The 54,344-nt window shown below is 35.9% G+C and overlaps 5 protein-coding genes across 6 annotated transcripts; 1 reads left to right on the top strand and 4 right to left on the bottom strand.

The window, feature by feature from the left end:
- Window positions 1-3,050: 3,050 nt before the first annotated feature.
- LOC144553931 (dirigent protein 23-like) lies at window positions 3,051-38,182 on the bottom strand. Of its 2 annotated transcripts, XR_013511472.1 has the most exons (3): window positions 37,851-38,182; window positions 37,467-37,748; window positions 3,051-3,249 (listed from the first exon to the last, which is right to left on the bottom strand). XR_013511472.1 is itself a non-coding variant. In XM_078302106.1 (2 exons), the coding sequence occupies exons 1-2, from the start codon at window positions 38,135-38,137 to the stop codon at window positions 37,556-37,558; spliced, it is 480 nt and encodes a 159-aa protein (XP_078158232.1). In that variant the 5' UTR covers window positions 38,138-38,182; the 3' UTR covers window positions 37,273-37,555. The 2 variants fall into 2 exon arrangements, 1 of the variants encoding a protein (XP_078158232.1); XM_078302106.1 differs by lacking the exon at window positions 3,051-3,249 and having other exon boundaries at window positions 37,273-37,748.
- On the bottom strand, window positions 3,249-3,928 carry LOC144554347 (dirigent protein 23-like). The gene is made up of 2 exons (XM_078302672.1): window positions 3,642-3,928; window positions 3,249-3,543 (listed from the first exon to the last, which is right to left on the bottom strand). Exons 1-2 carry the CDS (start codon window positions 3,926-3,928, stop codon window positions 3,351-3,353), a joined length of 480 nt encoding a protein of 159 aa, XP_078158798.1. The 3' UTR covers window positions 3,249-3,350.
- Window positions 12,580-13,536, top strand: LOC144554769 (pterocarpan synthase 1-like). Its single transcript, XM_078303108.1, has 2 exons — window positions 12,580-12,950; window positions 13,138-13,536. The coding sequence occupies exons 1-2, from the start codon at window positions 12,658-12,660 to the stop codon at window positions 13,340-13,342; spliced, it is 498 nt and encodes a 165-aa protein (XP_078159234.1). The 5' UTR covers window positions 12,580-12,657; the 3' UTR covers window positions 13,343-13,536.
- On the bottom strand, window positions 29,880-31,541 carry LOC144554482 (uncharacterized). The gene has a single exon (XM_078302798.1). It carries the CDS (start codon window positions 31,539-31,541, stop codon window positions 29,880-29,882), a length of 1,662 nt encoding a protein of 553 aa, XP_078158924.1.
- Window positions 38,183-51,459: 13,277 nt separating the features above from the next.
- Window positions 51,460-52,377, bottom strand: LOC144554693 (dirigent protein 23-like). Its single transcript, XM_078303015.1, has 2 exons — window positions 52,045-52,377; window positions 51,460-51,950 (listed from the first exon to the last, which is right to left on the bottom strand). Exons 1-2 carry the CDS (start codon window positions 52,329-52,331, stop codon window positions 51,758-51,760), a joined length of 480 nt encoding a protein of 159 aa, XP_078159141.1. The 5' UTR covers window positions 52,332-52,377; the 3' UTR covers window positions 51,460-51,757.
- Between the last annotated feature and the right edge of the window lie 1,967 nt (window positions 52,378-54,344).

Below are 54,344 nucleotides of genomic sequence, written 5' to 3'. Positions count from 1 at the left end.
TATAACTCATTTCCAGTGCGCACATATTTTTAAACTTTTTATTAGTCCCTAACCACATACACTATTTTTATAACAATTAACGCTATAAATAATTTATTATGCAATATATAACTATATATTCATTCAGTAAGATATCGCTATTTAAGGGACATCAAGATCGCGCGATATAGCAAAAAGTTTACCAGTCAGGTTTCTGTACACACATATCATATATATATATGATGACAAAATTTTAAGAGAGGATAGAGGGTATTTCATGCATGTTGACACTCAAAAAATTATGATCATAGCGAGAAAAAGTGCGGTTTGTGAAACCCCAAGAGAAATAGTGTGCCACACCAAAACCTTAAGAGTGAGAGTAGTGAAAATATTAAATATGGGAAGAGGTGCGAAAAATTGAAACCGAAAAGACTAGTCCTGCACGGTTTGTTACAAAATATGTGTATGTGTATGTGTATGATAAATCAAATTTTCCACGGGTCATAGACAAAACCATGTATATATAAATTACACGGAAGTTGACGAGGCGTTTCCTGGGTAGACCAATAGGTGCGAAAAACCAAGCATTCTTATAAGCATTTTTGCACGGATTGTCAAGAAAACCGTGCAGACCTTGTCATCATACACTGTGTTTTAGGTTATAACCGTGTTTGATTTCGTTGTTTAAACTTTTTTATCAAATATAATTATTTTAGAAGTAGAATACGTAAGGTCTCCCATTTATATGTATTATCTCCTATTTATATTTAATAGATTATACCAACCGGCCGAGTCAGATAGGAATCGGATTGAATTGACTGTTTGAACTTTAAAAAGAGAGATACGAATGCATAGCACAGGCCGATATGTAATATGCGTATCTCAAATCTAATGAACTAATATATTATTATTTTACCTTAATTTTCTTTTGGATTTTACAAATTAGCTAGTTCTAAATTTAGACCGTAGAAAGACTAAGACATGATTCTTAATTTATTTCATCCATTGCAGATGGTTATTTAGAAGCAACGTGTTTTTGATGGCCAAGGTACGTAGATGCATGTGGTCCAAGATGACTAAGATAAGATGCATGTGATTGTGGTCCAAGATGACTAAGATGCATGCTTACAATGATCGATCCGATCTAAATTATTGGTACCAGGCCACATATTACGTACACACGAGGATCATGCATGTGGCCTCCGTATTAATTATCTCGCTTTCAATTGCAAATAAATAACATCTTACAATTAAAACAAAAAAACATATAGTGAGTTCGGATCTAAACTGAAATATTATATATGTTACCTCGGACGATCGATATGATGAACTCTAAATCTATTGCACCATATTCTTTTTACATTTTCTTCGTTAACTTTTTTATATATTGTCCATGAGATATATAGTGATTACGCTCAATTTTGTGCCCGTACTTTTACTGTGTATGCGTATTTCTATATGCTTTCTATAGCAACGGATTTCGGAGAATATATTTGTTTTTTTTTTTTTTTTTGTGCAATACTTGAAATAGAAAATGAACATAGGAGAATATGTATTGGAAACCATTTCAGACAAAAGTAAGCATTACTTATAGTTTGATGGAATGTTAGCTCATGGAATACGTCTTAAATTAGAACAGATATATTAATTACCTGAACGAAAACGTCTGAAAATATGACAACCCTTTAGAAAGAATTTTACAATTCAAGAATTATCACACTATATTAATTTACGGAGCCCAAATGAAAGAGATACTTCTACACACATATACTGTTGTAGTGTCTTTGTGAGGCATTCACTCTACTATATCATCTTATACAATTCTACATGTTCTCAAAACATGCATATTCTCTATATTTGTCTCTCTTTCCTTCTAACAGAGAAGTTTTATCTTTATGATGCACAGACCACTGGTAGGAAACCAACATGATATGTTGTTCCATATATCTATATGAGCAAAACTAGGGTGTGATCGGTTGTTCCACTAGTACGGGTTGGTGAGCACACCTCCAAAAGACTATCGGATTAACTTCAAACTACGAATTCAAATCATTGAAATCTAAGTACTTCGTGAGTGATGTATGTTAATATAAAAAAATTTAAGTTCCAATTTTTTTAGCACATAATTAAGAGGTCAAAACAATGAATATTTTATAAGTTACCTTTTTTAATTATTTTGTGTATTAATTTTTCATCATTTTTTTTACCCCTTGAACATTTACTAAATGAAATCGAAACTTCAATAATTTTACATAAACATACATCACACACGAAGTACTTGGATTTTAACTGTTTGAATTCGTAATTCGTTGTCAATCCGATAGTCTTTTGGAGGTGTGCTCACCAATCCCTCTTGGTGAGCACATCACACCCGAGTTTTGCACTCTCTCTCTCTCTCTCTCTCTCTCTCTCTCTCTCTCTATATATATATATATATATATATATATGTATATGCAAAGTGAGTTGGTTTTTTTAATTTCCAATTGTTAGCTTATTGAGTGTGCGGTTGTTATTGCAAACAAATTTTATGCACAGAAAAGCAACAAAAATAATGGCCAATTGTTGTTTGAGGCACAAACTGCTACATCCAGGTTATACTCACAATTGCTGTTATTATTTTGTCACCCCATTTGGGGCATGACAATATATGAGAAAAGTTTCATTAGGTCTCTCTCGTAAGTTTACTAGTAATATTTTGTGATATCAAACAAATTAATGTAATTAATTAGTGTGAAAAATAAGAGCATTGTTGCTAAGAGCGAACATATATATATATATATATTCTTAGATATTACAAAGTCCGAAGACTTAATTAAGCATGTAGTAATTATTTATTGGTCACGTTCTTAACATGTATATAACATGCAAATGGGTTGATATTGCGAAAGCGCATTCCACAGTTTTGCAGCGAAAGATTGGTGAGGCTCATGTTACATAATTTGCAATCTTTAAATTCTTGGACACACCTTAATTCCGAGATGGTGAACAAACGAACTGACCATTGAGTAGGAAATTATTTTATTTTGATAAAAGCCATGCATAAACAGAAAGTTTTACAATTAACCCAACTTAATTTCTGAAATGAGATCATCTCAGATCAAAAGTGGATCAGTTATTCCCGCAAAATACATCAACCTTAATTAAATTAAATACTCCTACCATTGGCTGAAAGAGCCGTGCAACATACAACTTATTTTATAGCTAAACATGCAGCTCTGAACCGCAAAGCAAACACTAAAGCAAAGGCAAGCAAAATACAAAATGACAGACCTAGAAAATGGAAATTAAGGACCAACCAGCTCAAACTCAAACTCAAACTCAGTGTGCAAGTGTGCAATTCACACTGACTTGCATATATTCTGGCCCATTTTTTATGACTCTATGGTGCGATAGAATATGTGGAATGCAAGCTCTAAAATACGGCCATTAGCATCTTCGCTTAGATTTGTCGCGGATACAGTGCCTTGTGCTAGCTTGAACTGTCCAGTCCCGCCAACAATAATCCACTCCTTTGGAGATGAAGCCTCATACACCCCTTGCACCCCAAGTGTGGATCCCTTGAACCTGTCATTATCATATCATATGCATGTCAACTTAATTAATTATATATATATATATATATAAATATTAATTAATTGAAGCCTATAGATAGATGTACATACCTATCATCCTCGAAAACCATGTTGAAAGAGCAATACCATTGTTGCTTGTTCTTACCACACTGTACCTGCATCCCTTGTGCATGCGCAACAACCTTTGAGCCCCGGTCACTCCCTTCCTCTATGCTCCAATCAATAACATTAATCTGACCAAAATCATTCGGTTCTGTAGGAACTACTGGCGTTGTTTGGTTTCGATTCGTTCCTAAATAATCGTGATGTAAGTATAGGCGTAACTTGGCTTCATATAGCGCGCTTCCGGTTATGATACAACTTTGAAAGTATGCCATTGCTGGTATTAATTAATAGCGATTGCTGTATGAGACAGAGTGAGAGAGAGATGTAGTTGATTGAATATCTGATTCTTATCTTTTTGCTATGGAATGGAGGAGTCTTCGTGGGGGTATATATAGTTGCCTTGGTAATTGATGGTCTCAATAATTATAAGACGTTTCCCACCTGATCTCATCAGTCTGCAACTCTGCATGTGATAATTCCGGTTTATAACTCATTTCCAGTGCGCACATATTTTTAAACTTTTTATTAGTCCCTAACCACATACACTATTTTTATAACAATTAACGCTATAAATAATTTATTATGCAATATATAACTATATATTCATTCAGTAAGATATCGCTATTCTATTTAAGGGACATCAAGATCGCGCGATATAGCAAAAAGTTTACCAGTCAGGTTTCTGTACACACATATCATATATATATATGATGACAAAATTTTAAGAGAGGATAGAGGGTATTTCATGCATGTTGGCACTCAAAAAATTATGATCATAGCGAGAAAAAGTGCGGTTTGTGAAACCCCAAGAGAAATAGTGTGCCACACCAAAACCTTAAGAGTGAGAGTAGTGAAAATATTAAATACGGGAAGAGGTGCGAAAAAGTGAAACCGAAAAGACTAGTCCTGCACGGTTTGTTACAAAATCTGTGTATGTGTATGATAAATCAAATTTTCCACGGTTCATAGACAAAACCATCTATATATAAATTACACGGAAGTTGACGAGGCATTTCCTGGGTAGACCAATAGGTGCGAAAAAGCAAGCATTCTTATAAGCATTTTTGCACGGATTGTCAAGAAAACCGTGCAGACCTTGTCATCATACACTGTGTTTTATGTTATAACCGTGTTTGATTTCGTTGTTTAAACTTTTTTATCAAATATAATTATTTTAGAAGTAGAATACGTAAGGTCTCCCATTTATATGTATTATCTCCTATTTATATTTAATAGATTACCAACCGGCCGAATCAGATAGGAATCGGATTGAATTGACTGTTTGAACTTTAAAAAGAGAGATACGAATGCATAGGACAGACCGATATGTAATATGCGTATTTCAAATCTAATGAACTAATATATTATTATTTTACCTTAATTTTCTTTTGGATTTTACAAATTAGCTAGTTCTAAATTTAGACCGTAGAAAGACTAAGACATGATTCTTAATTTATTTCATCCATTGCAGATGGTTATTTAGAAGCAACGTGTTTTTGATGGCCAAGGTACGTACATGCATGTGGTCCAAGATGACTAAGATATATGCATGCTTACAATGATCCGATCTAAATTATTGGTACCAGGCCACATATTACACACGAGGATCATGCATGTGGTCTCCGTATTAATTATCTCGCTTTCAATTGCAAATAAATAACATCTTACAATTAAAAGAAAAAAAAACATATAGTGAGTTCGGATCTAAACTGAAATATTATATATGTTACCTCGGACGATCGATATGATGAACTCTAAATCTATTGCACCATATTCTTTTTACATTTTCTTCGTTAACTTTTTTATATTTTGTCCATGAGATATATTGTTATTACGCTCAATTTTGTGCCCGTACTTTTACTGTGTATGTGTATTTCTATATACTTTCTATAGCAACGGATTTCGGAGCATATATTTATTTTATTGTTTTTTTTGTGCAATACTTGAAATAGAAAATGAACATAGGAGAATATGTATTGGCAACCATTTCAGACAAAAATAAGCATTACTTATAGTTTGATGGAATGTTTGCTCATGGAATACGTCTTAAATTAGAACAGATATATTAATTACCTGAACGAAAACGTCTGAAAATATGACAACCCTTTAGAAAGAATTTTACAATTCAAGAATTATCACACTATATTAATTAACGGAGCCCAAATGAAAGAGATACTTCTACACACATATACTATTGTAGTGTCTTTGTGAAGCATTAACTCTACTAGATAATCTTATACAATTCTACATGTTCTCAAAACCTGCATATTCTCTATATTTGTCTCTCTTTCCTTCAAACAGAGAAGTTTTATCTTTATGATGCACAGACCACTGGTAGGAAACCAACATGATCTGTTGTTCCATATATCTATATGAGCAAAACTAGGGTGTGATTGATTGTTCCACTGGTAAGGGTTGGTGAGCACACCTCCAAAAGATTATCGAATTAACTTCAAACTACGAATTCAAACCATTGAAATCTAAGTACTTCAAACTACGAATTCAAACCATTGATCTATGTCAAACACAAAGAAAAAGGAGGTTTAACAGCGGTATGTCTCTATGTTGATGATATGATTTATTTTGGCACAGATGAAGCAATGGTGAAGGAGTTTAAAGAGGAAATGATGCATGTGTTTGAGATGACCGATCTAGGAGAAATGCATTACTTTCTAGGTCTGGAGGTTGAACAAGAGAAGGGGAGAATCTTTGTGTCCCAACGCAAGTATGCAAGAGATTTGGTAGAAAATTTCGGATTAAAAGATTGCAATCCCGTACTAATTCCAATGAATACAAACGAGAAGTTGACAGCTATTGATGGAACCGGAGCTGCAGATGCAACTCGATTTAGGAGTTTGGTGGGAGGTCTATTGTACTTGACGCACACAAGACCAGACATCACACATGCAGTTGGAATGGTTGCGAGATACATGCAAGCTATGGTCTGTGGTACAAGGGTGTTGATGAACCATGTTTGACAGGCTACAGCGATAGTGACTGGGCAGGCAGCATAGATGATCGAAAAAGCACAACAGGTCAGGTGTTCTTCGTTGGCAACAGCGTAATAAGTTGGAGTTCGAAGAAACAGTCAACAGTTGCACTATCGACCGCAGAAGCTGAGTACAATGCAGTAACATCAGCAGCATGCCAAGGTGTGTGGTTAAGGTGCTTATTGGAAGAGTTAGATTGCGAGCAGAAAGGTGCAAAAATACTCAATTGTGATAATCAGTCAACAATTGCAATTGGTAACAACCCGGTGCATCACAACAGAACAAAGCACATAGACACTCGGCTCCATTTCATACGAGACCTGATTGAGCAAAAGATGATAGAGTTGCAGTATGTGAACACGAACCAGCAAGTTGCAGATGTGCTGACCAAATCACTCACACGAGAGAAGTTCAACTGGTGTCGAGACATAGATGAATGTGCTGGACTTTGGATTAAGGGGGGGTGTTGAAAATAATCCAAGTCAGCAGCAATGTGCATAAGAGATACAGTTTCTTGAAGATGCGGTTTAGTTACAGGTTTATTTTTGTTAAGAATTAATTATAAACTGGTTGTTAAATTTAGGCAGCACGTTCTCTGTTTAGACGCGTGCAGGGAGTAGTTTAGAAAGGGTAGTTTCTATATTTAGTATGTCATGTAGTGGGTAGTTATTAGTGGGTTCTATAGTGGGTGGTTATTAGTGGGTAGTTATTTTCAGTTCTCTCTTCTACTTTAAATTCTGTAGAACTATGTAATTTTCTGAAGCGTATGAAATAGATTGTGTTTCTATTCTAAAAAAATTCATGAAAATACTGGCACAGCAGCACAGTTTACTGATTTTTTTCTGTTTTTGATTTATTCCTAGTCAATTAGCAACAAACCTTGTGTTCTTGTACTGCTGTTAATTCTCCCATAACCCAACACATACATCACACACGAAGTACTTGGATTTTAACGGTTTGAATTCGTAATTCGTTGTCAATCCAATAGTCTTTTGGAGGTGTGCTCACCAATCCTTCTTGGTGAGCACATCACACCCTAGTTTTGCACTCTCTCTCTCTCTCTAGATATATATATATGCAAAGTGAGTTGGTTTTTTGAATTTCCAATTGTTAGCTTATTGAGTGTGCGGTTGGAATATTGAAAACAAATTTTATGCACAGAAAAGCAACAAAAATAATAGCCAATTATTGTTTGAGGCACAAACTACTACATCTAGGTTATAATTTTATACTCACAATTGTTGTTATTATTTTGTCATCCCATCTGGGGGATGACAATATATGAGAAAAGTTTCATTAGGTCTCTCTCGTAAGTTTACTAGTAATATTTTGTGATAACAAAGAAATTAATGTAATTAATTAGTGTGAAAAGTAAGAGCATTGTTGCTAAGAGCGAACATATATATATATAGAGAGAGAGAGAGAGAGAGATGGGCTATGGTGCATTGCAATGCATGGAGGGGTTTGTGCATTGGACCATAAATCTAAAATTTAAAATCCAAATGTCGATCCAAACCGTTCATCTTGTTCTCCATATTAATTTGTGCTTGGAGACTAAATTTTACATTTTTCTGAATTTTTTTTACTATTTATTAAGTATTTTACAAAATTGTTGATCCAACGGTGGCTGCTGATTTTACTGTTTTGTTAAGCCACCGTTGGATCAACAATTTTGTAAAATACTTAATAAATAGTAAAAAAAATTCAGAAAAATGTAAAATTTGGTCTCCAAGCACATATTAATATGGAGAACAAGATGAACGGTTTGGATCGGTCATTTGGATTTTGAATTTTAGATTTATGGTCCAATGCATAAACCCCTCCATGCATTGCAATGCACCATAGCCCATCTCTCTCTCTCTCTCTCTCTCTATATATATATATATATATATATATAAGTCCGAATACTTAATTAAGCATGTAGTAATTATTTATTGGTGACGTTCTTAACATGTATATATTCTTGTAGTGACATGCAAATGGGTTGATATTGCGCAAGTGCATTCCATAGTTTTGCAGCGAAAGATTGGTGAGGCTCATGTTACATAATTTGCATTCTTTAAATTCTTGGACACACCTTAATTCCGAGAAGACTAGTCCTGCACGGTTTGTTACAAAATCTGTGTATGTGTATGTGTATGATAAATCAAATTTTTCACGGTTCATAGACAAAACCATGTATACATAAATTACACGGAAGCGTTTCCTGGGTAGACCAATAGGTACGAAAAACTAAGCATTTTTATAAGCATTTTTTCACGGATTGTCAAGAAGACCGTGCAAACCTTGTCATGATACACTGTCTTTTATGTTATAACCGTGTTTGATTTCGTTGTTTAAACTTTTTTATCAAATATAATTATTTTAGAAGTAGAATACGTAAGGTCTCCCATTTATATGTATTATCTCCTATTTATATTTAATAGATTACCAACCGGCCGAGTCATAATGGAGTCGGACCGAAAGGGTATGATTTTCGACCGAATTACACGGATTGTGAGTTTTCATGAAAAAATGGGTTGAACATTGTTCAACCGGGCGATTCAAGCAATTATGTACCAATTGGAGACCAATTCCACACGATTCAAATTATATGGAAATAATGGAGAGTGGTTTGAATTGACTGTTTGAACTTTAAAAAGAGAGATACGAATGCATAGCACAGACCGATATGTAATATACTTATCTCAAATCTAATGAACTAATATATTATTATTTTACCTTAATTTTCTTTTGGATTTTACAAATTAGCTAGTTCTAAATTTAGACTGTAGAAAGACTAAGACATGATTCTTAATTTATTTCATCCATTGCAGATGGTTATTTAGAAGCAACGTGTTTTTGATGGCCAAGGTACGTACATGCATGTGGTCCAAGATGACTAAGATAAGATGCATGTGGTCCAAGATCATGACTAAGATAAGATGCATGTGGTCCAAGATCATGACTAAGATGAATGTGATTGTGGTCCAAGATGACTAAGATGCATGGTTACAATGATCCGATCTAAATTATTGGTACCAGGCCACATATTACACACGAGGATCATGCATGTGGCCTCCGTGTTAATTATCTCGCTTTCAATTGCAAATAAATAACATCTTAGAATTAAAACAAAAAAACATATAGTGGCACCATGCATGGTTTCAAAGGTAGGATTCTTAATTTGTTTTAAAAATTGTTTACTTTCATGGAGAATCTCAAAGCAGTGGGAGCAAGATCCACAGTTCACTCCCCAAGATCATTAATTAGCTGCTAATTGTCATTTTCTTGCGTGAACTAATTAATAGTGTAGTAATTGTGTCTAGGTACGCCGTATTTTTACTTCAAATACACTTTTTTTTTTGCTTTTGATGTGTTTTCTCTCTGCTTTATTAACAAACAATATGACTCCATTCAAGTAAACAATTAAAAAACTTTCAATTTTTAATTGTCCAATAAAGTATCAAATTAATAAAACTGATGAACTAAAAAGTAAAAAAAAATATTCAATTTTTATCCATGTTTCACCAGAATATACATGTATTAATTTATCAAACTGAAGAACTAAAATGTAAATTTTTTTGCAATTTTTATGTGTTAGTATGAAACGTGTTCCTACTAAAAAATAACTCTGTCAAGTTATTTCGCTAAATTTATAATATGGTACGTACTACTAATTGCTTGTAAAATAATTTAATTTGAGAATGGAAAAGTTTGGTTAAATGCCGAGGAAAATTGACAAAAATAGTTCTCAGTCAACTCGATTGGACTCGGCTGATTTTTCAAATCATGGTATTTATTTCCTCCATCTAATGTCTGATTTGTATCAGTATTCGACAAATAAAAACGAATGCGGATATGATTTTACCACTATCGAGCCTCTGGATGTGAAGCTATAAATTAGTACAAATAGCCATGTGAGTGGGGACTTGAAAGTTTGATTTCATCACATGGTTGGCAAAAGAACAGAAACAATAAATATTGTTTATAAATTGCATAATATATAACACCAATAAACTGCATAAATAGAAACCCGTGTATTATTTGATTCTGTCAAAACTAATTCCAGACATCCTTGGCTGGTAAATTTTTCTTTTTTGACTCTTTTAATATTAATTTTGTACTCCAACGCATAGTTAAATTATATTTAAATAAAAACTATAAGTAATCATGTGGAACAGATTATTCCACATGATGTGCATGACTTACTAATTAATTAACTAATTTTATTTTATTTTTATAATCGTCAAAATATAAAATAGAATTCAAATTTGCATTTAACGGCCAGTTTATTTAGGAAATATTGCCATGTAGGAAATAGTGTCATGTAATTAATAGGAACACACAATATTGCATTCCAACGACTAGTTTTTCAATTCTTGTAACTATAAATAGGGATATATGTAAAGCTGAAAATAAGATTGTAATAATACGTTGTTTTCATAAATCTCTTTTCTTTTACAAAAGTTAACATGGTATCAGAACAAAAGACTCTGTAACCGAAAAATCACAACAAATTTCAGCAAGGGAAAATGGCTCAAGAAGAAGCTATGAATTTCTCGAAGCTAACAAATACTTTCCTCAATGGCAAAAATTACGTGTCATGGGCAATGGCAGCTTCTAGGGCCCTGAGTGGTCGAGAGATGTTAGAATACATCACTGGTGCAAAGAAAAGGCCAGAAATTGCAGACGCAAACAAGCTAACTCCTGACGAAACAACGACATCAAAACAATGGAGAACAAGAAATGATAGAATCATCACCTCACTACTAAACTCCATGGAGTCGGTTATATCCGACCTCTTTATGATGGCCGAAACAACACATGATTTGTGGGAAGTGGTAAAAGCTATCTATGGTTAGCAAAATAATTTCTCACATATTTATCAACTTATGCAGGATATTCAACAAGAAAAACAAGGATCAAGGAGCCATACTGAGTACCTTAGTGCTCTTGATAATAAACGAAATGAGCTTCGATCCTATCGGCCAATAACAATAGATTTGGATACACTTCAGAAGTGAGCTGAAGAGGATGATATTTTTCAGTACCTCGCGGGTCTAAACTCGAGCTATGAAGCCGTAAAATCTCAAATTATGACCACGGTACCTATTCCCTCTTATGCTAAAATTAAAAGTTTAATTCAACAAGAGAAAATTAGGAGACTTGCCATGAATGGTCCACAAATTGCAAGCCATGAGGGACATGAGAATCATGTCTTACCAGTAAAAAATCCCAATTTTAATTAAAACTCTAGGGTTTAGGTTCTAGGGTAAAAAATAATAATTTTAATCTAAAAATGAGAAGTGTATCCGCTGTAATAACGATGGTCACACTCAGTATAGGTGTTGAGATGAGCATAGGTCTCAAAATTAAAATTATAATTCTCTATAGCCCCATTGTTTCATGCTCCAATCGTACCCCAACATCTTTATCTTCAATTTCAAAGTTCAAATAGACGATCCAAACCGCTCAACATGATATCCACGTTAAAATAAGATCGGAGGCCAAATTTCATATTTTTTGGAAATTTTTTACTTTTTTACTATTTTTTAAGGTTGGTAAAAAATCATTGTTTTTAGATGGTCCACAATTTCCTGAAAAATAGTGATTTTGTACCAATCTTAAGAAATAGTAATTTTTTTTTTAAAAATATATATATTTTGGTCTCCAATCATATTTTAATGTGGATATCATATTGAGCAGATCGGATTGTCTGTTTAAATTTTCAAATTGAAGATGAAGATGTTGGAGTACGATTGGCGCATGAAGCAATGGGGCATTTGACTTGAGCCCTCCTCTAATTTAAAACACACGTTTAAAATTAGAGGAACTAATGTTGCTTTCGATAATTAGTAGACGTGAAAGATCAACTGGAGCATTATCACATCACAAAAATTAATTTTAAAAATGTAGAGAGTACATGGTTATAAATAGCCCTCTCACCCTCTCTCATTTCTCACAGCATATAGAAATTCTTGAAACCTAGCTTGATTATCTCCTCCTTGTACCCACAGTCCTATATAGCAATGGCTAAATCCACGTTCAACATCGCTCCTGTTTCTGCGCTCCAGAAAAATGAGCTCTACTTCCACTTGTACTTGCACCACACGCCTCTTGAACCAAACAAAAACCAAGCAGGAATAGTAGACCCAAAACTTCCTAATTCATTTGGTTCAATGTTTGTTAATGATTGGACCTTGTACGATGGACTCGGCACCGACGCGAAGGTCATTGCTCGTGCACAGGGCCTGCATGTTCAGACTGGAATGAGCTCACAAAAGTATCAAAATTATTTGAGCATTGTGTTCGAGGATACCAGGTATGTACTTCAGTTAGAAACTTAGAGCTGATATGAATTGCATGAATTAATTTTCTATTTTCAACTTTTATGGTGCCTTCATGAATGCAATATTGTCAGGTATGTATATACCGCATGATTTGAATTCTGACACACAAGTACAAGTAGTGCAACTTGCTAACCTATATATGCATGACATATCAAACAGGTTCAAGGGGTCTTCACTTCAGGTGATGGGGCCTGTTGTTGAAGAGGGTGAGTGGGCCATTGTCGGAGGGACGGGAGAGTTCTGTCTGGCACAAGGCGTCATATACAAAAAGTTCCTGGAACAACAAAGCAATGGGAATATTATCGAGCTTGATATCCATGCGTTCTACTCCGCGGTGCGACCTTGGACTCTTGGGGCAGTGTGAATGTTCATCACCAAACTTCGTTCTGGGATTATTTCGTTATGTCAAACGGGTATTGATTTGTTGTTTCCGATACTACTACTTCCCATATTGTTGGTTGTGATCTTTTGTCTGTTTTAATTTGTTTTTATTTCTTGTCAGTTTGTATGATCCCAGTACCCTATGATGGTTTTTATATAATTATGTGGTCTATGTTATTATTGTGCAGCAATCTCATTTACAGAATTAACGAAAAGGCGTGACTAATTTTTAATGGAAAAAATTCAGATTGCAATCATAGACGTGTTAGAATCAAGCAACTGCAAATATAACCACATATAACCTGCTGTCCATTATATTTCCAAAATGCAGCACTATAAACTATATCTAAGCCACTCATAATTGGGCCGGGGTTAGGGTAACTTGGCAAGAAGTGTTTGTCTGTTGTCGTCATATGTTCTTCAGAGCTCTCCAGCCTCCTCTGGTCCTGCTGTCTGAGGTGTCAACACCTCTCCTTCCTCTTCTCCTGGAGCCAAGGTATCGAGTGGTATAGCATCTGAACTGTCTTGTAGCCACATTGCTGCTGCTTCCAAATTCATTTTCTTGCTCACATTCCATGTTCAATAAATGACATGATTAGTAGTATGATGTTTCTTGCAGATTTGTGTGATTCCTGTCTAAAAAAAATTCATATTTATATTTCCATATTGTACAACAGACATCACTATATACAAGTAGAAAATCACTTCCATCAATTGGATTTAGGAAGAGGGCAAATTGAGTTATATCTTGACATGTATTCCACACTACTACAAAAATGGTCATTGTACACTGCACATTGTACACGGATTTGATAATTTTACCTAAAAACCGTGGAGAAATTGTAATTTTTTGGAAGCCCGAAATATCTATGGGATCTCTACACGGATGTTTATTAAAGAATCAGTGTAGAAAGCCTTGAGAGAGCTACACGGACGTTTATTAGGAACTGTACACGGATTATTATTTAAATAACAGTGTAGAAAGCTTTAAGAGAGCTACACGGATATTTATTAAAGAACCGTGTAGAAAGGTAAGAATTGTACACGGATGTTTGTTTAAATAGCAGTGTAGAAAACTTGAGAGAGCAACACGGACGTTTAATAAAGAGCCGTGTAGAAAGGTGAAAATTGTACACGGTTTTTTGTTTAAATAACAGTATAGAAAGCCTTGAGAGAGCTACACGGATTTTTAAGTAAAAAATCTGTGTAGAAAGGTTATTCTAGGGTTTTGGTTATATAAAAGACCTCCTTCTAGCAGCGCCGTTTTGATCAATTAATACTCTCTCTCTCTCTCCTTCCAGAAGTGTCATTCTGATTTCTGTGCACAAAGAGCTAGGATCTGAGATCTTTGAAGTTAATTTGTATTTCTCCTCTCTATCTTGCTAAGCTTAGTCATGTATATATATATATATATATTTCTCTTTTCTGTTACTAGCTTATTATTGCTTATTTAGGTCAATTATTAATTAATACATGCATGCTTGATTTGTTAAGATAATGTAAATAATTAGTGTAATGTGGACCATTTTATGAAAGTGAGAAGTAAAGAAAACGTCTAAGGTCTCCATCATCAGATCTGAGAAAAACCGTTGAAGATCAGTACTAACGCTTCCGCCTAAAGATGTCTGCACTTCAGAACTGTAAGATTTAAATTACTTTGCTATTTTATTTTGAATTTACAGATTCTGGATTGCTTGTGTTTTTTTAATTGCAAAACACGTCATGAATTATTAAGACTATCATTTGATATCAGAGCCATCGTAAATTCATATAAGATGCAATAATTTTTTTTTACGAAATTGATTTTCAATGGTTCGTATAAAAGCTAGACAGATTCAACTAATTTTATATATAAATATTTTCTTATAATTTTGGATGAAAATTTTAAAGGAGAATTTTTATTCCCTATTATGTATGCACATATATGTTGATCAATGGATTCTTATTGGAGATGCAATATGTTGGAGACCTTTAACCAAGAGGCATCATGTCATGGATCACATGGGAGCTCCTTTTTTGATATGTTGGATCTAATACGCCTTAGTTTGTATGAAATTTTGGTCCAAACTAGATCATAACCAAGAGTTTTGGCAATTTGAGCCCAACTTACCGAATTTTGGGCCAAAGCTTGATCATGTGATTACTAAGTGGTAAGGATATAACTTTTATACAAACATTGTATTGGATCCTGAGGAGTATATGTTATGTTTTATCACATCAGATTGCATGTACAAAAGGCTTTGTATATATATATGTTGCATGAATTGTAATCTTCTACCTTTTCTTGTTACTAACTAATACCAAATTATAATTGTAGTATGGACCAAAGCAAAAGTGTATGTGGACAAGGCAGTTTCAATTTAAATTTTGTAATGCTCAATATGGATTTGTATAATTTTGTATAATTTAGTGTACATAAATTATTTATACTGTTGTATAGTTTTGGAATTATGAGTTTAAAAGACCTCTGTTTAATGTTTCTCTGTTTTGGAATTCTAATTTTAAATGGCTAACAAAATTGGAAGCTAGCCACAAAAAAAATGGGAAAAAAAGAACAATTCTACATGGACATTTAACTAAAGTCCGTATAGAAAGGTATTTAAACATTAAAAAAAATTGAAAAAAAAAACAATTCTACACGGACATTTAGCTAAATGTCCGTGTAGAAAGGTATTTAAACATATAAAAAAAAATAAGAGAGCTACACGGACATTTAGCTAAATATCCGTGTAGAAAGAGTAATTCTACACGGACATTTAGCTAAATGTCTGTGTAGAAAGGTATTTAAACATATAAAAAAAATAAGAGAGCTACACGGACATTTAGCTAAATGTCCGTGTAGAAAGACTCTTTCTACACGGATATTTAGCTAAATGTCCGTGTAGAAAGGTATTTAAACATATAAAAAAAATAAGAGAGCTACACGGACATTTAGCTAAATATCCGTGTAGAAAGAGTAATCGTACATGGACATTTAGCTAAATGTCCGCGTAGAAAGAGTGATCATACACGGCTGTTTATGTAAATATCCGTGTAGCTCGGTTATTTTGAGAGCGACGCTGGCAAGCGTTTGTACACGGTTGTTTATGTAATAATCCGTGTAGCTCTCGATAATCGCACACGGATAAATATCCGTGTATAAATATTCAGGGATTTCTAAACCCTCACATTCCACACGGTAGGAAATCCGTGTAGCTCTCCTATTTATGTCCGTGTACAATCACTTATTCTGTAGTAGTGCCAGTTTGTAGAAAATCTTGACTCTCCCTAATTAAAAACATACTTGTTGAATTTTGGGGCCTGTAAGGAACAAGTGATCAACGGTTTCATCTGATTGAGAATATAAGATACAAGTGGAGTCCACCTTCCATCTATTTTTAATCAAGTTGTGTTCTGTTAGGATTTTGTTGAGGCTTGAAAGGCACATAAATAATCTAATTTTGGTGGTACAGGTAATTTCCACAAGAGCGTAGGTTGAAGTGCAACTATTCCCCTAAAATTTATAAATTTATACAAGGACTTGACTGAAAACTTCATTATATTAGCCCACCTCAGGGCAATATTATCATATAAATGAGTAAATGAAACATGACTGATAATGTAGAGCATTTCAGCCCATTCCTGTTATTTATTACATGTCAAGACATCCCTAAATCTTACACCATGCCCCTGTGTTTGTATGAGGAGAGTGGTGGATGGAGGAGTTGATCCAGAACAACAGTAGAGATCTAACGAAATAAGAAAGATTATCGTGGACGCAAGAGGTGATCCAGAACTACTCTTCAGATGCAACAGACTAAAAATTACAACAATATTACAAAATAAATATATTAATAATAAATTTTATAACAGTGCGTCCACTAAGTACAAAAACGCGAAGCATACACTATTTATTATACATGTTCGCTCTAAATTCCCACTAAATCTGTGTCCAAAGCAAGAAAACATTGTTCCAAAAATTTGCTCCGAAAATATGGTGAAATTGTACACGGTTTTATTGCCTCGAAAATGTGGTCAAATTTGCTCCGAAAATATAAATGTGCTCCAACATTCATACATGGTAGTAACAATAAAACTGAGTACAATTTGACCATACTGTAAGTTTTTTATTAGAAATGATGTATGAATGTTGGTCATTTTTAGATGTTTTGGAGCTCATTTTTGGATGGGTGTATATGAGATGCTCCATCAATTCTACATGGTTTTATAGTATAATCCATGTGTGATGAAAGAAATACAAATTTTTCGACATCATCGATTTGTGCCTTTGATCAATCTCATTTGGGTAGTCAGTTACATAGGCCCCGTTCGGCAAGATGGATTAAGAGGTGAAGGATTAAGAACTTAAGGAACGCTAAGGAGCTCACGTTCGGCAAGTGAAAGATTAAGATGAAAGAAAGATTATACATTAAAAAAATCTATTATATTATGTAGTAAGAGTCAAAGACCAATATACCCCCATCATATATTGTTATATAGATAACAGTAATTGATTTAATGTTTTTCCGCAATATAAATTGAATTAAACCTAAAACAAATTTGATGAAAATTAAACAAATTTCATGACATTACCAAATAAAACCTAGCAACACCTTAGTAAGCTAAGCATAGGTGAACAATTGGAGGTAGACCACAAAATTATGTTTCAAATAATAAAATGTTATCAATCGCAAACCATTTTGAAATTTACATCCCAAAAAAATGGGAAGTTTACATCTCTTACTTCTCATGTGCTTCTTCTCCTTACATTTTTCATCAAGCAGCCTTGCCACAAATAAAACTGACATGTTTGCACTTCTTTCCTTCAAGTCACTCATAGGGAATTATCATTATGAAATGATACTCTTCAAAATTTACAAGGTTTTCTTAAAAATTATATTTTTATTGGGAACACAGATTAAATATGCGCTGCCCATTAAATCAGAGTTTTATTGGGAACTCATATCTAATATGGTAACTTTCAAATTTTCTTATAAAAACAGTTAACTTTATTTATTTTATTTTTTTACGGTGGTAAAAAACAAATCGGTTAATGAGGTGGGGTGGGAAGACATTTTGATTTGAATTCAGACATATTCTATTCATTATGTAGTATATATGGACAAAAGCAGCAACCAGTTGCGGGTCTCTTTATTTGCACCGCACGGATCTTGATGTACTACAAAAATCATAGAAAATTGAGCTTCTGGATTGAGTAAACAAGTTGATACAATGTTCTTAATTAATAAATTGCTTCATCAAAAAAAAAAAACATTATTTTAGATGGAAGAGTCCAAATTGGAATTTAGTTCTTCTAACCTCCAATCCAGTTTATTCGGCCATTTTTATTAATAACCTTAAAAAAAAGACAATTTTAAAAATGCCCTAACCACCAGGCTTAGGGGCGGTCCAAAAAACTCAGAAGACCGCCCTTGCGCTGGGCGGTCTGATCTTTTTTTTTTTTTTTTTAGTGTGGTTTCTACACTAGCAGACCGCCCCTGCGCTGGGCGGTCTGTTCGATTTTTTTTTTTTTTTTAGATCTTAATATTTTTGATTTAAATTTTCTTGTTTAGAGTGTATGCCAAAAAATAAGGCATTTAATATATTTATGAAGTCGTCGTAACTCTTTATAACTTTGATTTGATTTGATTCAAAAGATACATATTCATATATATACATGTATTATTATATTATATACACATATATATATACATATATATACATGTATTATATTATATATACATATATACATATATTATATTATATTATATATACATATACATATATTATACATATATTATACATCTATTATATACATATACATATATTATACATATATTTTACATATATTATATTATATATACATATATACATATATACATATATATACATAGCCCATGCCGCTGCACAGACCGAATGCATAGCACAGACCGATATGTAATATGCGTATCTCAAATCTAATGAACTAATATATTATTATTTTACCTTAATTTTCTTTTGGATTTTACAAATTAGCTAGTTCTAAATTTTACTTATCTCAAGGTACATACATGCATGTGGTCCAAGATGACTAAGATAAGATGCATGTGGTCCAAGATGACTAAGATGCATGGTTACAATGATCCGATCTAAATTATTGGTACCAGGCCACATATTACACACGAGGATCATGCATGTGGCCTCCGTATTAATTATCTCGCTTTCAATTGCAAATAAATAACATCTTACAATTAAAACAAAAAAACATATAGTCAGTTCGGATCTAAACTGAAATATTATATATATATGTTACTCGGACGATCGATATGATGAACTCTAAATCTATTGCACCATATTCTTTTTACATTTTCTTCGTGAACTTTTTTATATATTGTCCATGAGATATATAGTGATTACGCTCAATTTTGTGCCCGAACTTTTACTGTGTATGTGTATTTCTATATGCTTTCTATAGTAACGGATTTCGAAGCAGATATTTGTTTTTCTTTTTTTTTTGTGCAATACTTGAAATAGAAAATGAACATAGGAGAATATGTATTGGCAACCATTTCAGACAAAAATAAGCATTACTTATAGTTTGATGGAATGTTAGCTCATGGAATACGTCTTAAATTAGAACAGATATATTAATTAATTACCTGAACGAAAACGTCTGAAATGACAACCCTTTAGAAAGAATTTTACAATTCAAGAATTATCACACTATATTAATTAACGGAGCCCAAATGAAAGAGATACTTCTACACACATATACTATTGTAGTGTCTTTATGAAGCATTAACTCTACTGATAATCTTATACAATTCTACATGTTCTCAAAACCTGCATATTCTCTATATGTGTCTCTCTTTCCTTCTGACAGAGAAGTTTCATCTTTATGATGCACAGACCACTGGTAGGAAACCAACATGATCTGTTGTTCCATATATCTATATGAGCAAAACTAGGGTGTGATTGATTGTTCCACTGGTAAGGGTTGGTGAGCACACTACAGAATAAGTGATTATACACGGACATAAACAAGCGAGCTACACGGATATCCCGCCGCGTAGGCTGTCACGGTTTAGAAATCCTTGTATATATACACACGGATATTTACCGCGTACAATTACCGAATAGCTACACGGATTATTACATACACAGCCGTTTACAAATACTTGACACTGGCGCTCTCCATAACCGAGCTTCACGGATTATTACATAAAAAACCGTGTACAATTAGATTTCTACACGGTTATTTATCTAAATATCCGTGTAGCTCTCTTATTTTTTAATTTTGTTTAATATTGAAATATCTTTCTACACGGATATATAAATAAATATCCGTGTAGCTCTCTTATTTTTTAATATTTTTTTAATATATAATTTTATGTATTAATTTTCTTCTTTATTTTTTTAATGTGGAAACACCTTTCTACACGGATGTATAATTAAATATCCGTGTACCTCTCTTATTTTTAATATTTTTTAATATTGAATGACCTTTCTACACGGATGTATAATTAAATATCCGTGTAGCTCTCTTATTTTTTAATATTTTTTTAATATATAATTTTATGTATTAATTTTCTTCTTTATTTTTTTAATGTGGAAACACCTTTCTACACGGATGTATAATTCAATATCCGTGTACCTCTCTTATTTTTTAATATTTTTTAATATTGAATGACCTTTCTACACGGATGTATAATTAAATATCCGTGTAGCTCTCTTATTTTTTAATATTTTTTTAATATATAATTTTATGTATTAATTTTCTTCTTTATTTTTTTAATGTGGAAACACCTTTCTACACGGATGTATAATTAAATATCAGTGTACCTCTCTTATTTTTTAATATTTTTTAATATTGAATGACCTTTCTACACGGATGTATAATTAAATATCCGTGTAGCTCTCTTATTTTTTAATATTTTTTAAATATATTATTTTATGTATTAATTTTCTTCTTTTTTTTTAATGTGGAAACACCTTTCTACACGGATGTATAATTAAATATCCGTGTAGCTCTCTTATTTTTTAATATTTTTTAAATATATTATTTTATGTATTAATTTTCTTCTTTATTTTTTTAATGTGGAAACACCTTTCTACACGGATGTATAATTAAAATCCGTGTACCCCTCTTATTTTTTAATATTTTTTTTATATTGAATGATCTTTGTACACGGATGTATAATTAAATATCCGTGTAGCTCTCTTATTTTTTAATATTTTTTTAATATATAATTTTATGTATTAATTTTCTTCTTTATTTTTTTAATTTGGAAAAACCTTTGTACACGGATAAATTTTAAAATGTCCGTGTATAATTGAACTACTTTTTTTTTAAAAAATTTTGCTTTTTTTTTGCTAGCCTCCAGTTTTGCCAGCCATTTAAAATCAGATCAATTCCAGAACAGAGAATTTCCAAAATAAGAATACCAAAACCGGTAAATTTTCGAAATTTCCAAATTATATAAAAAATTAATACAAAATTCATGTACACTGAATTATACAAAGATCATACAAATCCATATTCTGGTTTACAAAATTCTTTTATAAAAAAATCTGCCCACATACATCTAAAGTGATCTAACTGCTCCTTGGAGTAACTCTTTGAATCTGGTGAATACTACAAAAAATTCGAAACATGCAAGTTACAAAAATACGGCAACTACATCTCTGTTTTGCTTTATAGAAATAAATTATTGCAATTATAACAATGCAACTAATAAAACAAGTTTAGAGGAAATCAATATTAATTGTATGGACAAGTCAAGGCAAAACATATGAATTACATACCGGATATGCTGGCCATTTGAATTGTATGCTCTCAACAAAGTGAAACATAAAAATCATCGTGTAATAACCGCACTCCCAACCGCCAATCTGTTGCGGGCACTGATATTTACATTCAGCAGCCTATGTCAGAATGACAATAAATTTTTGAACCCAAAAATATGAAATTATAAAATTATAGTGTGCTCACCTCCTTCCAGAGCCCATTCATTTTATTTCTGCTCTTACCCGTGCTCTGCACTCCACCCTCTTTAAGATATTGCCGAAAAGCCCTTACAAAATTGAGTGACTGTAATTAGCAATTCCACAATTATAAAAAAAAAAATCAAACCAAGTGATATTTAGATAACTTACTTAATTATAACAGTCATGACTCTTTTAGACTGCTGAGTGGTGATGGATTTGTCGGGCCGCCTTGAATCCATGACATAAATCGTATTTTCAAGTGGCACAATCACCAACAAACACCAGTGGGAGCTGTGGGGGGAGAAGAATTGTAGTACTTTAGCATAAAATTAGTGACATATATATTTCAGCATGTAATGGTGACACAACTGTTTGCTATGGTTCATTGTGTAATTGTTTAACTGAAAATATAAACAATTAAGGGTTACAAGTAACCTACTTTTGGTGGTATGGCAGGAGAAGAAATTTCTTTTGATCCCCACGAGCATGATGCATCGCTTTACGCAAGTAGTCGACACAATCATCCTCATACCATTCCAACATGTTTCCATTAATTCTGCCGGGGTCCAAAAGTGCACACAAGTTCACCTTACCTTTCGATGCGGTCTCACGGCATTTATGGACTAGGAACCTGAAAAATCATCATTTTACATTAGAGTATATATATTTGAGTGCTATACACATGATATAAATAATTGATTGGTCACTAACATGAGGAAAACGGTGATGACTCCCACATCGAGCCATTTATCGCTTGACGAGGCGCCCTGTAGAAAGTCGTTGAATTCTGTGAAAGGCAGCACGACCTCCCTGCCATCGTGTAGAAACATACCGGGGGGGACACTGAAGGTAATAGCCGTCATGTCCTTGGGTGCCTTGATCAAGTGGGCGTGGAGAGTCTGCAACTGACCAGGCAAACGGCTAACCTCTTCTGCTGTGAGCCCCGTACGGTCTAGTGGCGCATCCACTGGCGCATCCACTGGCGCATCTACTGGCGCATCCACTGGCGCATCAGGCACTTCTGGCGCAACAGACACCAAGTATAATTCCATGTCCCGTACCGGTGACAACGCTTCATCCTCATTGATTGTCTCACCTCTTCGTATCTGTATCAAATGTTGTATATGTCTTTTTCAAGTATTTGAAAAGAATGATTTGAATAAGATATCCCATTAATTTGGAGTTTACGTACATTGTCCAAAATAATTTGATTTTTCGGCCATTGGACTGTCGAATAGCGGGCATCATCAAGCACCACCATTTCATCGACAGGGACAGGAAGAGGTATTCTCACAGCCCAATCCTGCGTGATCTTCTCAATCGCTACGCGGAGATAGTTGGGCCTCAACTGATCACCGGCTGCAAGAGGATATACAGTGCCCTTAGCAATGGTCAGAGGAGTAGTACCGAAATACATGACGAGGTCGCATGCTGTGGCCTCCTGCAATAATTATCAGCAATTAGTTGTCTTTAGAATGAAATAATATTGTCTAGCGAATTAACCGCGAGAATCAACAATACCTTTCGATTATGAACAAGTAGTGGTTACCTTTAGATTGTCCAAGCCGCCTATCACTTCGGTCCCGGATGCCTGACTGCTTCGCCGAATTCCCGGAGAAACGGGAGGTCGGTCCTCAGATGGCTGCCTAATTTGGTGCATTTGGTTCACCATCCTTGATTCCAGCTCAGCCAGCTTCTGGTTGTACTCCATTGAAAGCTCCTCGCGTACCTCCTGGCGCACCTGCGCCAACCTTGATTCCATCTCGTCTTTGTTGACCTTGGCACGAGGTCTTCTCCGGGGTTTTGCTCCATTGAATTCCTCCTTCCAGCCCGTGTAGACCCCTCTGCCCCTAACTCGACTGGTGTGTTCTGGATTCGGGAGCGCCAAGGACAAGGAATCTTCTTGACTTGCGACAGTCCGGGCACCAGAATTGACCTCCTCCACCTCCAACTGTTAATTAAAAAATTGGTTATAACAAAACACTAAGTAATGTACACAGAGTTATGATTTTGTTTGAATGACACAGTTATAACAAAAGGCTCTTACCATTTTATGAGCAACGGGCTCCACGTCTTTTGGGAGTACTATCCGCCCCTCAAGGGTTACCTCAGATCTTCCCATGAGCCAATCTTGGCCCCTAGGATTTTTTATCTTAACCACGGGTGAGTCAGACTGTTGGTTTTTCAAAATAACTTTTGCCCATTCTTTCGACTTACCCTCGTAACCACCTGACCCTAATTTGTGCGGGTACTTGTTCATTTTGGCGATCTTCCTGCCCTTCTCACTTTTTTCCTTCGAACATCAAAGTAAATCCATTACTTAAGGAAGATGGGTACAGATTGAGAAAGAACAAAAACTAAGAGCATCTCCAATCCAGCAATTGAAATTAATTGCTAATTTGTGCGGTTATGAAATTAATTCCAACAATTGCTAAATAAGCAATAGCCGTACAACCCAGCAATTACAGAAACAATTGACGCATCAGCATAAGCAATCCATAAGCAATCACTGTTGGAGATGCTCTAATGAGTTACCTAAATTTACATACCTTGAATTCTTCTGTTTTCTTCAAAGCTTGGAACTCCTCCCACACCTCTTGTGTCAGCCAAGGATACACTGGCAACGGATCTTTCCCTTGATCCATGTAAAGTGTTTTCAACCTGCTCTTGAATTGCTTCCAAGCTTCATTCATTATCTTCAAAGAAACTCCCTTTATCTTGTCTTTTGGGTCGTCCACGATGTTCCACTGGTCCTGATTGACAACGAAACTACTGCATGTAAGTTCATCTACTCCAAAAAAAAAATTAGAATTGTTAGGTACTTTACCTTCACAATGTTCCACCATTGGTCCTTGTCCTTCTTTTGATCAAACTGATCCCAGCGCTCGACCAGGATAGATGCATGTTTCTTCACCGTGGAGGCGCAAAAATTTGAGTACTTTGCCCGATTATCACCCGTCGCACAGCCGTTCTTGTGGAATTCGATTGGCAATATTTCCTTCTGCTCAGTGATCTTCTTGCACATTGTCGGACCTCTTTTCCTTTTTTCAGGCCGAGCCTGCGAGACCTCTTCTTCCATGACAGCTACATTCTCTCCTTCTACTTTATCCATCACAGCTACATTCTCTACATTATCCTCACCTGAATGTGTCATCGTTCTTTCTACAATCTACCGAGCGAGCGAGAGGAGCTTAGAGGTTCACCAACTACAGGAGGACAGAGCGAAACACCAACAGTGGCAGCACCAAGAGAGAGGAACCACGGAAAGAGAGAGGAGGAGACGCGTGGGTTTAGGGTTAAGAGGAGACGAAGGGATTTTGAAAAGAAAGTGACCAGGCCGACCCAGCGCGCATTTTATTTCGCGCAAACCATTTATACACGGATATTTAATTAAACATCCGTGAAGGAAGACATTTCTAGACGGTTATTTCATTAATAATCCGTGTATAAATTCTATGCGTTCGCGGAAACAAATTCGCGCCTTGGGAAGTTCGAAATGTAAAGACATATTTTTATTTTTTTTTTAAATTTTTAAACTTAATTTGCATCTAAACTCAAATATTTATAAATAATAAAATTTCAGAGTTTGAAGCGACGTCGTTCCGACTTCCATTAGATAATTATTTAAAAAGCACATTTTCAGTTTAAATAGCAAATCTTTTAACTTTCTACACGGATGTTTAAGTAAAAAACCGTTTAGAAATGATAGAGAATGTCTCCACGGATATTTCATTAAACATCCGTGTGCAAATATTTATTAATTTAAAATTCTTAGAAGACGAAACGGCTCTTCAAAATTCTATATGAAACTAGTTCGATCAAGATATTTATATAAATTTTATTTGCAAGTAGAAATGGCCGAAGTCCCTCCGGCCGGCAGTGCTCACCCCTCAAATGTGCCGTGGCCATTGCCCTCCGGCTACGTCCCGCCCGAAGAGGTTGATGTTAATTTCGAACTCCCCCCCGGTTTCGAAGTCCCTCCTGGCTATCTCAGGCCTCCTCCCAACTACAGGAGGACATGGCCGTGGCCGCCTTCAAATGTGCCACGCCGAAGTCCAAGGGGGCATCCACCACCAAAGCCGTACATAAGGAGGGGCGATCGCTGGATCAGGCCAAAGAGCCCCTGGATTAGGAGGAGGCCGGGGTCGCGCCAGGGCCTTTATGAAGGCATGTTTCATTAATTTAGCTATCTTTTTTTGTTTTCTTCTTCTGTATTTTGTTTAATCAGTTTTTTTTGTGTTATATGATGTATTAGCCAGGATCCTTTTTGATGTAATATATTTTGTTTAATTTAATCAACATTTTGTTTTCTATAAATTTTTCTTTTTTGTTAAATAAATGATGCTATCTAAATAATTAATAATGTTAATATGTTATAGATATAAATTAACGTGTTAAATTAAAGTGTTAAAATACCTTTATATTAATAATCTCATATTTATATTAATATTTAAGTAAAGATTCATAAAATATAAACAGACAAAATATAAACAATTAAAATATAGACAAATGAAATATAAATTATTTAATATTAAAAATAAAAATAATCTATTTCTTGGTTTTATTTGAAGATTCATCTTTTTTGTCTTTATTGCTTTCTTGATCTTCTTCATTTTTTTTCTGCTTCTTCCTCGCCCTTCTCTTCTCCTCGTCTTCCTCTTCTCCTTCCTCCTCATCATCTTCTCCAGCAGCCTCTTCCTCTTCCTCCTCTTCCTCTCCCTCCTCTTCTTCTTCATCGTCGTCTTCGTCATCATCTTCTTCTTCTTGGTCATCGTTCTCGCACCTAGGGCAGATCCATGAATTGTATCTCGGATCTCTGCTGCCTTGGTAAGTATTTGAGCAGACGCATAACGGGTGGTATGAGTCTTGACAGTGGTTGCAATGGAACAACCACTCATATTTTCCGACCTCTTGGCACACTGTGCACTGTATGCCTCCAGTGGGTAAGTCGTTTTGTGAGTCGTCTGAGTCTAAACCTTCAGTTTGCTGGAAGAACTCACTCTCAGAACTATTTGAATCGTTAGAGTTTGAGTAGTCACTGTTATTTTGTGAGTCATCGGATGAGTAGGGATCCATTTTTCCTGGGAACAAATTAAAGAAGTAAGTTCAAAAGAAATGTACAATTCAGATTGTTTTGTAATGGAGTTTCTCGGATTATATAGAATTATGAAGTTGTTTTGATCGTCTTCTCAGATAATTACATAGAAAGGCAACTATTCGAATTCCGCGCTTCAAAATAAATGCAACATTTTACAAGATTCATGCATAACGGACGTCTTAATTAAAATAACTATTTCTACACGGACGTTTGATTAAACGTCCGTGTACGATTCTTTCTAATAGTTTTGGTCAATAAATATGGCTCTAATTACTAAAGGGTTAGGGAATGAATATGGTGCCCTTTCAATTTTCTTTTATTTAATAGTCATAAGTTCCAACGATGCAAAAGCCTGCTCATAATTAATACATGTAAAAGAGTAAAAACTAATTAATAAAGAGTAGGGCTAAAAGTCCGTGTGGAATACCTTTCTACACGGATTTGTAGTTAAAAGTCCGTGTGAAAAACCTTTCTACACGGAGTTTTAATTAAAAATCCGTTTAGAAAGGTTTTCCAAACGGATTAAAGGTCCGTGTGGAAAACCTTTCTAAACGGATTTTTGTTGGTACTTACATAAATAATAAGTTGCCTTTATTTTTTTATTCTTAAATGATGCACTTAATATGTCAACTAGAAAAAAAACACTACATATAAACAATGATACGAAATCATAATATTGAACAACAGATCATACAAAACCATATTAAATAGTAAGAATAAATGCAAAATTTCATAATATGGAGCGTAGTTTCCTTTTCCAGTTTAAATAATAAATGTAAAAACTTAAGGATAAATGCAAAATGGCTGCGAACATTTAGAAAGGTTTTTAAACATTTTAAAATATTCAAAAAAAGAAATACATAGCTAAAAGAGAGCTACACGGACATTTAACTACATGTCCGTGTAGAAAAGCAATTTGTCATTAAAACTCTTCTTAAGGGAAAAGGGGGCTGTTCGATGGGTTCTCTCACCATCGGTTCTGCTTATCAGATATCTATATTCATAAAATTTATATTTAAAAGGAATAAATAAACAAATAAAATGTAAAATACAAAAACACAGTAAAATATTATCGATCGGTTTACAGTCATCCAAAGATCTCATCAGTAATGCAAATAAACTATGCTTATCTATTCGGCTATTCATCTCTGAAATATTATAAAAGAAATAAATATTATAAATTGTTTTTTTTCTGGAATATAAATATGAAATTGTTCACGGTTAAACGAAATAAATATTATACATTGGTTTTTTTTTTTCCTTTTTTTCTTTTTTTCCACTGTTTGAACATTTTCCCATAGTCCTTCACTGTGGTCAGATCTCATGTAATTTGTTTCGTCTTGTTCTTCAGTAGTTGTTGCTATCTCAGCTTGCACATCGGCACAAAATGGAGGTATCTCATCGAACTGGTCGTACTCTTCTTCGTCGATTACGTTTTCTATCCCAACAATCTTTCTTTTTCCGGGTAAGACGATGCTCCACCTAGCATCACTCGGGTCAGTGACATAAAAGACTTGGGTTGCTTGCTTGGCGAGTATGAACGGATCATCAACATACCCGACTCTGTTAAAATCTACCATTGTGAACCCGTCGTTATCAACTTTAACGCCACGGTCTTCGACCCATTGACACCGAAACAAGGGAATGCTGAGGTGAGCATTGTAAACGAGCTCCCAAATTTCTTCAATAACACCGTAATATGACTTTGATGCCATTACAGGCCGGGCATCCCCTGATCTACTGAATTCTTGAGACGTCGCCACCAACGTCACCCCACTATTTTGCATGGTGCTCTTATCACTTTGTAATTTAGTGTAAAATGTATATCCATTAATCTCGTATCCTTGGAATGTTCTAACAACCATTTGGGGTCCTTGGCCCAGCCATCTAACCGTTTCACTTACGGGCGACATTTCGGAGTGTGACTTCACTCTTTCTTTCAGCCATCCTATGAAACAACGGTTATGCTCATCAGTAATCCACTTCTGACTTCTCGTGTAGTTCTGTTGTCGAAGGATTGCCATGTGCTCATCTATATAGGGAGTGACATCTGCCATGTGCTGTAGTACAATAAAATGTGCCTTTAACAGTTCATCTCTATCAGCAAGTATGGCTTTCAACCCAATAGTCCCTACTCCTTGGAGCCTTCCCTCGTATCGAGATGTTGGAACGCCAATAGGACCAACACCGGTCATGTAGTTGGTGCAAAACTCAATCACCTCTTCCGTGGAATATCCTTCTACGATGCTACCTTCGGGCCGATGTCGGTTCCTTACGTAACTTTTCAAAATACCCATGAATCTCTCGAATGGATACATATACCGCAGGAACACGGGACCACAAATCTTAATTTCCCTCACAAGGTGAACAACAAGGTGAACCATAACATCGAAAAAAGATGGCGGAAAATACATCTCAAGATGGCAAAGAGTAACGACGACCTCCTTTTGCAGAGAGTCCAATTTTAGCGGGTCTATCACTTTGGAATTAATTGCATTGAAGAAAAAACAAAGCTTCGTGATGGCTTGCCGAACGGGCTTTGGTAAAATCCTCGGATTGCAACAGGAATCATATGTGTCATTAAAACATGACAGTCGTGGGATTTCGGACCAATCAATTTCATGTCCTTCATGGACACAAGCTTCTTAATATTCGAAAAATACCCTGATGGGACTTTAATACTATGAAGGCATTTACAGAAGCTTGTTTTCTCGGTCTTCGACATTGTGCACATTGCGGGAGGTAGGTATGCCTTTTGCTTCCCTTTATCCTGCGGTGCAAGCTTGGGTCTTATTTTCATTTCCACCATGTCTTTTCGAGCATTGATACCGTCTTTAGTCTTCCCCGGAATATTCAACAATGTGCCGATCAGACTGTCGCAGACATTTTTCTCAATATGCATGACATCTAGGCAGTGTCTCACTTCTAAATATTCCCAGTACGGTAGCTCCCAAAATATGGACTTCTTTTTCCAAATATTTTTCGGTGGTGCTTTGGCACATTTTCCGAAAACAACTTTAAGATTTTTAACCAGCAGGAAGACACCCTTCCCGTCTAACGGACGACGTGCCACTCCAAGCTCAGTGTTCCCGTTGAATTCTTTCTTCTTCTTACGGTATGAGTGATTAATAGGAAGAAACCTACGGTGCCCCATGAAAACATTCTTTTTACAATTTTTCAACCTCAGCACCTGCGTGTCATCTTCACAGATAGGGCACGCTTTTGCTCCTTTAGTACTATAGCCCGATAAATTTCCGTACGCGGGAAAATCGTTTATGGTGCAAAATACCATGGCCCGCAGCTCAAATTGCTCTTTACCGTACGCATCCCACACCCGGACGCCATCCCTCCACAATTTTTGGAGGTCCTCAATTAATGGTGCGAGATATACATCTATGTCATTTCCGGGTTGTCTGGGTCCTTGGATTAGTAATGACATCATTATATACCTGCGTTTCATGCACAACCAAGGAGGAAGATTGTAAATGCATATAAGAACTGGCCAAGTACTGTGCCGACTGCTCATGCTTCCAAACGGACTCATTCCGTCTGTGCTCAACCCTAGCCTAAGGTTTCTTGATTCGCCACCAAATTCTGTGAAATCTCTATCAATGTTTCTCCACTGAGGAGAATCAGCTGGGTGTCTTAGTTTACCGTCCCTTTTGCGCTCGTCTTCATGCCAACGCAATAATTTCGCATCTTTGGGATTTGCAAATAACCGTTTGAATCTCGGTATTATCGGAAAATACCACACCGACTTAGCCGGAGCCCGACCCTTGTTTCCTTCATCGTTACCATCGTCAGTGTCCTGGTTCTTACGTCTGTACCGTGAAACACCGCATTTAGGACAAACATGCATGGCCTCGTACTCTCCACGGTACAATACACAGTCATTCGGACAGGCATGTATTTTTTCGACCTTCAAGCCCATTGGACAGATCAACTTCTTCGCCTGATATATTGTACAGGGTAACTCGTTGTTATCTGGGAGCATTTCTCGTAAGAGCTCTAATAAGGACGTGAAACTCTTGTCGCTCCAACCATTGTCTGCTTTTAAGTTCAACAATTTCAACACAGCTGACAGTTTTGAAAATTTGGTACACCCGGGATATAACGGCCTTTTGGATTCATTAGACATATACTGAAATTTTTTATAATTTTTATCACTAATTTCATCTTCCACATCACGTAACATGTCTTCTAGATTTTCAATAAAATCGTATTCTGCATTTTCATCAATATTCACACAATCATCCTCGTTGTAATTAAGTTCAAGTAGATTATCAAAATTTTCGACATTCTCAAAATCATCGTTGGAATGAAGCTCAAAATTATCATCAACTTCTACATTAATATCAACATTGTCTTCCAAAACAAAATTTCTATTGGTAGCACTACATTCCCCAATTTTCTCACCATGCATAAACCAACACGTATATCTCTTCTGAAATCCCCGACAAATCAAATGAGCTCTAATTTCTTCCAAGTCCCCAAATCTTTTAAAATTGCTACAATCTCTACAAGGACACAAGATGTCGTTATCCTTTGTCTTCGCTCTATAACTCTCGGCACATTTTATGAACTCATCAACGCGAGCCAAATATTCTGCAGTATCACGTTGCAATTCGTACATCCAACTTCGATACATCTGTAAATTAAATTAAAATAATGATTCCAATTAGTCATGGTGGTCGAGCAACATACATTGTTACAACTTCGTAACCCACTCCTTGAATATTATGCCTCATATGTGAACACATTAATTAGCGGGATTTAATTAGTGTTTAAGAAAAATTCGACAGCATTTCCCCTTAACTCCCCAAGTATGCGTAAACCACATACTCGTAGGAGCAATAAGGAGAAATGCTGACGAATTTTTCTCAAACACTAATTAAATCCCGCTAATTAATGTGTTCACATCCTAAATGAGACACAATATTCAAAGAGCAGTCCCAAACGGGGGACTATCCAAAATTAATCCCTATTAGATTAATTTTGAACGGGCATGGACCTAAAAGCATCAATAGGTCGGTTATTGGACCACAATACACTAATTATTTACATTACCTTAACAGATCAAGCATGCATGCATTAATAAATAATTGACCTAAATAATTAAGCAATAATAAGTACCAGAAAATTAGCGAGAGAAAAGAGGAAGACTAACCCTAGCAAGATAGAGAGGAGAAATGCAAATTAACTTCAAAGATCTCAGCTTCGGTCTCGATCCTTCTGCGCAGAAATCAGACCAACAGAGAGAGAGAGAGAGTAATTGATCAAAACGGCGCTGGAAGAAGGCCTTTTTGTAACCCTAAACCTTTCTACACGGACATTTATCTATAAAGCCGTGTAGAAAGTCGAGAGAGCTACACGGACTTTTATATAAACAGCCGTGTATAATTATTTTTTAACTCTTTTTAATTAAAAGAAACAACCTTTTTTAATTCTACCTTTCTACACGGCTCTTTATTAAATGTCCGTTTAGCATTGTATTTTTTTTTGGTTTTTTTTTATGTTTTTCAGATAGCAAAACAAACAATTTCCAAAAAAGAGGAAGACATTTAAAATCCTGAATTCCAAAACATATATAGCAATTTGAACAAAAAATTCATGTACATTAATTTATACAAAAATTACAAATTCTTATTGAGCATTAATTACAAAAGTTAAATCCATATAAACTAAAAAATTCTATCAAGGACTGGAAGAGGTGGATATATGAAGGACCCTCAGAATCGGATGGAGAGTCAGATGAAGACGATCTCGTCCGACTCCACACCCGGCTCTGGTCCTTCATCCGACTATCCGGCTCTGAAATTATCCTCCAAAAAAACTTTAGCGCACAAATCAGACCAATTAATTGGGGAAATGAAGCAATTCGCATGGGAATTCGAGATGTAGGTTATCAATTATATCGGACTGGTCATCTTATGAGCTCCAAAAACAGTAGCTCATCTTTATAGATTTGCGATCCGAAATAATTGATAAACCTAAATTTCCGCCCAATTGTTAACTGCGAGAGGGAGAGTACAGATTGATCAATATGTTCTAATAAAGAAAGAGTTCAATAAAGATTCATATGTAAACTAAAATTTCCATTAAGGACTGGAAGAGGGGATCCCCTCTTCCAGTCGTTAATGGATATTTTTAGTTTACAAGTGGGTGATTCTTTCCTTTTGGTGCCAGTAGGGTTTACAGAGGGTAATATGAAGATACATATTTTAATAAAGAAAGAGCTAGCTGAAAATAAAAAGTTGGATGAAGGACCTTCAAAAAAAAGAGAAGAGGTGGATGAACAACCTTCAGAGTCGGATGAAGAGTCGAATGAAGAGTCGTCCGACTCTTCATTGGACTCTTCATCTGACACTTCGTCTGGCTCTGAAGGTCATTCATCCCTCCTCTTCCATTTTTTTTGAAGGTCTTCATCCCAACTCTTTATTCGATCAGCTCTTTCTTTATTAAAACATGATCTTCATATTACCCCCTCTGTAAATAATCAGATTACAGAGAGAGAGAGAATTGATCAAAACGGCGCTGGAAGGAGAAGGCCTTTTATATAACCAACTTGGTGCTCGAAAAGGCGCGCCCTTACCAAAACCCTAAAATAACCTTTCTACACGGCTTTTTATTAAACGTCCGTGCAGCTCTCTCAAGCTTTCTACACTGTTATTTAAACAAACATCCGTGTACAAGTTGGACATTTCTTCACGGTTCTTTAATTAAATATCCGTGTAGCTCTCTCAAGCTTTGTACACTGTTATTTAAACAGACATCCGTGTACAAGTTGGTCATTTCTTCACGGTTCTTTAATTAAATATCCGTGTAGCTCTATCAAGGCTTTCTACACTGTTATTTAGACAATAAGCCGTGTACATTCCCTAATAAACGTCCGTGTAGCTCTCTCAAGGCTTTCTACACCGATTCTTTAATAAAAAACCGTGTAGAGATTTCACAGATATTCCGGGCACCCAAAAAATTACAATTTCTCCACGGTTTTTACGTAAAATTGTCAAATCCGTGTACAATGTGCAGTGTACAATGACCATTTTTGTAGTAGTGACACCTCCAAAAGATTATCGGATTAACTTCAAACTACGAATTCAAACCATTGAAATCTAAGTACTTCAAACTACGAATTCAAATCATTGATCTATGTCAAACGCAAAGAAAAAGGAGGTTTAACAGCGGTATGTCTCTATGTTGATGATATGATTTATTTTGGCACAGATGACGCAATGGTGAAGGAGTTTAAAGAGGAAATGATGCATGTGTTTGAGATGACCGATCTAGGAGAAATGCATTACTTTCTAGGTCTGGAGGTTGAACAAGAGAAGGGGAGAATCTTTGTGTCCCAACGCAAGTATGCAAGAGATTTGGTAGAAAAGTTCGGATTAAAAGATTGCAATCCCGTACTAATTCCAATGAATACAAACGAAAAGTTGACAGCTATTGATGGAACCGGAGCTGCAGATGCAACTCGATTTAGGAGTTTGGTGGGAGGTCTATTGTACTTGACGCACACAAGACTAGACATCACACATGCAGTTGGAATGGTTGCGAGATACATGCAGAATCCAACTAAACAGCACATGGGAGCAGCAAAGTGAATTCTTAGGTACATTGCAGGTACAACAAGCTATGGTCTGTGGTACAAGGGTGTTGATGAACCATGTTTGACAGGCTACAGCGATAGTGACTGGGCAGGTAGCATAGATGATCGAAAAAGCACAACAGGTCAGGTGTTCTTCGTTGGCAACAGCGTAATAAGTTGGAGTTCGAAGAAACAGTCAACAGTTGCACTATCGACCGCAGAAGCTTAGTACAATGCAGTAGCATCAGCAGCATGCCAAGGTGTGTGGTTAAGGTGCTTATTGGAAGAGTTAGATTGCGAGCAGAAAGGTGCAAAAATACTCGATTGTGATAATCAGTCAACAATTGCAATTGGTAACAACCCGATGCATCACTACAGAACAAAGCACATAGACACTCGGCTCCATTTCATACGAGACCTGATTGAGCAAAAGATGATAGAGTTGCAGTATGTGAACATGAACCAGCAAGTTGCAGATGTGCTGACCAAATCACTCACACGAGAGAAGTTCAACTGGTGTCGAGACATGATGAATGTGCTGGACTTTGGATTAAGGGGGGGTGTTGAAAATAATCCAAGTCAGCAGCAAAGTGCATAAGAGATACAGTTTCTAGAAGATGCGGTTTAGTTACAGGTTTATTTTTGTTAAGAATTAATTATAAACTGGTTGTTAAATTTAGGCAGCACGTTCTCTGTTTAGACGCGTGCAGGGAGTAGTTTAGAAAGGGTAGTTTCTATATTTAGTATGTGATGTAGTGGGTAGTTATTAGTGGGTTCTATAGTGGGTGGTTATTAGTGGGTAGTTATTTTCAGTTCTCTCTTCTACTTTAAATTCTGTAGAACTATGTAATTTTCTGAAGCGTATGAAATAGATTGTGTGTTTCTATTCTAAAAAAATTCATGAAAATACTGGCACAGCAACACAGTTTACTGATTTTTTCTATTTTTGATTTATTCCTAGTTAATTAGCAACAAACCTTGTGTTCTTGTACTGCTGTTAATTCTCCCATAACCCAACACATACATCACACACGAAGTACTTGGATTTTAACAGTTTCAATTTGTAATTCGTTGTCAATCCGATAGTCTTTTGGAGGTGTGCTCACCAATCCCTCTTGTGGAGCACATCACACCCTAGTTTTGCACTCTCTCTCTCTCTCTCTCTCTATATATATATATATATATGTATGTATATGCAAAGTGAGTTGGTTTTTTTAATTTCCAATTGTTAGCTTATTGAGTGTGCGGTTGGAATATTGCAAACAAATTTTATGCACAGAAAATCAACAAAAATAATAGCCAATTATTGTTTGAGGCACAAACTACTACATCCAGGTTATAATTTTATACTCACAATTGCTGTTATTATTTTGTCACCCCATCTGGGGGATGACAATATATGAGAAAAGTTTCATTAGGTCTCTCTCGTAAGTTTACTAGTAATATTTTGTGATAACAAAGAAATTAATGTAATTAATTAGTGTGAAAAATAAGAGCATTGTTGCTAAGAGCGAACATATATATATATATATATAGAGAGAGAGATGGGCTATGGTGCATTGCAATGCATGGAGGGGTTTGTGCATTGGATCATAAATCTAAAATTCAAAATCCAAATGGCCGATCCAAACCGTTCATCTTGTTCTCCATATTAATATGTGTTTGGAGACCAAATTTTACATTTTTCTGAATTTTTTTACTATTTATTAAGTATTTTTTAAAATTGTTGATCCAACGGTGGCTGCTGATTTTACTGTTTTGTTAAGCCACCGTTGGATCAACAATTTTGTAAAATACTTAATAAATAGTAAAATAATTCAGAAAAATGTAAAATTTGGTCTCCAACCACATATTAATATGGAGAACAAGATGAACGGTTTGGATCCATCATTTGGATTTTGAATTTTAGATTTATGGTCCAATGCATAAACCCCTCCATGCATTGCAATGCACCATAGCCCATCTCTCTCTCTCTATATATATATATATATAAGTCCGAAGACTTAATTAAGCATGTAGTAATTATTTATTGGTGACGTTCTAAACATGTATATATTCTTGTAGTGACATGCAAATGGGTTGATATTGCGCAAGTGCATTCCATAGTTTTGCAGCGAAAGATTGGTGAGGCTCATGTTACATAATTTGCATTCTTTAAATTCTTGGACACACCTTAATTCCGAGAAGGTGAACAAAACGGACTGACCATTGAGTAGGAGATTATTTTATTTTATTTTAACATAAAACAGAAAGTTTTACAATTAACCCAACTTAATTTCTGAAATGAGATCATCTCAGATCAAAAGTGGATCAGTTATTCCCGCAAAATACATCAACCTTAATTAAATTAAATACTCCTACCATTTTCTGAAAGAGCCGTGCAACATACAACTTATTTTATAGCTAAACATGCAGCTCTGAACCGAAAAGCAAACACTAAAGAAAAGGCAAGCAAAATACAGAATGACAGACCTAGAAAATGGAAACGACCAACCAACTCAAACTCAGTGTGCAAGTGTGCAATTCACACTGACTTGCATATAAGTATTCTAGCCCATTTTTTATGCCTCTATGGTGCGATAGAATATGTGGAATGCAAGCTCTAAAATACGGCCATTAGCATCTTCGCTTAGATTTGTCGCGGATACAGTGCCTTGTGCTAGCTTGAACTGTCCAGTCCCGCCAACAATAATCCACTCCTTTGGAGATGAAGCCTCATACACCCCTTGCACCCCAAGTGTGGATCCCTTGAACCTGTCATTATCATATCATATGCATGTCAACTTAATTAATTATATATATATATATATATATATAAATATAAATTAATTGAAGCATATAGATAGATGTACATACCTATCATCCTCGAAAACCATGTTGAAAGAGCAATACCATTGTTGCTTGTTCTTACCACACTGTACCTGCATCCCTTGTGCACGCGCAACAACCTTTGAGCCCCGGTCACTCCCTTCCTCTATGCTCCAATCAATAACATTAATCTGACCAAAATAATTCGGTTCTGTAGGAACTACTGGCGTTGTTTGGTTTCGATTCGTTCCTAGATAGTCGTGATGTAAGTATAGGCGTAACTTGGCTTCATATAGCGCGCTTCCGGTTATGATACAACTTTGAAAGTATGCCATTGCTGGTATTAATTAATAGCGATTGCTGTATGAGACAGAGTGAGAGAGAGATGTAGTTGATTGAATATCTGATTCTTATCTTTTTGCTATGGAATGGAGGAGTCTTCGTGGGGGTATATATAGTTGCCTTGGTAATTGATGGTCTCAATAATTATAAGACGTTTCCCACCTGATCTCATCAGTCTGCAGCTCTGCATGTGATAATTCTGGTTTATAACTCATTTCCAGTGTGCACATATTTTTAAACTTTTTATTAGTCCCTAACCGCATACACTATTTTTATAACAATTAACGCTATAAATAATTTATTATGCAATATATAACTATATATTCATTCAGTAAGATATCGCTATTTAAGGGACATGAAGATCGATATAGCAAAAAGTTTACCAGTCAGGTTTCTGTACACACATATCATATATGATGACAAAATTTTAAGAGAGGATAGAGGGTATTTCATGCATGTTGACAGTCAAAAAATTATCATAGCGAGAAAAAGTGCGGTTTGTGAAACCCCAAGAGAAATAGTGTGTGACACCAAAACCTTAAGAGTGAGAGTAGTGAAAATATTAAATACGGGAAGAGGTGCGAAAAAGTGAAACCGAAAAGACTAATCCTGCACGGTTTGTTACAAAATCTGTGTATGTGTATGTGTACGATAAATCAAATTTTCCACGGTTCATAGACAAAACCATGTATATATAAATTACACGGAAGTTGACGAGGCGTTTCCTGGGTAGACCAATAGGTGCGAAAAACCAAGCATTCTTATAAGCATTTTTGCACGGATTGTCAAGAAAACCGTGCAGACCTTGTCATCATACACTGTGTTTTATGTTATAACCGTACGTGTTTGATTTCGTTGTTTAAACTTTTTAATCAAATATAATTATTTTAGAAGTAGAATACGTAAGGTCTCCCATTTATATGTATTATCTCCTATTTATATTTAATACATTACCAACCGGACGAGTCAGATAGGAATCAGTTTGAATTGACTGTTTGAACTTTAAAAAGAGAGATACGAATGCATAGCACAGACCGATATGTAATATGCGTATCTCAAATCTAATGAACTAATATATTATTATTTTACCTTAATTTTCTTTTGGATTTTACAAATTAGCTAGTTCTAAATTTAGACTGTAGAAAGACTAAAGACATGATTCTTAATTTATTTCATCCATTGCAGATGGTTATTTAGAAGCAACGTGTTTTTGATGGCCAAGGTACGTACATGCATGTGGTCCAAGATGATTAAGATAAGATGCATGTGATTGTGGTCCAAGATGACTAAGATGCATGCTTACAATGATCGATCCGATCTAAATTATTGGTACCAGGCCACATATTACGTACACACGAGGATCATGCATCTGGCCTCCGTATTAATTATCTCGCTTTCAATTGCAAATAAATAACATCTTAGAATTAAAACAAAAAAACATATAGTGAGTTCGGATCTAAACTGAAATATTATATATGTTACCTCGGACGATCGATATGATGAACTCTAAATCTATTGCACCATATTCTTTTTACATTTTCTTCGTTAACTTTTTTATATATTGTCCATGAGATATATAGTGATTACGCTCAATTTTGTGCCCGTACTTTTACTGTGTATGTGTATTTCTATATGCTTTCTATAGCAACGGATTTCGGAGCATATATTTGCTTCTTCTTCTTTTTTTGTGCAATACTTGAAATAGAAAATGAACATTGGAGAATATGTATTGGCAACCATTTCAGACAAAAGTAAGCATTACTTATAGTTTGATGGAATGTTAGCTCATGGAATACGTCTTAAATTAGAACAGATATATTAATTACCTGAACGAAAACGTCTGAAAATATGACAACCCTTTAGAAAGAATTTTACAATTCAAGAATTATCACACTATATTAATTAACGGAGCCCAAATGAAAGAGATACTTCTACACAAATATACTGTTGTAGTGTCTTTGTGAAGCATTAACTCTAGTAGATCATCTTATACAATTCTACATGTTCTCAAAACATGCATATTCTCTATATTTGTCTCTCTTTCCTTCTGACAGAGAAGTTTTATCTTTATGATGCACAGACCACTGGTAGGAAACCAACATGATCTGTTGTTCCATATATCTATATGAACAAAACTAGGGTGTGATCGATTGTTCCTGTAACACTATAAGAAATATTATAAAAAAAAAAATATATATAATGGTATAATGATAAATTTTGCATTTAAAACTACATAAAGAAATTTCTATAAATAAAACATACATATATAAATATATATATATATATAAGTTTTTATAATTTTATATATATAATTGAGTGAATATATATATATTAATAATCAAATTGGAAGGTCTAAGAGGTATTAAAAATGAATAGAAGGTTTTATGTGCAAGATAAACACCTTTTGTAATAATAGAAACTTAGAGGGGCTAATATGCAAAATACCCAAAACTTGTCATAACCTCCCTCATGGTACCATTCGGTACCATTGTGTACCGTGAGAAACAGAAAAGAAAGAGAGGGGAGTGGGTGTGACGCAAGGGAAAGGAAGAGAGAAAGGGAGAGAAGGAAAATCGCGTGATCGATCGAGCCGTCCGTAGATTCGAGATCAGAACGAAGCCCTCTACGCAATTAAGCAATTAATTTGGTATATTTCTCCATCTCTCATGATTCTATTCAAAACCCTAAGTTTCGATTCGATTCGGTTTTATTTGGTTTAAAGTTGAATTTGAGCTTCTAGTTGCTATATATGTGCTCAATTTCATTTTTGTTTGATTAATTGAGTTTAATTGTGAAATAGGGTTTTGGAAATTTACTAGGGTTTGGAATTATGAGAGTTATGCAATTTGTTTGTTTATTTTGATTAAAAAAAATCCAAGTTATTGTTTAATCGAGTTGCTAAAATGGTATCGACCGAATTATCACTTGAATAGACTAAAAATTTGAATGATATAAAATTATATGAACAAGGTGATTAGAGATAGTATAAGGTACCCAACATGACACTGTAGATAATCAGGTAATGCGATATTTGAACTGAACCGTAACCGCGTATCGATCGAAACGAGTTTTAACCAAACAATTGAAATTCTGCATGTATATTGCGGGCCGCAATTAAACCCGATACTTAACCAAAAATTTGAGCTGTGATGGTTACGGGCCGCAGAGAGCCCAGTACTTAACCAATTTTTGTATTCTGTTCTGTGTGTACTGCGGGCCGCAACAACACCATTATGGGCCGCAATTACTGTGCAGATTTGTAATAATTGAGTATTTTTAAACCTAATCGAAGGGGTATCGAATCGTAATCATATAATGTCAATTATATAGCAATTATAAGCTAATTAAACCCTAATGGTATATATTCTAAATAGAATCGATAAGGCAACAGCGTACGGAACCTCGAGGAGTTTAAGACGTAAGATTTACTTAAGAGCAGCGTACTCAGGTGCGGGATTTCTGGACTTGTCTGATATTTTATTTTCAGAATTAAATTGTAGTTCTATTGACATGTTGAATATTCTTGTTGATTGCATTATATGAATTGTGCATTTGCATTTCATGCCCTAATATTATCGAACTCGAATTTTGGTAAGTTGATTGACTTGCATATTGGTATTGAATACATTTGTGTCGATCTATTATGATCTGATTGTAGATGAAAAGTCACTGGAATTGGAAATGAGATGAAATGGTATGTTATGGATCACCAAAGTGTGACCAATTTGCAAAACCTGGTGCACGGGTTTTGGGAGGATTCTAAAGCTTTAGTCTCTGAGGCTCGTGTAAGTCCCCAGACCGGTTGGGGCAGGAGCAGTATGAAACTAGTTGTGAATGGTAGTAATATGAGTGACTAGTGTGAGATGTCGTATGCATGATCTGATGAGATATGCGTTTGAATGGTCAATTGAGATTATGATTCTTAACGAATTTTCTGAATATGATCTGTAACTAGAAAGTTAGGAAATGGTTAAGCCAAGCACTACCGATGGGTGTCATATACTGTACAGTAGGGTGGCCTTCGGTAGGTGTCTGGAACCCTACCGTTGTCGACGGGTTTGCGGTACAGCTGGGTGGTACATCGGTAAGTGCTACCAGACTTATTAAAATAATTAAGCCCAATTGTTGTTGATTTGAAATTCGATTTAATACTCTTGTGTTGTAATTCATTCGATTATCTGCTGTCAGGTATGCATTCATGTTTATATAATGTTATACATGTACAATGCGTTGTTGATAATTTCTTTTTGAAAATAAAGTTTGATTGCAAGTCCAGGGGTTCGTATGTGGCAAATTATTGCACTGAGATTTTATTCTCACACCCGTTGGGTTATCCTTTTCAGGTTCTGGTGCAGTAGGGAGCGGTGAGGCACGACAGTCTTAGGCCTCGGTATTTGTTCTTCTACCAGAGTTTCTATGATACCTGTTAGATTTTGGTTTTGTGGTTGTGATATGTTATCTACGTATATGTGCATATACGTAGTTTTTGTATGATGTGATGTATATTGGTATCTTTTGAACTGAATCAGGAGTTATGTTTATATTTGTTTTCTCAGAATTGTGTTGAATTGTTTAATTGCTTGTGGAATGGGGTTATATATTTGGGATTTATGGGAATTGAGTAAATGAATCGTAATTGCCTTGTAGGCATACGGGAAACTGTATGTTTACGGCAGGGACCCTGTCGCATTTTTGTACAGGTTGGCTACGGGGTGTGACAGGTCTCCCTTTGGTGGTATCAGAGCATGGTTAAGCCTCAACCTGAACCAGTCTAATAAGATACGTGAGAGTAACACGTAATAAGGGAATCGTAACGAATAACGAGGTATTTCGTATAATAATTTGAAATATACATTATTATAATGTTATTTTTGGTATAGTACAGAATAATGGAGACACGTAGAGGCCGAGGACGACCTCGAGTGAACCCAGATGTACATATCGAGCCGGCTGCTGAAAGGGTTGAAGAACCGAATAGGAACCAAGAACTGGATGATCGCTTGATAGCGGCCTATGAAAGGGGTCGTCAAGCAGCAGAAAGGCGTAATATAGTACCGGAAGCACCGGTAGCTCAAGGAGGTGGACCTGAGGATTTCCGCAAGTTATATGATTCATTCATGCGACTAAATCCACCGCAGTTCGATGGCACCGGTGGGTACTTAGAAGCAGAGGAGTGGCTAGAGAAAATGAATGCAAAGCTCGTATTGTGTCGGGCACCGGAAGAGGATATGGTGGAGTTAGTAGAGCAACAGTTAGATGGAGATGCACGCTTCTGGTGGAATGGGGCCCGACGGAATTATGTCGGGGAAGCTGTCAAGATCCCGTGGGAATGGTTCGAAGAACAGTTTACTCGAAGATTTCTAAGCAATATTCACCGAGAAGCTTTGCGAAGAAAGTTTCTAGAGTTGAAGCAAAATAGGCGACCGGTAGCAGAGTACAACAACGAGTTCTTAGCATTATCCAGGTATGCTACCGATGTACAAAATGATCGAGTAAGGTATCACAGACAATATCTGGATGGACTGGACGGGAGCATCTCAATGATAGTTGATACTCCAATGGTTACAGAATTGCAATCGATAATGGATCACGCTGAACAAGTAGAAATGCATGCGAAAAGAAGGAATGAACAGTTTGCAGAGCGAAATGTGAAACAACGGGCTGATCAGAGTCGGCCGGTTGTAAGGTCAAGGGGAGGCTCGTCAACAGCTAGACCCTCTCAAAGGCAAGTTTTTACACCTAGACGATCTTATGCACCAGCAGCTACCTCAGGATTTCGACCGGGATTTCAGCCTGGTTCTATGTGGTGCCGTTCTTGTAACCAGGCGCATAATGAAATTGAATGCAGACGCCGTACTGGTGTATGTTACTTATGCGGTAGTGCAGCTCATTGGGCAAATGAATGCCCGAATGCTATGGGAAGATTTCAGAGAGATAGTGGTGCAGGAGGATCAGCTAGTATGGGACGTGGCGGACCGTCATTCCGTGGACGAAGCGGTTCTCAAGTAAGCGGAGGCAATACTAGCCGAGCGGGCAGCGCCAATAGTACTGCTAGGACGGGTGGACGAGTAGCGGTACATGCTCTAGATGTAGCAGGAGAGGTGCCAAGTACTTCAGATGTGGTTCCGGAGGGTGAAGAAGAAACTGGATACCAGACAGATATGATGACAGGTATAATTTCTATATCGGATCATGATACCTACTGCTTAATAGATACAGGGTGCAGTCATTCTATCGTATCAAGAGCGTTAGTGGAGAGTTGTAAATGGCCCGTCGAGACGAATAGTCAAGTGTTAAATGTTCAGACTCCTTTCAATTCCACCGACCAAACCATTATGATCTGCCGAAACCGAAAAGTTAGAATAGACGGAAGAGATTTTGAAGTGGACCTGTTAGTAATGGAAATTGCCGGGTATGATGTGTTATTGGGGATGGATTGGTTAACTCGGCACGAAGCAACAATTGATTGTATGCATCGCCGGATTTATTTCTCAACCGCAAGAGGTATGTCATGTATACTTAATTGTAGAAAAATGGGAGGGTTGATACCTTTTATTTCGGCCGTAGAAATGAGGCGGCTGATAGAGTCCGGATGTACTGCTTACTTAGCAGCCGTGGTTTATACTATTACAGAAGTTCCGAAGATTAACACTATTCCAATAGTATCTGAATTTGTAGATGTATTTCCCGATGAGATAGCAGGGCTACCACCAGAACGGGAAATAGAGTTTGGCATTGAATTGATACCAGGGACAACACCGATTTCGAAAACCCCGTACCGAATGGCTCCAGCTGAATTAAAGGAACTCAAAGCACAATTAGAAGATATGTTGGAACACGGGTTTATCAGACCCAGTACATCGCCATGGGGTGCTCCGGTATTGTTTGTAAAAAAGAAGGACGGGACGCTGAGGTTATGCATTGACTACCGGGAGCTGAATAAGGTAACCGTGAAAAATAAATACCCGTTACCTCGTATTGACGATTTATTTGATCAGCTACAGGGTTCTTCTATTTACTCAAAGATTGATTTACGGACCGGGTACCATCAGTTGAGGATCCGGCCGAGTGATGTAGACAAGACCGCATTCCGTACAAGGTACGGGCATTATGAATACCTGGTCATGCCGTTCGGGCTAACGAATGCTCCAGCAGCATTCATGGATTTGATGCATCGGGTATTTCACGACTTGTTAGATTCAACAGTGGTGGTTTTCATAGATGACATACTCGTTTACTCGAAGTCGAGGGAAGAACACGAAGTACATTTGCGCATAGTGTTACAAAGGCTACGAGAACATCAGTTGTTTGCGAAATTCTCGAAGTGCGAGTTCTGGTTAGAAAAAGTGGCATTTCTCGGGCATGTGATCTCGGGAGAAGGGTTAGCAGTGGACTCAAATAAAATTAAAGCTGTGACAGAATGGAAGAAGCCAGAGACAGTTACGGAGATTCGAAGCTTCTTGGGGTTAGCAGGATATTACAGAAGATTTGTACCCCGATTTTCGCAATTAGCTGCTCCACTTACAAGATTGTTACATAAAGGTATAAAATTTGATTGGGGTACTAAACAAGATCAAAGTTTCCAAGAGTTAAAGAATCGACTAGTATCCGCACCAGTGCTTACTATGCCGATAGCTGACAAGGAGTATACTGTGTTCACTGATGCATCCCGATCAGGACTCGGGTGCGTATTGATGCAGGATGATCACGTGATTGCCTACGCATCTCGGCAGTTACGACCACATGAGCAGAACTATCCGACACATGACTTGGAGCTAGCAGCAGTAATATTTGCATTGAAAATTTGGCGGCATTACTTATATGGAGTAAAATGTCGTATATTCACCGATCATCAAAGTCTGAAGTATGTTTTTACACAAAGAGAATTAAATCTGAGACAAAGGAGATGGCTAGAACTTATGAAAGACTATGACCTCGATATCCAATACCACGCGGGAAAGGCAAATGTGGTAGCAGACGCACTGAGTAGAAAGAGTCAGGTAAACCTGGCATCTATCATTACAACCGAAACTCATCTATTAGAAGAAATGAGAAGAATGAATTTATATGTTGGGGCTTCTCGAGAATTTGCGTTGGAGATAGCTGGCAAACATATCGGAGGTAGATCTGAAGCAAGTACATCGGCAGTTGTGTCGGTGATTATGGCAGCAGTTGAAATCCGATCAGAGTTACTAGAGCGAATCCGAACAGAGCAAAACAATGACCCAAAGTGCCAACACTTTCGACAACTCTATGAATCAAATCCAGATTCACCGTTCCAAGTTCAAGCAGACGGAATTTTGAGATTTCATAACCGCATATGTGTTCCGAATAATGCTGAGTTAAAGGATCTGATTTTAGCGGAAGCACATGAGTCGGGGTATGCTATTCACCCCGGAGAAGTGAAGATGTACCAAGACTTAAAGAATTATTTCTGGTGGCCGAAGATGAAACGAAATGTGCAGAGCTATATTGAGAAGTGTCAGACGTGTCAGCAAGTCAAAGCCGACCGAAGGACAAAGGCGGGATTATTGAGACCGTTGGAGATACCGATGAAGAAGTTTGAATCAATCACGATGGATTTCGTGACCGGACTACCAAGGACCGTAGGAAGGTATGATGCTATATGGGTTATCGTAGACCGATTGACGAAAATAGCCCATTTTATTCCACTTCGGATTGAGATTTCCGGTAGAGAGTTAGCAGACTTGTTTCTGAAGTATCAATTCAAGTATCACGGTTGTTCAAGAACTATCATTTCAGATCGCGATCCACGGTTTACTTCACATTTTTGGGAAAGCTTTCAAGAGGCAATGGGTACTAGATTGAGGTTTAGCACAGCACACCATCCGCAAACCGACGGACAATCTGAACGGACTATACAAACACTGGAGGATATGCTCAGAGCTTGTGCGTTAGAATTTCGAGGTTCGTGGATTGATCATTTATACTTGGTTGAATTTGCATACAACAATAGCTATCACTCGAGTATCGGCATGTCGCCGCAAGAAGCGCTAACGGGACAACAGTGTCGTACTCCGCTCTGGTGGGGACCAGCGGGTACGTATATACCTACAGGACCACAAATGTTAGAAGAAGTGGCGGCCAAAACAAAAGTTGTGTTAAATCGGCTCAAATCAGCTCAGGATAGACAGAAAAAGTATGCGGATATACATAGAAGACTGTTGGAATTTCCGGATGGAGATCACGTGTGGTTACGGGTCTCACCTGTCCGAGGTGTGCATAGATTCGGAGTTTCGGGGAAGTTAAGTCCCCGGTACATTGGGCCGTTCCAAATTACTCGAAGAGTTGGACCGGTAGCGTATGAATTGGCATTACCACCAGCGCTGGATAGAGTACATCCAGTGTTTCATGTATCGCAGTTACGCCGGTATGTGAAGGACCCGTCGCATTGCATAGATCACTCGAATCTACATGTGCAAGATGACTTAACTTATCAGGAGGAACCGATGCAAATCCTAGATCGAAAGGAACAAAGGTTGCGAACAAAAGTGATCAAACTGGTGTTAGTCAAATGGGGCCGTCATTCGAATAAAGAAGCGACATGGGAAAGCGAGGAAAGCATACGAGCGAGGTATCCAGAGTTATTCGACAATTCAGGTACGTAAGTTCAGCGGACTGAACTTTATTTTAAGGAGGGGAGAATTGTAACACTATAAGAAATATTATAAAAAAAAAATATATATATAATGGTATAATGATAAATTTTGCATTTAAAACTACATAAAGAAATTTCTATAAATAAAACATACATATATAAATATATATATATATATAAGTTTTTATAATTTTATATATATAATTGAGTGAATATATATATATTAATAATCAAATTGGAAGGTCTAAGAGGTATTAAAAATGAATAGAAGGTTTTATGTGCAAGATAAACACCTTTTGTAATAATAGAAACTTAGAGGGGCTAATATGCAAAATACCCAAAACTTGTCATAACCTCCCTCATGGTACCATTCGGTACCATTGTGTACCGTGAGAAACAGAAAAGAAAGAGAGGGGAGTGGGTGTGACGCAAGGGAAAGGAAGAGAGAAAGGGAGAGAAGGAAAATCGCGTGATCGATCGAGCCGTCCGTAGATTCGAGATCAGAACGAAGCCCTCTACGCAATTAAGCAATTAATTTGGTATATTTCTCCATCTCTCATGATTCTATTCAAAACCCTAAGTTTCGATTCGATTCGGTTTTATTTGGTTTAAAGTTGAATTTGAGCTTCTAGTTGCTATATATGTGCTCAATTTCATTTTTGTTTGATTAATTGAGTTTAATTGTGAAATAGGGTTTTGGAAATTTACTAGGGTTTGGAATTATGAGAGTTATGCAATTTGTTTGTTTATTTTGATTAAAAAAAATCCAAGTTATTGTTTAATCGAGTTGCTAAAATGGTATCGACCGAATTATCACTTGAATAGACTAAAAATTTGAATGATATAAAATTATATGAACAAGGTGATTAGAGATAGTATAAGGTACCCAACATGACACTGTAGATAATCAGGTAATGCGATATTTGAACTGAACCGTAACCGCGTATCGATCGAAACGAGTTTTAACCAAACAATTGAAATTCTGCATGTATATTGCGGGCCGCAATTAAACCCGATACTTAACCAAAAATTTGAGCTGTGATGGTTACGGGCCGCAGAGAGCCCAGTACTTAACCAATTTTTGTATTCTGTTCTGTGTGTACTGCGGGCCGCAACAACACCATTATGGGCCGCAATTACTGTGCAGATTTGTAATAATTGAGTATTTTTAAACCTAATCGAAGGGGTATCGAATCGTAATCATATAATGTCAATTATATAGCAATTATAAGCTAATTAAACCCTAATGGTATATATTCTAAATAGAATCGATAAGGCAACAGCGTACGGAACCTCGAGGAGTTTAAGACGTAAGATTTACTTAAGAGCAGCGTACTCAGGTGCGGGATTTCTGGACTTGTCTGATATTTTATTTTCAGAATTAAATTGTAGTTCTATTGACATGTTGAATATTCTTGTTGATTGCATTATATGAATTGTGCATTTGCATTTCATGCCCTAATATTATCGAACTCGAATTTTGGTAAGTTGATTGACTTGCATATTGGTATTGAATACATTTGTGTCGATCTATTATGATCTGATTGTAGATGAAAAGTCACTGGAATTGGAAATGAGATGAAATGGTATGTTATGGATCACCAAAGTGTGACCAATTTGCAAAACCTGGTGCACGGGTTTTGGGAGGATTCTAAAGCTTTAGTCTCTGAGGCTCGTGTAAGTCCCCAGACCGGTTGGGGCAGGAGCAGTATGAAACTAGTTGTGAATGGTAGTAATATGAGTGACTAGTGTGAGATGTCGTATGCATGATCTGATGAGATATGCGTTTGAATGGTCAATTGAGATTATGATTCTTAACGAATTTTCTGAATATGATCTGTAACTAGAAAGTTAGGAAATGGTTAAGCCAAGCACTACCGATGGGTGTCATATACTGTACAGTAGGGTGGCCTTCGGTAGGTGTCTGGAACCCTACCGTTGTCGACGGGTTTGCGGTACAGCTGGGTGGTACATCGGTAAGTGCTACCAGACTTATTAAAATAATTAAGCCCAATTGTTGTTGATTTGAAATTCGATTTAATACTCTTGTGTTGTAATTCATTCGATTATCTGCTGTCAGGTATGCATTCATGTTTATATAATGTTATACATGTACAATGCGTTGTTGATAATTTCTTTTTGAAAATAAAGTTTGATTGCAAGTCCAGGGGTTCGTATGTGGCAAATTATTGCACTGAGATTTTATTCTCACACCCGTTGGGTTATCCTTTTCAGGTTCTGGTGCAGTAGGGAGCGGTGAGGCACGACAGTCTTAGGCCTCGGTATTTGTTCTTCTACCAGAGTTTCTATGATACCTGTTAGATTTTGGTTTTGTGGTTGTGATATGTTATCTACGTATATGTGCATATACGTAGTTTTTGTATGATGTGATGTATATTGGTATCTTTTGAACTGAATCAGGAGTTATGTTTATATTTGTTTTCTCAGAATTGTGTTGAATTGTTTAATTGCTTGTGGAATGGGGTTATATATTTGGGATTTATGGGAATTGAGTAAATGAATCGTAATTGCCTTGTAGGCATACGGGAAACTGTATGTTTACGGCAGGGACCCTGTCGCATTTTTGTACAGGTTGGCTACGGGGTGTGACAGTTCCACTGGTAGGGGTTGGTGAGCACCCCTCCAAAAGACTATCGGATTAACTTCAAACTATTAATTCAAATCATTGAAATCTAAGTACTTCGTGAGTGATGTATGTTAGTATAAAAAAATTTAAGTTTTGATTTTTTTAGCACATAATTAAGAGGTCAAAACAATGAATATTTTATAAGTTAACTTTTTAATTATTTTGTGTATTAATTTTTCATCATTTTTTTTACCACTTGAACATTTACTAAATGAAATCGAAACTTCAATAATTTTACATAAACATACATCACACACGAAGTACTTGGATTTTAACTGTTTGAATTCGTAATTCGTTGTCAATCCGATAGTCTTTTGGAGGTGTGCTCACCAATCCCTCTTGGTGAGCACATCACACCCTAGTTTTGCACTCTCTCTCTCTCTCTCTCTCTCTCTATATATATATATATATATATATATATATGTATATGCAAAGTGAGTTGGTTTTTTTAATTTCCAATTGTTAGCTTATTGAGTGTGCGGTTGTTATTGCAAACAAATTTTATGCACAGAAAAGCAACAAAAATAATGGCCAATTGTTGTTTGAGGCACAAACTGCTACATCCAGGTTATACTCACAATTGCTGTTATTATTTTGTCACCCCATTTGGGGCATGACAATATATGAGAAAAGTTTCATTAGGTCTCTCTCGTAAGTTTACTAGTAATATTTTGTGATATCAAACAAATTAATGTAATTAATTAGTGTGAAAAATAAGAGCATTGTTGCTAAGAGCGAACATATATATATATATATATATTCTTAGATATTACAAAGTCCGAAGACTTAATTAAGCATGTAGTAATTATTTATTGGTCACGTTCTTAACATGTATATAACATGCAAATGGGTTGATATTGCGAAAGCGCATTCCACAGTTTTGCAGCGAAAGATTGGTGAGGCTCATGTTACATAATTTGCAATCTTTAAATTCTTGGACACACCTTAATTCCGAGATGGTGAACAAACGAACTGACCATTGAGTAGGAAATTATTTTATTTTGATAAAAGCCATGCATAAACAGAAAGTTTTACAATTAACCCAACTTAATTTCTGAAATGAGATCATCTCAGATCAAAAGTGGATCAGTTATTCCCGCAAAATACATCAACCTTAATTAAATTAAATACTCCTACCATTGGCTGAAAGAGCCGTGCAACATACAACTTATTTTATAGCTAAACATGCAGCTCTGAACCGCAAAGCAAACACTAAAGCAAAGGCAAGCAAAATACAAAATGACAGACCTAGAAAATGGAAATTAAGGACCAACCAGCTCAAACTCAAACTCAGTGTGCAAGTGTGCAATTCACACTGACTTGCATATAAATATTCTAGCCCATTTTTTATGCCTCTATGGTGCGATAGAATATGTGGAATGCAAGCTCTAAAATACGGCCATTAGCATCTTCGCTTAGATTTGTCGCGGATACAGTGCCTTGTGCTAGCTTGAACTGTCCAGTCCCGCCAACAATAATCCACTCCTTTGGAGATGAAGCCTCATACACCCCTTGCACCCCAAGTGTGGATCCCTTGAACCTGTCATTATCATATCATATGCATGTCAACTTAATTAATTATATATATATATATAAATATAAATTAATTGAAGCCTATAGATAGATGTACATACCTATCATCCTCGAAAACCATGTTGAAAGAGCAATACCATTGTTGCTTGTTCTTACCACACTGTACCTGCATCCCTTGTGCACGCGCAACAACCTTTGAGCCCCGGTCACTCCCTTCCTCTATGCTCCAATCAATAACATTAATCTGACCAAAATCATTCGGTTCTGTAGGAACTACTGGCGTTGTTTGGTTTCGATTTGTTCCTAAATAGTCGTGATGTAAGTATAGGCGTAACTTGGCTTCATATAGCGCGCTTCCTGTTATGATACAACTTTGAAAGTATGCCATTGCTGGTATTAATTAATAGCGATTGCTGTATGAGACAGAGTGAGAGAGAGATGTAGTTGATTGAATATCTGATTCTTATCTTTTTGCTATGGAATGGAGGAGTCTTCGTGGGGGTATATATAGTTGCCTTGGTAATTGATGGTCTCAATAATTATAAGACGTTTCCCACCTGATCTCATCAGTCTGCAGCTCTGCATGTGATAATTCCGGTTTATAACTCATTTCCAGTGCGCACATATTTTTAAACTTTTTATTAGTCCCTAACCACATACATTATTTTTATAACAATTAACGCTATAAATTAATAATTTATTATGAAATATATAACTATATATTCATTCAGTAACATATCGCTATTTAAGGGACACCAAGATCGATATAGCAAAAAGTTTACCAGTCAGGTTTCTGTACACATATCATATATGACGACAAAATTTTAAGAGAGGAACGATAGAGGGTATTTCATGCATGTTGACACTCAAAAAATTGTGATCATAGCGAGAAAAAGTGCGGTTTGTGAAACCCCAAGAGAAATAGTGTGCCACACCAAAACCTTAAGAGTGAGAGTAGTGAAAATATTAAATACGGGAAGAGGTGCGAAAAAGTGAAACCGAAAAGACTAGTCCTGCACGGTTTGTTACAAAATCTGTGTATGTGTATGTGTATGTGTATGTGTATGTGTATGATAAATCAAATTTTCCACGGTTCATAGACAAAACCATGTATATATAAATTAGACGGAAGTTGACGAGGCGTTTCCTGGGTAGACCAATAGGTGCGAAAAACCAAGCATTCTTATAAGCATTTTTGCACGGATTGTCAAGAAAACCGTGCAGACCTTGTCATCATACACTGTGTTTTATGTTATAACCGTACGTGTTTGATTTCGTTGTTTAAACTTTTTAATCAAATATAATTATTTTACAAGTAGAATACGTAAGGTCTCCCATTTATATGTATTATCTCCTATTTATATTTAATAGATTACCAACCGGCCCAGTCAGATAGGAATCAGTTTGAAGTGACTGTTTGAACTTTAAAAAGAGAGATACGAATGCATAGCACAGACCGATATGTAATATGCATATCTCAAATCTAATGAACTAATATATTATTATGTTACCTTAATTTTCTTTTGGATTTTACAAATTAGTTAGTTCTAAATTTAGACTGTAGAAAGACTAAGACATGATTCTTAATTTATTTCATCCATTGCAGATGGTTATTTAGAAGCAACGTGTTTTTGATGGCCAAGGTACGTAGATGCATGTGGTCCAAGATGACTAAGATAAGATGCATGTGATTGTGGTCCAAGATGACTAAGATGCATGCTTACAATGATCGATCCGATCTAAATTATTGGTACCAGGCCACATATTACGTACACACGAGGATCATGCATGTGGCCTCCATATTAATTATCTCGCTTTCAATTGCAAATAAATAACATCTTAGAATTAAAACAAAAAAACATATAGTGAGTTCGGATCTAAACTGAAATATTATATATGTTACCTCGGACGATCGATATGATGAACTCTAAATCTATTGCACCATATTCTTTTTACATTTTCTTCGTTAACTTTTTTATATATTTGTCCATGAGATATATAGTGATTACGCTCAATTTTGTGCCCGTACTTTTACTGTGTATGTGTATTTCTATATGCTTTCTATAGCAACGGATTTCGGAGCATATATTTGTTTTTGGTTTTTTTTTGTGCAATACTTGAAATAGAAAATGAACATAGGAGAATATGTATTGGCAACCATTTCAGACAAAAATAAGCATTACTTATAGTTTGATGGAATGTTAGCTCATAGAATACGTCTTAAATTAGAACAGATATATTAATTACCTGAACGAAAACATCTGAAAATATGACAACCCTTTAGAAAGAATTTTACAATTCAAGAATTATCACACTATATTAATTAACGCAGCCCAAATGAAAGAGATACTTCTACACACATATACTGTTGTAGTGTCTTTGTGAAGCATTAACTCTACTA

This window comes from Carex rostrata, chromosome 5, assembly GCF_964058835.1.
Source record: "Carex rostrata chromosome 5, lpCarRost1.2, whole genome shotgun sequence".
In the NCBI taxonomy this organism is placed as follows: Eukaryota; Viridiplantae; Streptophyta; class Magnoliopsida; order Poales; family Cyperaceae; genus Carex; species Carex rostrata.
This window is presented reverse-complemented; position numbering and strand designations above follow the sequence as displayed.

Coding starts and splice junctions, on each gene's coding strand:
- LOC144554347 (XM_078302672.1), bottom strand. CDS start 3,928: ATGGCATACTTTCAAAGTTGTATCATAACCGGAAGCGCGCTATATGAA. Junction 3,544..3,641: donor ATGGTTTTCGAGGATGATAG/GTATGTACATCT, acceptor TGATAATGACAG/GTTCAAGGGATCCACACTTG.
- LOC144554769 (XM_078303108.1), top strand. CDS start 12,658: ATGGCTAAATCCACGTTCAACATCGCTCCTGTTTCTGCGCTCCAGAAA. Junction 12,951..13,137: donor ATTGTGTTCGAGGATACCAG/GTATGTACTTCA, acceptor CATATCAAACAG/GTTCAAGGGGTCTTCACTTC.
- LOC144554482 (XM_078302798.1), bottom strand. CDS start 31,541: ATGTCTAATGAATCCAAAAGGCCGTTATATCCCGGGTGTACCAAATTT.
- LOC144553931 (XM_078302106.1), bottom strand. CDS start 38,137: ATGGCATACTTTCAAAGTTGTATCATAACCGGAAGCGCGCTATATGAA. Junction 37,749..37,850: donor ATGGTTTTCGAGGATGATAG/GTATGTACATCT, acceptor TGATAATGACAG/GTTCAAGGGATCCACACTTG.
- LOC144554693 (XM_078303015.1), bottom strand. CDS start 52,331: ATGGCATACTTTCAAAGTTGTATCATAACAGGAAGCGCGCTATATGAA. Junction 51,951..52,044: donor ATGGTTTTCGAGGATGATAG/GTATGTACATCT, acceptor TGATAATGACAG/GTTCAAGGGATCCACACTTG.